The sequence below is a fragment of the Rhipicephalus sanguineus genome, chromosome 8 (assembly GCF_013339695.2).
Source record: "Rhipicephalus sanguineus isolate Rsan-2018 chromosome 8, BIME_Rsan_1.4, whole genome shotgun sequence".
In the NCBI taxonomy this organism is placed as follows: Eukaryota; Metazoa; Arthropoda; class Arachnida; order Ixodida; family Ixodidae; genus Rhipicephalus; species Rhipicephalus sanguineus.
Genome location: NC_051183.1, coordinates 82,978,867 through 83,050,955, shown reverse-complemented (window position 1 = coordinate 83,050,955; position 72,089 = coordinate 82,978,867). Strand labels below are relative to the sequence as shown.

General features: G+C 47.2%; 1 protein-coding gene across 1 annotated transcript; it reads left to right on the top strand.

Moving 5' to 3' along the window:
* The first annotated feature begins 28,196 nt into the window (after positions 1-28,196).
* On the top strand, positions 28,197-63,895 carry LOC119402179 (uncharacterized). Its single transcript, XM_049418738.1, has 5 exons — positions 28,197-28,324; positions 29,446-29,508; positions 37,962-38,000; positions 55,544-55,630; positions 63,819-63,895. The coding sequence occupies exons 1-5, from the start codon at positions 28,225-28,227 to the stop codon at positions 63,893-63,895; spliced, it is 366 nt and encodes a 121-aa protein (XP_049274695.1). The 5' UTR covers positions 28,197-28,224.
* Positions 63,896-72,089: the final 8,194 nt, after the last annotated feature.

Here is a 72,089-nt window from a genome sequence, read left to right as displayed (position 1 = left end):
ATGAATAACAGCGGGGACAAAGGACATCCCTGTCTCAGCCCTTTGCTAATCTCAACGTTCTCTTTGCTACTCATTCCTTCCCATTCTATGCAAACTGCATTTTCTCAGTATATTTCCCCCAAAAGCTGTATACAGTCGTAGCCTATGCCCATTCCTTTCAATATATCCCACAACATTTTCTGATTAACGTTGTCGTACGCCCCAGTGATGTCCAGAAAAGCCATGTACAAGGGCCTATTTTCTGTTTTAGATATTTCTATACACTGAGTGAGAACAAACAGGTTATCGTCTAACCGCCTGTCGGCTCGAAATCCATTCTGGAGTTCTCCCAAAATATCGTTGTGTTCTGCCCACTTTTCTGTTTTCACCTTTACAGCTTGCATCGCCAACCTGTATAGTACCGATGTAATGGTTAGTAGTCTATACGACCACTGGAGCGTCCCCTAGCGACATTCTAGCAAAATGTAAGTCAGCGGACTTCTTTTTGCTTTAAGGTTATTTGCTTTAAGCTTCTCTAAAGTTTCGCTTCTGAAGCGGCTAGACAACGGGTTGGTCGCGTGTACCGATCATTTGTTCCGCCAAAGCTCCAGTTGTTCTGAATAGCTTGGCGACTTATCCACTGCTGCAGTACCCCCTAATTCAGCTCATAAAGACTGTTTTGGAGTAGCGAAGCGAGATGGATACGCGGCTCTTCGTTCAATTAAAAATTATTTATTCAATCATATTCCACTCTTCTCGGTGAGCGTGTGCAATGAAAACAATTGCTATATAACGTTTTACATTCTCTACCTGTTCATTTATGCACATCGGACTGAGGCGTGTACATATGACTATAAGAAAGTGACAGTGGCATCCGGTATTATATTAAATCGCTCTGAAAAGGTATAGAACTCACTAATGGTCGGTACCTGTAACACATCTGTCGTGTTACCTTCAATAAAGTTTTTAATCCTTTTACGTCACTTAGGGTTGCGTAAAGCTGTTACAAACAACGCTTTCATGGTTTTGGCCCAAGGTTTACCACACTTTTACCTTTGAAACGAGCGGACAGGGATGGAAGGATAATATAAGCGTTTCATTCATTCACCATTGCGTCAAGACGCACATGTTGCGGCTAGACGGAGAACCAGGTGTACCAAGCACTTCCATGGTGAAGCGGGCGATGCGAGTGGCATTCGAAAACGTCAATATATTTTAAGGGTTTTGGATGGTACTGTATTCTGTGGGGCTATGCATAAGCGTACATATTTATTACTAGGATATGCCGCATACACCTTGAATGGCGACTTTTTTGGTGAAATTTGTAAAAAATCACGACTTTTGGCGACATCTTTCTTGTCGTTTGGTGAGATTTACTCGAAAGTCAGTGGCTATCCTGACTGCGGGAAAAATAGCCGGCAAAAAATTATAGGCGTCCTGTATTGATGGCGCTCACTGAGAAATTTCCAGCAGAGATTTTATTGCATAATATTGCTTTTGTTGGCACATAACGGCCTTTAACTTTCACAGTGATGCACTCATTCTCTCTTCAGTCCTCTGAGCGTTGTTTGGCGCACAAGTGTTGCTCATCCGCAGTCGAAGCGGCACTCATGTAATGTGAGCGCCCGCCGCGTCGAACGGCCCCTGCTGCGGTTTGTCCACCGGCTGATCACAAGACAAAGCCTGCCGCACTATGACACCTGCCTGCGCAGTTGTTGTTGTGGAGCTGCCGCTTTGTGATTATGTAGCGTGCCATTATTTTGAACAACGTATATCTCACTCTCAGCACATAACGAACGGCGCAGCCGCTAGGCTAATTTAGTCACATCTCACGCACTATAACTTGTTAGCCACGTTTTTTACGCAGAATGCAACGTTTTTTTATGCAGAATCGTAGACGACGTCCTTGACTTCTATCAGATGGATTTAAAAAAAATTAAAAAAGGCCTTTTTTAAGAAAACTAAATTCAAACTTCGGCGTTTTTGGTAAATCATGTACGTTTCAGCCTAATTATCGATTGAAACGGAGCGCGATAAAACCAGGCAAGTTATTTCAAAAGAGTGCGAAAGTATCAATGTTATTATGTACCGATTTTTATTATCCTCACTTTAACTTGCTTACAGCAATAAATTCCTGATATACAGGCAGTTTATGCAATTTGCCATGTCTGGGATTTTTTTCTGCAAACGTACTTAGATAAGCAAGGAAAATAATAGACTATTAAAATTGTATTTCACTTGTTCTTTGAGGGGAACAAATATTGTGACCGACAAGTGCACCGTTTTTTTCCCTAGGTGCGCTCAAAATTCAGAAATAGCGAAATGGTCGACAAAGTGCTTTTTGCAGCCAAAAATTATTTTTTTAGGCGAACAAAAGTTTTTTTCGCAGAACTAACTTCGAAACCATTGTTCTGGGTCTAACGCCTAGGCCTACAGTAAATTTCATCGAAAATCGGGAACGGTTACCGGGACCTCCTGTTGGATTTTTTTCTGTCACACCCAGGAACAGCAATTTCATTAGTTGCACACGATCACGCTACCGTTTGTAGATCAATCAAAGTGTTGTTAGTCAGTTATTTCGCTTTTTTATGACGCAAAAGCAACTGAGGCTATGTTGCGCCAGGCACAAGCTGATGGGTCATTAACAGTAAAATGATGTCGTTTTAGTACTTATTTAATTAAAAAGCCACAATCCTTTAGGAATTTCAGCACAGAAGACAACGGTACAAGAGGATCATCTCGAAGGATCACAATAGGGTGGATTGGCCTATGTTTTCTGTATAGCTAGCGGAAATATTTTTGTAGTAGGATTGATAGGCGGGCGAGTTGGAACTTATCCATCTTTGCGCAGCGCACGAAATTGACAAGGACACAAGAGAAGAGGACGGGACAAGCGCTGATCTTCAACTGAAAGATTTTATTTGAAAAGACAAATATATATATATATATACAGAAACACACGTGCCACGCAAGATTACACTCGATCAATGAAACGGATTTCTTGCTCCGATAATGAGACTGATGGCTGACTTATACAAACACTATCGCACTTAGCCATGTGGTACGCCTCTGAAATCTCACGTGTGCGTTGATTATGATGGCGAGTGATGATGGACGTTTGCTCAAAGGAAGGCATGCACCCGCAATCCCGGCAGTGGCTGGCGAGGTGAGACGAAACACCCCCCTTCAAAGAATTCGCATGCTCGCGCAGCCGAACATTTATACATCTGGCAGTCTGTCCGATGTAGACAGACCCGCAAGTACAAGGAATCTTATATACCACCCCTTCTGAACACGCGGTGTACTTCTTAACATGTCTGATTGAGCAGGCATTATCACCTTGGTGAAGAATTCCAAAAGCCTGCACTTGCAGGTTTTCTTCACCGCCAAGACACACAAACCTCAAATTCCTTTTCGGGCAATCGTGTCGGAGCATGGCTCATGGCAGCATGTTATCTCGGGCTATCTACAGACCCACCTAAGCTCGTTAACTGTTGTAGATCCGTTCTTGGTTAGCAACTCGCAAAAGGTTGTTGATTTCCTGGGCAGTAAGAACAAAAAAATGACTGCCTTCAGTGTTGATATCCAAGACTTGTTTTATTCTTTACCGCATAATTTTCTGTTGCAGTGTGTTAAGGAAACCATAACTGAACTAAATGACGAGACGCGGTTTGTTGATAAATGTGGTATATCAGTGCAAAGTTTTCTTGAACTTCTCCGTTTCTATCTTGATTCTACATTTGTATCATGGCAAGGGGATTTGTTTGTTCAGGCCTCGGGTGTCTGCATAGGCTCAAGAGTTGCCCCTGTTCTCAGTGATATTTTGTTGAGTAGGAAAGACCGCGATCTCGAGCGAGATTTCGAGGGTTGGGGCACACATATATTTAGGTATGTAGATGATTACTTAGTCTTCATGGAAATCGAGGGCGGCACCCATGGTATGGTCAACATTCTCAAAGCATTTAGGGAAAGGGGGAATGGTCTTGTTTTCACGTGCGAAGTTCCCAACCATAAAAATGAACTCCAGTTTCTTGACCTAAATGTGCGATTTAAAAGTGAGCATGTTTGTTGGATTTACGCTCCACGATCGGTGAAGCCCCTCCTAAACTTCACATCGGCCCATTCAAAACTTGTAAAAAACGGTATTGCCACCTCCTGTTTGTTCTCGGCCATCTCAAAATCATGTCATCATACCATAGACGAAAGCTTCCAGAATCAGTGTGATCGGCTAATGGCAGCCGGCTTCCCCACTTCTTTTCTGGCAACTACCTCTGAGCGTTTGCTAAAGAGAATAAAATATAATCCGCAATCTGACAACCAGATACCAACTTCACAATGCGACCGAAAACGGTTTGCTGTGATTCCGTATGCACATTCCATTTCGCATAGATTAAAGAAACTTGCGGGTCAGTATGAGGTTGATGTTGTTTTTTCGGGTGGCATCAAATTGGGCAGCCTGTGTGGCAAGATTGAAAGACGCGCAAATGGGGTTGCAAGGGCAGGTGATAATGCCTGCTCAATCAGACATGTTAAGAAGTACACCGCGTGTTCAGAAGGGGTGGTATATAAGATTCCTTGTACCTGCGGGTCTGTCTACATCGGACAGACTGCCAGATGTATAAATGTTCGGCTGCGCGAGCATGCGAATTCTTTGAAGGAGGTGTTTCGTCTCACCTCGCCAGCCACTGCCGGGATTGCGGGTGCATGCCTTCCTTTGAGCAAACGTCCATCATCACTCGCCATCATAATCAACGCACACGTGAGATTTCAGAGGCGTACCACATGGCTAAGTGCGATAGTGTTTGTATAAGTCAGCCATCAGTCTCAATATCGGAGCAAGAAATCCGTTTCATTGATCGAGTGTAATCTTGCGTGGCACGTGTGTTTCTGTATATATATATGTGTCTTTTCAAATAAAATCTTTCAGTTGAAGATCAGCGCTTGTCCCGTCCTCTTCTCTTGTGTCCTTGTCAATTTCGTGCGCTGCGCAAAGATGGAAATATTTTTGACTCTGTGTACCAATATTGGGACATGTGAACACCGCAAAGCGTTGGACTTCCATTCTTCCTTGTACTCTTGGATATTCACGCTCCTGTATGGTCACCGATAGGCCGAGTAGCCCGTGCATCAAGCTAATTTTCCAGCAATTCACACACGCGTCGAGCTAAGGCGGTACGCGCTTCGTATGTTACGACGCCTGGCGCGATTTACACTTCTGCCACGCATTATTACATCTGTTAACTTGGCTCCTTACGCGATATAATAATTGTATCTTGTCTTTTCCCAAAGCGCGTACCATCACCGGCGTGGCTCTTTCGTATAATTCTTGACCATCGCGCAGAATGCTTGGTTTCGAGACTAGCTCGATCTCTAGCTTTTAGTTCCCATCTTTTACCGTAAGGTTTTGGGTTGTTTTGTACCGGAAGCTGCGCCTAGCATGAGGTGAGACAGGTAAGGCTTTCGCCCTAATAAAAAAAAAATCATACTTTTTTTCTGAGGGGAACTGCGCCCAAACACGCATGACAAAGAAGAGAGACAAACGACGAAGCTCACGGAGGTCTTGCATGTTTACTCAGAAAGGGAAGTGCATTGTTACTCTGAACACAACTGCACACCATCGCGCATGACTATTGGGCCATACGAAAACATGAAGATGGCTGCGCAGTACAGTTGTTTTCTTAGAATATGTGTGTTCATTTTTTTCATTACACAATTCAGTGATCAATCAGCGCTGTTTTCGCCACTTCTTAAATTGCTTGTCCAAGGTTCCTGCGCGCTGCTTCACCTTAATATATGCAGCGGTTAGGCCAAGACTTCACCGTGTTCGAATGCAGCATACCTTCTCTTGTGAAAGTTGTGCATGGACGACTAGCATCGCATTTATTGAAGAAACCGGGAACCCGTTCCTCCGCTAAAAACTTTATCAAGCTATGGGTACTGTCGCGCTTTTAGGAGTAGCTGTAATCTTTTATGCTGCAGAAAGAATTGGCCATTATCGTAAAAAGCGCTTACGATGGCTATTGGGACTGCCATATAAACTTGTCGCTAACACTACCGTACCGACACAGTTATGAACAATTCGACGCCGACATTAGCCCTGCTTATCTAGAGCTCAACGGAACCGTTCACGTGATTTGTATCCGTTAGAGTAGTATTCTTGCGTGGCAGTGCGCATACATGAAATCATCTTCTAACGTTGCTTCTACACAAAAGCGCGTGCATCTTGAAGCCTGCTTTTTCACATGGCCGGTAAACATGTCATATTGATAAAAATCAGAAATACGATAAATGAAACAGATACATCCATTTTGCTGCGTGTTACTGGAAGGAATAAATGAAATTTTGTTTTTGCAGCGGGGCGTTTTAAGCTCTTCCTTACGCCGCGTGGCGTTCACACAGACCAGTTTACAGATGTGCGTCAAAGGAATTGGGGAAATCCCACTACCGAGTACAAGCATTATGGGTACCATATGAATAGGTTGCTGGTGGGAAAGGGAATTGAGAGTTAAGAACAGTGATGTGAGGGTGAGCAGCAGGGAAAGGAGGTGGGGAGAGGGTGAAGCATAACATAATTATGTACAGTACAATAAATCAAGGGGTCGGAAAGGGAAGTGAGGTTGAAGAGGAGGGAATAGAGGAGGGTAGAGCGTAACACATAGAATAACCTTGTGGTGTATAGTACAGCAACGGGGCGGGAAAGGGGAGTGACGGTGAGGACGAGTGATGTCAGGGTGTGGAGGAGAGAAAGTAGGAGGGAGGGATTGGCAGTGGTTGAATGGTCAAGGCTGAGATCGGGGGATGTGCTGAGAGCAAACAAGAACGCTAAGCCGAGAGAAGGTAGAAAGAGGATGTCAGAAAGAAATTCGATGAACTACACCCCACGTATATAATAAATGAATGATGTAATGCTCTGAATTACATCTAAAGGTACTGTTTTTGCTTGTGCAAGGAGCATTTTCTATGTAATGAATAAATTGTTTTGTTTGAAACCTTCCTCAATAAATGTCCAGCTGGCCCTGCAGAGATGCAACTAAAAACACAATCCTGGAATGAAACCTTGCTATGCATTTGCGAGTTCGTTGCTCCAGAAGCCTTTAGAATGTAAAATGAAAAAAAAAAAAGAATTTTAACGATGCAATGGAAAATGGACTTCTTTTTTTTTTTACTTTAGTGGCTTGCCCATACTGTGAAGACAACGTCAGAGAGCCGTTCGTTTCTAAAGCAACAATTAAATTACACTGACGTGCACACGGCTAGATGTTCGTGTAATTTTCCAGTCCATGAACAAGTGGCTAGTTCCCTAAAGCTCTCCTGGATGGCGGTAGTGATTCAGTGATCCACGCTGTATGTTGTGTGCCATGACATGCGTGAGTATCGGCTCAATGAGAAACAATTATTAAAATAAAAAAAAACACCTTAGGCTTTCATTTATATATAAGACGGCTTATATTTCCGCAGACAAATGTCTTATCAGCGATGTTTTCGTAAAGCCGACATTAACTGGATTGGTGCAAGCTTTGGATTTGTAAGCGGGCTTTCAAATATTATGTCTTGTATTATGTCTTGTAGTGAAGCCTACTCGTAAAGAAAACGACGGTGCCAACGGGCGGCAAACACAAATGGAAATCGTGCACGAAACGCCACACGCATGCGGCAAGCCAGACAAGACGGCGCATGTCTTTAGGTGGGCTTGCCGAGCGAACGTCACTCAACGTGCAACTCGTTGTCAGTGTCACCGTCGATGTGTAGCGCTAGACTCTGCACAATGGTTTGGACGTTCATGGAAACGTTCACAGCCTGGCTTTTGATACACGCATGACATATATGTGACGTCTTTGTGATGTGTTAAACCGCTTCGCTGATCGTCCACCTTTGCATAACATAGTGGATCATAACTGCATGCAAGGCTTCTTTTTGGCGAAGTAGCAAGTTTGTTATTTTCATTTATATACTGCTGCACAACTCGGTTATTTTGCTTAAATTTTGATATGAAAGACACGAAAATACAACAAATGTATGTGGAAATGTTCAATTGTATATAGCTAGCAAACGTTGATGTCTTGACCAAAAACTCCAAGGCCTCTGCCAGCCAGCCTCTCCTAAGCCCAAGTATTCGCCATTACCAAGTGTTCGAGGAAGCGGATTGAGAGGCGAGAAATACAATACACTAAACTGGAGAACAATCATTTACTTCAAGCAACGAGAGGCAAGGTGCACATGCATATGGCCACCTGTGAACGAAGCATTCTCTTCCACGACGTCGGCTTGTTTGTGATATTAAGTATGCAGTGCGAAAAAAAAAGATTATAACATATACAGCAACAAAGTTGTTTGTATGAATAATTCAATGCTTCTCTCAACGTGAAGCATTTTAATCTTATGAAGGTCCATACCAAGGTGTTTCTTCATTGTTGTTCATGACATGTATACACTCGTGGAGACAGAAGTGTACTTGTTTGTTTTGGTATTTAAAGATCGCCGTGCGAAACAACGGGTTGGTTTCTATGGTGAGAACACTTATTCAGCGCAGACTGATAGATGGAATTACTATAATGCATGCGGTTTATAACGCACGCAAAGGCTTTACGTCTTGGTGACTGCCAAGATCTCGTTGGCTTCGGTTTATATATTTTCTAATACGCAAAGCTCATGTCCTACTTATATAGCGAATACAAACAGTGATGTGCGCACATATGTCTCCGGAAGTCCACTCATATTGTAACGCACTTGCCCAGACCTCCGAAAACAACTTTACTTAATTATTTTGTTTCCAGGAAAAGCCGTAATGAGAGGTTCTTGTTTAACTGTTAAGAACATCAGAGGACGCCTCGGGATTACCATTCAGTTCTGAGATAATAGGAATATGAAAATACATTTTCCGGTGAAACATTATTACAGATGGTTTTAGTGCACGCTGTTAAGATAACTCTACTACAATAAGACCTTGGAAAAGGACGCAGCTAAGAAAGGTACTGGCTTACAAAAATTGACGTCGGCCATCAACATAGACGGGCTATAGTGCTGACAGGAGGAGTGTCATGTCACGAAGACTTGACGTCCGTAAAAGCCGCTAGGCTTGCGCGGATGTCATTAGGTGCGAGTGAACGCTTACTCACTCTCACGCGGATCCACGTACTCAAGTACTAAAGACCCCCCCTCCCCGCCGCATCATCGCACATGCATGCAACGCTCACTGTAGATAGCTTATGCAGCGAAATGGAACTCATGCTTTCACAATGATACATATGTGTACTGACCAACAATGATGGGCACGGGGAAGGACCAACACCGCCAAACAGTGCGATGCAGAAAAATAGCACGCTAGAAACACTTTAAATTCTTTCCCAAATAAAGCAGTACTGAGGAATCTCTTTGTGTACTAACCCTTGCTCGTCTCAGCCACACATTGTTCCACGGTCCACAAGCTCTTCCACGTCCTAAAAACAACGTCATGGACAGACGTGGAGTACTGTTGGATTTTTACGCAGCCAATATACCGTGTACGTTCAATCGCAGCCAATATACTGTGTACGCAGCCAATATATATGTGTACGTTCAATCAGAAATGCGGTAAGTGCAAATGCCAGAAAAAAAAATAATATCAGCTGACTTTCGTTAAGGTTTTGATGAGGGCGATGTATACTTTTTCATTATCCTACGAAAATGTTCACATTGGAGGCATCGAGAGATGCTGAATCACTGTTTAGGAGGTCATGCAGGATAAGTATAAAAGAAAAAAAAAGGAAAATGTGGGCAGTTTGCGTTAGTGGTGCAAGGTCGGAGAAACAGCGGAGCTTGGAGTCGACCTTGCTTTTGCTAATTTGACATACGTTTTGCAAACGTTCTGCTAGGTTTTACTGGTATTACGAAGATTAGCTAGCTAAGCGAAGATTTATTCCAGTATTTCAAACTTTTAGCTATATTCACCGGCTGATGGCACCTCTAAGCTGCACCCACATACTGCCCGAAACAGCTAGGCGAGAGTCACGCCGGCGCAAGCGAAGCAGGTACGCTGTGACGTCACGGTCTATGTTCCGCATAAGCAGCTGCAGAAGGTCGGCTGGGTAGGAGAGACACGGATATCAGAAGCAGCGTGATGTCACAGATTTGCATAGAAGAGATAAGTGTAATGACGTCCCGGCACAACTAGAAATGGTTCCACAAGTGACGCCATGGCTAGGCACCTGTGCGAAGCTCTGCGAAGCCTGGAGCAGATGTGCGAGGTGGTTGATAGGCAACGCGCAGTGACGTCATGTCTGGGAGGGTTTTTGGGAAGGCCTTTCATAGAAACGGCCGGTTTAAATAGCTCCGCTGATCAAATATGTTCATCTAGTTACACACGCGTCACGTAGTGGGTGTGATCTACGATTTTCCTATAAGCAGGCTCTCGGAAAATCGTAACATTAACGGCATGGGTAGCATTAGGTGGCTTGTTTTTCTGTCTTTTTTAGGTGCAAAAATATCTCAGCCAAAGATTTTCATTATTTTGTTTACTTGCATTATTCTAGATTTTTTTGTTCACGGACAACAAGACGCCGATACCGGAATTTCTACGAAACAAGCTCTTTAACGCTGTCACGTTAAAATTGTTCACGTCATTCCTCTATGTCAGCGAACTTATATATCTTTATATCTACTTTCACACCGCGTCCAATTTTTTACGCAAAAACGCTGGATTACTCAAGTTAATGGGTTCGCCGAAAATTGTTCTATACGTGTTTTGTGCGGGGACGCGATCCGCCAGGACCTGGCCATATACATGTCCAATATAAAAAAGAACCACCAGATATGGATGGCACACGTGGCAAGAAAAGTTCACCATCTCCCACTAAAGGGAACCATGTGGGGATGCGAAGGAGCGCATGGGTGGACTTAGAGTTCCGTTCATCATGGTTCCTTGCCCGATGTGAACGCGTCCTTGCATGTGAAGGACACCATGAATTCACTGTAGTTGCTGTTGCTGTTACTCGTCAAGAACTCTTGTTGGAGCACGCCACACAGGTTAATAGCGCGTCTGCAGAATCTCGTTCCCCGACGCCATCACGTGATTGCTGAGAGAATGTAAGGGGGAAAGGACACAACGTCTTACCCAGCCCCTTACACAGACCTGACCGCGCCAGCGCTTGCCAGCACACGTAGTTTTGTCTGCGTTACGCCAAGCTAGGGCAGCATACGGCAGCCCGGGCCTTTAAAGTGCTGTGCACGTATCATCATCAAGTCGGTCGAAGAACAAGACGAAGAAGACTTCTCCTTGGCGCGAGCGCGCGCTCTGCACGTGTCATCAACAAGGCGGTCGAAGAACAAGACGAAGAGGGCTTCTCCTTGGCGCGAGCACGCGATCAATACGTTACAGATGGCTATGGTAGGTTTTAGAAAGCGGACGGTCGCCAATGGGACTACGGACAAAGCCCAGTGTAAAAGCTGCTCGCATCTAAAAATGGTTGGCAACTGTCGCGGTGTACTTCTCGTTCTGCCAGCCGCGGTTTGCTGCGTCAAAGAGACGAACTACGAGGTACCATTATACGAAGAAGGTGGCTTGTTGTGTTCCACCTTCCAACGCCTTTATTAAGGAGAGATGAGGTGGGCACAGGAGGTGAGTGCACTGTAGTGGTGAGAGCTGCGCGCTTTCCGTAAACCTAAATGAGGCCCCGCTTCTCCTGAGCAAGTGACATCTGTGCTTTTCTGGGCGAACAGGTGACCCGCGCACCGTACGGTTCCGTAAATCTCCGATGGGTGCATAGCCAGGCCTAACCGTGTTTACTGGTGGCTTTGCCCACATGCCTTCTATTAGGGGCATCTTCAATTAAAACCCAGACACAACCGGAACTGTTTCTTTACACCTGTCTGTGCTCTTCCTAACTCCAGAAATTTGACAATGAGAGCTCGACAACATTAAGTAAGATCGGTTCGCGCTTTTCCATAGTAGCCTGACGCCCTACGTCTTCACTTTAAGACTGCCATGATAATTACTGAAGCCAAATGCGCTGATGAAGCTTGAAAATTACTTTATGCAAACATGGAGAACGCAGTTGCCTTAGAAACGTAAGTTGCATCGTCTGGAATTAGTGTTAATTTCAACTGATGCAATGTTAACTGTATAACAGGGCACGTATTTTTACAGCGAAAGCTGTTATGAGATCCCAACTAGGGCCGTTTTTGGCGCCGTAGTTCTCCGCCGCCGCCGCCGCCGCTGCCGGTGTCTGTAACCACTATCGCTCGAAATAAGAAAAAAAAAACGACATAAGAAAAAACATCCGGGATGGAATGAGGTTCGAAGCTAGGCCCTCTGCGTGGGATCCCAGTGTTCTACCTCAGAGCCATGCCGGTGCTTTTAAATGCTTTACAAAATGACCCTTTACAGGCTTGAGGTCGGGAAGGAACCACATTAACATATGTAATGTAGTGTGGTATAATAGAAAATAACAACCAGGAGTCACACAACGCGAATTGCGCAATGAGAGCGTTGTTGAATGCTTCCAACCCATTACAAAGGGATCTGCCATTAATTCTTTATCGTCATGAGCCACAGCATCAACAAAGTGCACAGAATGCCTTACAGGTCTTTAGCGGGTATCACGGTTCTACACAGAATGACGAAAAATTGCATAGTGGCTGCTTCTCTACTTCACAAAAATTATGATGATTTATAGCGTAGTGGGTTCTGCGCAAGCGCAATTCTGTTGGTGGTCAACGAAGCCCATAAGGCTCCCATTGATTCACTTCCTCAAGGTCTCAATAAAGTTCATTCCCTCTCTCTCAATATTTATCTCGTTAACGTATGTTATAAAGCGTGGTGGGAGAGTTCAATACCTACCGGGTGTCACACAATCTGAATTACGTAACTAGTGGGTATTTTAAAGCTTCCAACCCATTACAAAGGGCTCAGCCATAATTCTTCAGCGTCACCAATCGTCGCATCAACAATGTGCATATGATGCCTTACAGATGGTACCTCGCTTATGTGCAGAATGACAAATAATGTCGTGGTAGGTGCTTCCCAACTTCACAAAAATTATGATTTTTGGCGTCGTGGGTACGTTGGTAGTTTCCTTGCCCCATGAGTGCGTATAATTGGCTCTAGAAATGCCGCTCTTCCAGCTTTCGCTGTGATTGTGCAGCGCTATCCGCGCAGGCCTGGCGTATTTTTAGAAATACATGACTGCATTCTCGCAGTTGTGTGGGCTGTCATTTGCGCCCCATGTCTAGATCTGCAAAGAGTTTTCGAGCAGGCCGTTTCTGTGATCCAGTTTCAGTGGGGTACGTGCAATGAATTTGCGTGCTCGACACCGTATTAACTAGCTTTGAAGGAATAATGGTGCTTTTATTTAAAGCATGACCTTCCGATTTACTCCTTAGTTTTATTTGCGGCTTAAAACAGAACTCACCGGAAATAAATGCTATATATTCGCGTAAACAAGTTCAAGTGGCTGCGCACTGCAGCTTTGTTCTACAAAGAAGTCTGTGTCAACGTTTCCTTTCATAACGCTTCCACCACCTTGTGGGATCGCCCATTGGCTTGCTGTGGCTAAGAATTCGTGCTCGCGCTGCCAACACCTAGCATACTGGTTAGCTCAAGTGGCACGGCAACCACCCCGGAAGGGCGCTAGTCCCGTTCTATACCCGGACCAAGACATGCGTATAGATTTCTCTTTAGCTCTATGCTGCAAAAAATGGTGGTGTTCTATTTCCGCTTTCAGAACTTCGTTGTTTTTCAATTAAATTAGCGCGGACACCTCGTACACCGCATAGTTGCTCGAATCGTTGCTCGTGTATGTGCATTAGTAATAGACTGGACATTATACGAAAATACATTGAATACAATGACGGAATCGAAGGACTTCTGCGCAGTAGTAATGCTGGTAGATGTTAAAAAATGCATCAGAAAGTTTAACTGGGCAACTTCGTGTACTTCCATCTTGAATGTATAAACAGACCGAAATAACCTCGTTCTTTTGCGCTGTTTATTTGTTCAAGATGCTAAAAATGACGCAATGCAGTAGTGGTGCCAGCGAAAACGTGAATCAGACATCTCGCGAATATGTATGAGCACCGAGATTTTGTCAAGAGCAATAACATAACATTAAATGAACCTAGTGGAGGGCGACATCACTCAGGATTACTGCTCAGAAATATGTACAGATCAAGTAAAAAGCGGGCGCTACGGTTAGAAGAATGCCACTAAGTACTGGTAAGTTTCACATGCAGCAATGTTGTACGTATTAGACGAAAATATAAGCAATCACAATTAGCACGTCACGAAGCTGATGGATAACTAAAAAGTAACTCAGTAAACTTACTTTATTTTCGCCCCGCCTCGGTGGTCTAGTGGCAGCGACACTCGACTGCTAGCCCGAAGGTCGTGGTATCGAATCCCTGCCGTGGCGGCTGTAATTTCGATGGAGGTGGAAATGTTTGAGGCCCGTGTACGTAGAGTTATGTGCACGTTAAAGAACCCCATGTGGTCGAAATTTCCTGAGCCCTCCACTACAGCGTCCCTCAAAATCCTATCGTGGTTTTGGGACGTTAAACCCCAGATATTAATATTATTAAAATTACATTTATTTCCTCCCACTGTAGTGTGCCAAGCACATATTTGTCTGATGGATGGATGGATGGATGCGAAACTTTATTGTAAGTCCTGAGGTGCATGACGCAACGCGCAGCGGGCCGCTCCCACGTTGGGACAGTCAGGCCAAGCCCAACCGCCGCATCGTGGGCCCTCTGCACAGCCCATAGTTGAGCCCCGACATCGGGGCTCTTGATAGCGGATAGCCACTTGTCTTCATTGAATTGGTCCGTGCCCCGTAACGAGGGGCAACGCCAGAGCATGTGGTCTAGGCTAGCGAATTCGTTGCAGTGCCTGCAGGAGCTATTGGGATAAATGTCGGGATAAATTTTATGTAATAAAGCCGGGCTGGGATACGAACCCGTCTGCAGTAACCTGAGAGTTAATGCCTGCGCTCGATTTAATTTCCTGTTGGGAAGGGGAAAGTCTCTTCTGCCGAGATAGAAGTGCTGCGTAATTTCGTTGTACGTGGTCGGATGATCTCTGTTCTCCACAACTGCGGGCCGGCGAGGGAGTTCTCCATGGTCGCGGAAAGCGAGACCTCGCGCCGTGGAGTGGGCCAGCTCGTTCAGGTTTGTGGAGCCTCCCCTGATGGATCCCATGCGAGCGGGGAACCACGTGAGAGTGTGGGTGGTGATGCTTTTGGCCTCCAGTATGCGACAGGCTTCCTTACACACGGCGCCAACGCTGAAGGCGCGGATGGCTGCCCTGGAGTCGCTGAATATATGTTCATGTTTATCATCCAGAAGGGCCAAGGCGATGGCCACTTGCTCGGCCGCACACGACGACGAGCATCGTACGGAAGCGGCGTTAACGGTCGAACCCCTGTGGTTGATCGACACTGCTGCAAAACTATTGATCACACTGGAAAACTTAACACCTGTGAGGTGACCACCTTGCCTTCAAATACATGTATTGCCATTAGGAAAATCTCGCAAATTGGGAATGCCGCGTATTGCACCTGACTTCTCGTGGCTCAGAGCCCAGATTTTAGAGCGGATCTCTTAGGCACACCTTCCTGCGTTGACGGTGTCGCCATCGTCTGCGTAACCGATACAGTGAACGAGGATGAAAGAAAGCAAACGCGGAACGCCGCGAGCCGCTGGGTTAGCGTCTGCAATTTATCGTGCCTTCTCACGCTTCTTGTGACAGCGCAACGCATGCCTCTTGCGCACGGGCACGAGAAAGTGAGTTGACCTGCGAGGTTTGGTAGAAGAAGACATGCGCTGGTCGAAGGGACACTTTGTGTGTGGAACGCTCTAGTAGATTTTTACATTTTGCATCTAGTTTTCCGGGCACAAGTTCGTTCACTTTAAACAAGCTTTAGAGCACAGCTCTTATGTGCCCGTTTGTGTTGAGCGCCGTCGGCGCCATCGTAACCCACAAAGCGAACGAGGACGAAACAGAGCGAACGGGGATAGCGATAAGAACGCGAGGAGGAGAGAAAGACAGTGGTGAGATGACAAGTTCTGCGGCGGCCACCCGCGGCGCCACAGTAGTGCGCGCCGTCGTGCCGTCGCCATTGACGTCATCACTAACGCATGCGGCGAGGGCGTCTACCGAACCATATATGTAAATAAAGCACGCGTTATGACCGGAGGGCTCTCTGCGGCGCATGTTGTGGAACGTATCGACGCGCTACCTTCAGCGGTCTCCCGGTTAGCGAGGCTGTCACACGTCAACTGATTGCAAAGTTAAAGCACCTAAACAGCTGCGCTCAGAACTCGCATTAAGCAGTATCGTAATCCTCGGTGAATTTTTAAAGTATTAAAGTACTTCAAAGGTTTTTATGATATTGTTACGCATATGGACAAAGAAAACGAAGGCCGGTGAACGTGCTGGCCGCTCAGAGGCAGCTGAAGAAGAAGACGACGACGCTGGGAGATTCAACCTGTTGGCCGCTCCTGCGCTCACCTTCGCGTCCAAATAAACGGCCCCTTCAGTCGTATACGTCTCGGCCTCCTTCGAGCGTAACAGCGTGGTGGAGGTGCGGGGTACGCGCTCACGACGACGGAACCATCACTGCTGCAGCTTCGTCGAAGCCGTCGACTCGCCGGCCTTCCGCCATCTGACGAGATTGTCTCCGACATGCCCCAAGAAGGAGATGCTCCCAGGGCAGCACCTTGCGGTCCGTTGCAGTACTACCGAGTCCCACCGCCCTTCGGAGGAAAGGCGGGTGAAGACGTCGACGCGTGGCTCATCCAGTACAAGCGAGTGAGCAAGTCCAACGGATGGGACACAGCCGCTCAGCTCACCAATGTGGTCTTCTCCCTGACCGACACCGCACTCGTGTGGTACGAAAACCACGAGGACGCGCTTACAACGTGGGATCTTTTCGTTGAGGAGCTGCAGGCGTGTTTCGGGGACTCTGTCGCAAAAAAGAAGCGTGCTGAGCAGACGCTATCGCAAAGAGCGCAGCTACCAGGTGAGACCTGCACGACATATATCGAAGAAGTATTAAGGCTGTGCAAGGTAGTCAGCGCTAATATGTCGGAGGAAGATAAAGTCGGGCATTTGCTAAAAGGAGTGGCTGAGGACGTCTACACTTTTCTAATCGGAAAGGATACCCTCAGTTCTGTGTCCGACTTCATTCGGCACTGCAGAACTTTTGAAACGTTGAAGATGCGTCGGATCACGCCAAAGTTTGGTCGGCTGGCTAACGTGACGACTGTTGCCAGTGTAGACACGAGCCCTTGCCTCGACATTTCCTCGACCATTCGACAGATTGTCCGCGAGGAACTCTCCCGCCAAGAAATGCTGCGTTCAACTGCCGACCACCATGAGGTGTACACGCCACGTGACGCTATGACTGCGCCTCTTTCGGCCCCCTGGCAACCGACGATTAGCGCCGCGGCTGTAGAGTACAGCCCAGCCCCACAGTCAAGGGTGACAACGCGCGTTCCAGCTCCGCGCTATGATCGACGCGTTCAGCGCACGCCTCCCCGACGACCGAAGTATCATCATGACATCCCCGACGAACCCATCCGCTATACAAGAGCAAATGGTGACGCTCATTTCACTGAAGAGCAACCAAGGTTTCGACCTCTGCCGGTGTGCTACTCCTGCGGTGTACCGGGCCACATATCACGGTTTTGCAACCGTCGTGTAGCTCCGCGATACGGCCCACCGCCAGAATATTCACGACCCTCCGAACGGCCTCGCGGTGTCCCGCGGCCACCACCATCTGGCAACGATTATTGGCCAAGCAGCTTCCGGAATCACTCCCCGGCATCTGACAGGAGTTTGACGCCTCCACCGCGATCGCGTGCTCCCCGTTCTCCCTCACCGCTGCGTCGCACCACGTCCCCTTCGCCAGCGGAAAACTAGCTAGCGCGGCCGATGGAGGTGAGGTCGCTGATGATGTGCTACTGACAGAAATACCTCCTGTGTGGATGCTCAAAAACAAAGTGCGTGTTCTTGTGGATGATGTGCCTGTGATGGCCCTGGTGGACACGGGGGCGACAATTTCCGTAATGAGTGTTTCTTTTAAAGACGTGTTAGGGCGCAAAGTTGTTTTTAAGTGGGACGAAACTTCAAAGTTCTGCGGAGTGAGTGGCGAGCCGTTGCGTCCTATTGGTGTGTGCAGTGCTGACGTGCTTTTGGGAGGTCATGTTATTACAACGGAATTCACGATTATTCCTCGGTCGACCCATGACGTTATTCTGGGCATGGACTTTTTGCGGGAGTGTGGTGCCACTGTCGACTGCCGCACAGGGAAGATATTTGTGAGTGGTCTTCCATCAGGGCTCCTGGAAAACTCTGCGGAAGGCGAAACTACATTGTGTGTTTGTGGCGATACTGTCATACCTGCGTCATCTACCGTTCGTGTGCCTGTTGTCTGTTGCGGCGCCGATTGCGACAGCTTCGACGCCAGCGTAGAGCCGATGCACGTTAACTGCGTGAAGAAGAATGTGTTGGTTCCCCATTGTGTGGTGTCTATCAACAGCGGACGCACTGGCTTATGGACCGTAAACTGTTCTTCAGAGCCCGTGATGTTACCAGATGGTTTGAAATTGGCCTGGGTCAGCAGAGACCACGCGCCCTTATCGGTGGCCGAACTAACAGATGTGCCGGAAGAACCTGGAGTTCACAGTTCGGAAACGGCCCTTTTGTCAATGATAAATAAGTCGCTTAGCACAAGCGAACGGCGAACATTAGTGGGTGTGCTTTCGAAGCACGTTTCGGTATTTGACTTTGCGCAGATGGACAACATACCCTCCATCCCTGCGTCTCGAACACGCCATACCATCAACACGGGTTCGGCCAATCCGATTCGACAAAAGCCATATCGTGTTTCACCATCAGAGCGCCAAATTATCAACGATCAAGTGCAGGAGATGGTGAAAAAGGGAGTCATACAAGAGTCAGCCAGTCCGTGGGCAGCTCCAGTGATTCTCGTTAAAAAGAAAGATGGATCTTGGAGATTTTGCGTGGACTATCGCCGGTTGAATGCCGTAACAAAAAAAGACGTGTACCCACTCCCACGCATTGATGACGCAATAGACTGCCTACATTCGGCCTCTTACTTTTCCTCAGTAGACTTACGATCCGGCTACTGGCAAATTCCGATGCATCCCGAGGACAAGGAAAAGACTGCCTTTGTGACCCCTGACGGGCTCTTTGAATTTAATGTGATGCCCTTTGGACTGTGCAATGCTCCGGCGACGTTCGAGAGATTTATGGACACCATTCTGCGCGGCTTGAAGTGGAACATCTGCATGTGCTACCTCGACGACGTCGTCATCTTTGGCCGGACATTCAGTGAGCACAACTCGCGTCTGGATATTGTTCTGAACTGCATCCGAAACGCTGGACTAGTTTTAAACTCGAAGAAGTGCCACTTCGGAGACCGCCAAACCCTCGTGCTTGGGCATCTCGTCGATAAGGATGGCATACGCCCCGATCCCCAGAAGACAGCAGCCGTTGAAGCATTCAGTGCACCGCGCTCTGTCAAGGAGCTCCGCAGTTTTCTGGGGCTTTGTTCCTATTTCCGACGCTTTATTCCCAAATTTGCTGACGTCGCGCACCCTCTCACATGCCTGCTACGAAAGGGCATTCCCTTTGAGTGGACTCCGGAGTGTCAGTCTTCTTTTCGTCAACTGAAGTTTCTGCTCACGTCACGACCTGTCCTTCAGCACTTCAATCCTTTGGCCCCAACAGAACTTCACACGGATGCCAGTGGCGTAGGTATTGGTGCCGTTCTAGTCCAGCGCTATGGTGACCGCGAACACGTCATTGCATACGCAAGTCGCTCACTAAGCCGGCCCGAACAGAATTACACTGTCACGGAACAAGAATGCCTGGCAGTAATATTTGCGATCCAGCGGTTTCGGTCTTACCTGTATGGGCGGCCATTCACAGTAGTCACTGACCATCACTCGCTGTGTTGGCTTGTCAACCTTCGCGACCCTTGTGGCCGCCTTGCGCGCTGGGCGCTTAGGCTGCAAGAATACAGCTTCACCGTCTCTTACAAGAGCGGCCGACGACACGCCGATGCGGACTGCCTCTCACGTATGCCACTCAGCACTACGGACTGTGACGCCGATGACTTTGACCACCTTATAGCTTCTGTATCGCGTAATTTTCCAGACCTCGACAGTTTCAAAGCAGAGCAGCAAAAGGACGCAAAATTAGCACCGCTCTTCACCACCACGTCCGCCTCTACTAATGCGCGCCATTTCTGCATGCGCGATGGACTCTTGTACAAGAAGAACCTTTCTGGCAATGGCGTACGTTTTCTTCTGGTGGTGCCGGAGAGCCTTCGCACAGCCATTATGAGTGCCATGCACGACGACCCTACGTCTGGACATTTAGGTTCTGCGCGGACGCTCCACCGGACTAAGGAACGTTTTTATTGGCCTGGAATGCAAAAGTCCGTTGAGATGTATGTGGCCAGCTGCATGCAGTGTCAGCGCCATAAACGCCCATCTACTGCCCCAGCTGGTCTCCTCCAACCGATGCCACCTCCAAGCACACCTTTCCAACAAGTGGGCATTGACTTCCTGGGCCCTTTTCCAAAAACGGCTAAGGGCAACCGTTGGATAATTGTTTGTGTCGATTACCTGACACGCTATTGTGAGACGGCGGCCGTCCCCTCCGCAACGGCCAGTGACGTGTCATTGTTCCTGCTGCAACACGTGATACTCCGACATGGCCCACCTCGCGTGATCATCAGCGACCGCGGACGACAATTCACAGCGGATGCCGTGGAGGAGCTTCTTCGTTTATGTGAATCCCGCTTGCGTCACTCGACACCCTACCATCCACAAACGAATGGGCTTACGGAGCGCACCAACCGGACCATTATCAACATGTTGTCTATGTATGTCGCATCCGACCATAAGAACTGGGATGACGTGCTACCTTTCATCACATATGCATTCAATACCGCCAAGCACGAGACTACCGGCTATAGCCCTTTCTTTTTGCTGTACGCACGTCCACCTCGGCACACAATCGACACTGTTTTCCCTTTCTGTACTCACGAAAACGTCACAGTCGCCGAGACCCTCTGCCTTGCTGAAGAGGCGCGTCGTATAGCACGATTACGCACCTTGGCATCTCAAGACAGAGCGAAAGCACGGTACGACGTTCACCACCGGCCTGTAACCTATCGACCCGGTGATTTAGTCTGGCTGTGGACTCCTACTCGGAAACGCGGCTTATGTCAAAAGTTTTTAGCCACATACGATGGACCATTTGTTATTATCACCAGACTCACAGAGGTCACCTATACCATCGCTCGCCTTACGGCAAGTGGTAGACGAGCTGCCAAGACCCAGGTGGTCCATGTCGCCCGCTTGAAATTTTTCACGTCGCGACAACCCGACTGACTCGCCCGGCGGCCTTCGTCTGCGAGGAGAGGAATGTTACGCATATGGACAAAGAAAACGAAGGCCGGTGAACGTGCTGGCCGCTCAGAGGCAGCTGAAGAAGAAGACGACGACGCTGGGAGATTCAACCTGTTGGCCGCTCCTGCGCTCACCTTCGCGTCCAAATAAACGGCCCCTTCAGTCGTATACGTCTCGGCCTCCTTCGAGCGTAACAATATCAATATACCACAACAGTAAGGCTTCGGCGAGCACAACGATACAAGCCAGTAATTGCAGTTACCTGGCGTCTAGTAAAGGTTTCTTTACAGAGGGGCAGATATACTTGCGTCATGTCAGGGGTTGCATGTATTACGCAGTCTTCCATTAAGCACGAAACATTGAATAATGTCGTGAACCTCTGGAGGTGGTTGGTAACTTCGGAGAACAATTGTCTGGAGCTATCGATTAGAAATAGAAAAGCGAAACAATAGCGAGATACTGCATACTGTGCCGACAATACCTGCCACGGGACGTGCTCTTAACGAGAGAGTCTAATATAGTTCATTGAGGTCCACCCACGTAGTCACAATTCGCTTTTGCCACTTCTTTTGTACACTAAAAATACATGTCTCTTTCAAAGTCAGGAAACCCGCAATCTGGAAAAAAAAAACATTTGAAGGCAATACATTCCATTCGCTAATGGTTCGCGGATAAAAAACGCCAGGCCTGCGCTGAAACCGCAGCACAGTCACAGCGAAAGCTGGAAGAGCAGCGTTTCTAGAGCCCGTTAAGCTCTCTTGGGGCTACAAAACAAGTACACTAGAAAGGTACCCACTACGCCATATATCACAATTTTTGTGAAGTTGGGAAGCACCTACTAAGCCATTATTCGTCATTCTGCGGAGAAGCGAGGCACCAGCTACACGTCAGTAAGGCATTATGTGCACTTTATTGACGCGACGACTGATGACGATGAAGAATTATGGCTCAGCCCTTTGTAATGGGTTGGAATCTTTAAACGGCCCACCAGTTATGTAATTTGCATTGGGTGACGCCCGGTCACTATTTCCCTCTCCCGTCATGCTGTATAACATACGTTGACGTGGGAGAGAGACGGGGGGGGCGAAGAACTTTACTGAGACCCCGAGGAAATGGATCATGCGCTTATGGGCTTCCTTGTCAACCAATACAAGTGCACTTGCGAGGAACCCACTACGCTATAAATCATTGTAATTTTTGAGAAGTAGGGCAGCAGGCACTGTGCCATTTTTCGTCATTCTACGGAGAGCGTTGGTACCTGCTATACGCATGTAAGGCATTATGCGCACTTTGTTGATGCTGTGCCTGATGACGATGAAGAATTATGGCAGAGTCCTTTGTAATGGGTTGGAAGCATTCGACAACCTACTCGTTGCGCAATTCGCATTGTGTGACGCCTGGTTACAGAATTCGCGTTGTGCGACGCTTGGTGCTTATTTTACTCTTCTACCACGCTATATTGCATATGCTAATGTGGTTCCTTTCCGACATGAAGCCTGTATAGGACCTTTTTGCAAAGCAGTTTCAAGCACCGGCATGGCTCAGAGGTTGAATGCTGGGCTCCCACGCAGAGGGCCCAGGTTCGAACCTCGTTCCATCCTGGAGTTTTTTTCTTATTTCGTTTTTTTTTTCTTATTTCGAGCGATACTGGTTACGGACACCGGCGGCGGCGGCGGCGGCGGCGGCAGCGGCGGCGGCGGCGGACAACTACGGCGCCAAAAACGGCCGGTGAAATGATCTCATAACAGCTTTCGCTGTAAAATAGTGTTTGTTAAGGCTAGTACGTGCGAGGTATGCTGTCAGATCATGTTGTGACTGTCTGGTCTACCGGGAAGAAGAGGGAGGAAAGTATTTATCAGAATCTATATTAAACTGCCGATTACGGTACAAGAAAAAAAACTTGAATCTTGCGATAGCTCTACGCTGTTTTAAGCGGGGAATAGTATTAGCCATCAGTGATGAAGGTGAAAATTGTGATAGTCGTTATAGATTAACCTTACTGCTCTCGTTTGGACCATTTCTTGTTTACGAATATCTTTTTTAAAGTATAGGTCCCCACCCGCGCATCCCTACTCTAGACGGGATCTTATAAAAGTATTATATGCAGGAAGTTTGATCGGAGATGGCGCGTTCGTTAATTTGCGTCTAACAAATCGTAGTTTTCTAGAGGCGGAGGAAGAAGCGTCGGTATCCGGTATGACTATAGCTGATAACTTTTGTGAAGGCGCTAGGGAATGTTCGGCAGGTCATTCGACGTGCCGCGTTCTTGGAAAAACGTCAAAAGTGTTATTTTGGTTTGCTCAAAATGAATGCAACTGAGACAAATCGCGCATTCCTATTTGAGCCTACGATTTGAATATTTCACTTAACAATGGATCATTTCTAACTGCAAAATAAATGAATATTTTATTCGACGTTCATTACAGGTGATTTCTGAAGATCGCCAAAGCACCATGTTGATTCACTTCATTTGTTGTAATTTATTATTAAGCGCGTTGGAATTGTGCTTTGCGAAGTAGAAGCATTTGCAGGAGCCTATTATAATTAGCTTTTGACGGGGAAAGACCGCCCATGTCTTCCGTTCAAAATCTGCGCAACCGCTAAGCTCTCCTTTTCCATGCCTGGGGGCATGGCACTGTTAGCTGCTCGCCACAAATCCGAATGCTGAATGGGTCATTTTTCGTTAAACGTTTAATATTGTGATGAGCGGACGCAACTCAATACGTAAACAAATCTATTGTAGTGAACACCAACCAGTAAGCATAATTGAGCTCTACACAACTGACGAATATGTAGCTGTTTACACCTAACATATTACAAGGCTGGCTGGAAGCCAGGAAATGTAGCAAGTTCCCTGACGCTCAGCTTGATATATAGACGATCGGTTCTGCAACTACACCTGCGTGACTCAAATCTATTTCTTGGTGGACACTTCAGCTTCGCATTCAGTAGTAGGACGCATTGGGAGAGGGCATTTGCCAACTCCAACGACGACAGTATTCTAATTCTGGTCACAGTGCTTGAGGTGGCGGTCCGAGCTCATGGCTTCTTGGACTAAAGATGCCTCTCCTGAGCTATCTTCTCAACTAAAGACGTTTATTCTCACTCTCTCCCAGTATATGCAAGATATGTTTGCTTGAAGAATTGAATATTTCCTGTGAACAGCGTCTGTGTTTTTTTGCTTTTTTTTTTTGCTGCATGCGCGTCTCTTTGTTATGCATAGTAAGCCTAAGAGGACAGGAATGACGGGCATCGCACGTGTGACTTCCTTTATCCAGATGTTTAACAGTAAAGTTGGTGATTTTTGTTTGACGAGTAGATACATGAGTTATTCTTCAAGGCACACAAATAGGACAACGAAGCATACCAGCAAAACGTACCTGACCTAAAGGTCATATTGTGGCGTGCATCAGGCGCTGAAACTTGTAGTGAGCGATTAAACAAGAGAACATGCCTTGTAAAAATATTTTAGACTTCGGTAGCAGCTATTATTCGCATGAAGAAATGGCTTTCTTGCACAACAAATTTCGAATTTCGGAATAAATACTCCGAATAAATGATTCATCATGCGTCTGATCATATTATTGCAGTGCTTACGTCATATATAGCCATAGCACTGAACGATCTGAAAAACAATGTCTTCTACCTGTTACCTTGTCCTTTAGGCGACGCTGGCCTTTATCATAATCAGTGTGTTCTCTGTAGGCCGAAATACACTAAGGAAATTATACTACATAGGCCGATCATCCGCTCGTGCCATGGATTACCGTCGCTGTCGCGTCCACTGCTAAGAAACTCGACATGTTGCTTTTGTCACTTATCCATATATTAGCGCCTGCCGCTCTGAAAGGCGTTTGATATTGGCCATGCAAATTATCGCTGAAAAAACAACAGACTTTATTAAGCACTAAACACTGTGTACAGCATGCTGAAAAAGGCTTTTGTTGTCACTCAGGGAACTGTCACAGACTGATCGCTGGTTGTCGTTCTGGAAAATCACGCTAAAAGAGAGGTAGTAGGCGCATGTTTCAAGCCAGATAGCAGATAAGGGTATGACCGTATTACTATAAAGATCCTTCAAAGCTAGAGCTCCTCTGAAAAGCTATAGGAACACGTCGAATACTTATGTTACCGATTTGACCGCCTTGTCATACAAGCTCGAGATGCCCACAGAGGAAGAGGGGAAGGCATATCAAAGACCGTTCCTAAAAAGGAGGTGCGGGAGGCGTGGACGGGCTTTCGCAAGAGAATGAGTGCTTTCAATGGGGAGAAGAGGAGCAAGTATTTTTGTGCATAGAGGCTAACAGCTCCACGCAACAGTAACGCAGGAACCGGTGTCTCGAAGGATATGTTGTGAGCATTCTAGGAATGCCATATCTGTGGAGGGGGAGGGGGATTAACCGTACACTGTATTGCAAAACGGAGACAAAACAGAGATTGGTCATCTCTTTTAGGGGCGAAGCTCCTCAGAGTGTGGGCCTATCCCTTTTTGTAGTATGTAGCAGTAGGGAGCCACCCATAGTGGGATGTATCCACTCCATGTGATAAAGATGACGATGACGACTGATGACCATGAAGAATAAGCGCGTTCCAGTATAGTGAAATGTACCCACTAGACGTGATGACGATGACGATGACGATGATGACCATGAAGTATAAGCGCGTTCCAGACCACACATTCTCTTTCTGCCATGGATGAAAACGATCTTGAACGCGCTCTCGCCCTCGAAAGGCAAAACGGCAATACCGACAACAAACATTCCCCTGAGCTCAACGTCATATATGAGGACCCCCGCGTATGTGTGTCAGGTCTTTGTATGGTGATCGAGTGGGCAAACTTTACGGGTATTGACGGTTTACCAGATTACCTCCGGAGCTTCGCCCACTCATCATCATTCACTTCGTGGATATGGCGTGATTTTTTAAAGACGATAGTCTTTCTTGGGATACTTAAACGCAGAAATTTTGGTCTGTCTGTCTTTCTGTTTGTCGGCACGTCACTCGATTCAGCCACCCGGCCAAAGTTGAACCACTTGCTTACCGCCCACCCAGCTTGAACTGGTACGGCTGTTCATACTTGTGAACATTGTCGATCAGAAAGTAAATATTACGCATATCTGAGGCGCAACATCACTAGGTAAGTATTAGGTGGTGTGTTCCTTTAATAGAAAATGCATTCATACGTAATTCTAAAGACCCTAGTTTCTTAAGCTGCGCTGAAAATGCGACTGCGCTGAAACTTGCCTTCCTCCGTGCCCTCTGCACGAGCTCATTGTTGTGTTTCGGTTTCGGTTCTGTATTGCACTGTACGAATGCCATGGGGCGCCGCTCTGGCATTCCTGTTTTACCCAGGCGACGTGTACCTAAAAGAGTGTGTGGAGAGTACTCGTTGAGTGCGGACGTTTCTTCTGCTTCAGCGCTTCACGCCAAACCGCGTGTTCGGGCTGGCTGGGTTGGTCACCGCCGGTCTTCGCCTGCCGCTGCGCCGGGACTAACAGCCCGCAAAACAGCACTCATGTTTCCCGACGTATTGCCAGATGGCGTCCATATCTCACGCAGCGCTTCTTCTATCGTCTTTAGACGAAATTTGCAGCGAAGCACGCAGATACGCGGCCAATTTTTATACTGAAGAAAGCTCGTCCTCCCTGCGTGGAGGGAGCCTCATCATTTCTGCAGGCATTTCATAAAGTTGTTCTCTCTCTCTCTCTCTCAAGGCGCTGAAACAACCAGTAATCAATTGAAGAGCAAATCGCACCTCGTTCACCTCGTTAATCAGTTAGTCCCCATGCAGTTACTCCTGAACAAATTGTTAGTTCACACGGTTTCTCTTCCCCAGATGAACCAATAGTCCAATCAGATACCCCATGAGGATAATCTCTTGTCCTCTGTTCAGATTACGTTTAAGTCCCAGCAACGAGTGTTTTAATTCGTTCTCCGCGGGACCAAGTCTTAAATTTGCGTGTTCGCGCGGAAGTCAACAGATGGCCTTAAAACAACAATGAAAAAATGAACATTAGGTGTTGCATGTTTGTTTCGCAGACATTGCAGAAAGTGGCAAATACCGAAAAGAATGACGCAAACATATACATTATTCCCCTGCGTACATGTGGAGGTTCTCCTTTACGTCAGTGAATTCACTTTCAAATATCCACTGCAATGCAAGGTGCATTGTCGCATAGTGTCATGTTTTGCTAAAGCAGCACCAGCGAAACCTGCAGAACATTGGACACGCTAGCGAACACAACAGCCGGTGCGTAGTGCGCAATAGGAAGGTCGCGCAAAGCACAAAACAATCGCAAATGCAGCCTTCGCTTCAAAAAAATTGTTGAGCTTTCACAGACAACCTTTGTGGCTTGGATTCCTATTGTCTTGACGGAGTCGTGGCCAAGGCAAAATGAAACGAACCTGGAAAGCTTACAGCGAACAAATATCACGTTTGACCACTTGTGAAGCAAATAATGCACGTTTATTCGAAAGCTAACTTTTCCGTTTACACATGCGCCGTTTACTCATGCGCCGTATTGCCGTATACTCATGCGCAAGCTTGAAACGCCGTTTCATAGCGCGGTAAAGGTTTATGTAATGTTTACGCTGCAACTTCTCATTTAAAGTAAGGCGCCATTCTCCACGTAAATGTAGCATGTGAAAACATGGAATAAAGATACTGTCTCAGTGAAATGGTAACAATGAAATGCAAAGGCAGTGTGACAAGTACAAGCCGACTCTCTAAAAAAAAGCAAAATACGTGTATTGATACAGGCTGAGCAAAGATATAAAACCTCACGTATGCACGCATAGCCGGGCATGTTTCTGAGGTAAGATATTACGATGCGCCTTGCTCGACAATGCATTTTATGTGTGCTGGCTTTATATGCACTCCTGACCGCGCTAGGACAACTGCCGTCCTGCGTACTTGCGGAAAAACATGGTATGTCCTTTTGTTTTACACCTCACACTATAAAAGACACGTAGAACTCTGCCGTTCTGCCTATCGCGGTGGGAAGACACCGCGTATATTACGCAGCTGTAAAATGGTTTTTATAGTGTAAGACAGCAGATATTGATGACAATAAAGCGAGACTCCTAAACAAAAAAAAATATTATTAGAATGAGCGTAAATAAATGGTTCACTTAATAAGACACTCTCTAAGGCAATTCAATGCCTTTTTGTCGCGTTTTGCCCCTCTCACCAGCCCGAATTTAAAAAAAAATTGCCCTTTGGCCCACGGCACGAAATGAACTAAAGTTTCGGTAGAATGTAGCTATAGTAAAAAGTAACAATATAAATACACTCCTTGTAGTACTGTCGCCGGAGTAGCTTCATGCACTGATCCGAAATTTTGGCGGAGTAGAATTTCGCCCCTTTTTCGCGGGTGACGAACACAGTGACATCAGCCGCGTAATTTTTCCCGGGCGAACGCTGTGAGCAATCATCAACTTTTAAACAGAAAACGTCTAAAACGACCGGCACCTATCCCTGAAATAGAGAACCAAGAAAAGGTACTTTTTGTGTTAGCTGTAGAGGGCGGCAAAGTCAAAATGTCGCGTTTTGCCCCGCGTCTCATTTTGCACCGCCTTACATTACTCATGTGAAGCTAGTGAAAGTTACCATATGTCCATTTTAAAAACACAATTGGCCCATTACACGTGCTGAGTGCTTCCGTCGCGTGCCCAAGACTGTGGGGGTTTTCAAAATAGGCGACATCTTTGTAGTAAAAGCAAGAGATTAAACAACTATACCATCTAAATTAAACAAAATTGTTGGCTACACATACTTTCTAAACATTCACTTTCTAATTAATCCATCAGAATGATTTGGCAAGCCCATGGGAAAAGGAACAAATCACCCTCGGTGATTTCAAACACTGATTTTCACCGTACTGGAGTTATCAACCTCTCGAAAATGATTAAGCAAGTGCGCCGCGTTATCTACGCAAAAATTCAAAACCTTCCCCGTGGAAATAAGTGGCGGCGCCGCTTTCGCGCAGGAATGTTTCTCGTCAAAGTATATTTTTCGTGTTTTCCTTACCTTTCTTCTGTTCACGTTAGGTGGTGAAGTGACGTACGCAGATCTGGATTTAGACAAAACAAGAGGAAGAACGCCTGTTCCTCGTACGTATTTTCTTTTTGTCTGCCTTACGTAGCCACTAAGTAAACGTAATACTTGCATGCGATGTTGAGAATTATTTACTGTGAATCAAAACATGGTTCTTTCACCCAGAACAAGAATAATATATCGATCAAATACGTGTATAAGTTCAATGGCTGCGAGGGCCTCCACTGGAGAGGCTGGGTCTGCGATCGTTTTGACGTCACTGATAGGATGTTCCTGCTCGCCTAGCTGCGTAGTTGTGGAATGCGACGTTCGGGTGAAATTGCGGTGCGCGACGTTGCATTCTCAACGTGTGAAGCTTAATTTGGCCAGCTGGAGATATCGCCGTATAAGCAGTGCTAGCTTGTGTACACGCACCTTCAGCTTGTTTGTGTACTCTTCGGTGCCGCAGTGCCACATGTATGCGACAGATCCCGCTGTGTGTTTTCATGATTATCATAAATGTAAAAAAAAAATGCGCGACACTTGGCTGGCAAAAGCGAAAATTGGAAAAGACGTCAACGTCAATTCGCGGGTCTGCAGCAAGCACTTTCGCGACGATGATTTCGCGCACGCCACCGCAGCTAAGATGTTCGGCAACAGCTCCCTACACTCTAAGCATGGTAACCGATAGATGTGATTTTGTGCACCGATAGTAACGGTTACCAAGTTTAGAATTTGTGCAATCAAAGCTAATGCAACCCTTATTTTGAAGGTGTACAAAATCGCATGTATCGGTTACCACGTTTAGAGCGTAGAGCCCCCGGAAGCGTATCGCGAAGGTTTGTTGATGAGTTTATTGAAGCTGGAGAATGACAAGCTCACTGTAAATTAACAAATTAAGCAAAAAGAAAAGCGCCCACAACTCAAATATCTCTCACGGTGAGGTCCTTACGAAACATAAATGTTTTGCCACGTTTAGGCACGCATCAGTGGCGCTGAAAACTTACATCGGTATGTTGTCGACAAGTGTAAGCCAAGGCGAAAAGTAACACATATAAGTAAAAAATACGAAACGGTGAGGATCATCAATTAAATCGGAGCTCAACTACAAAGAGCAGTGGAGGGGAAATAGGCCCTTTATTTTACAGATCCCACCGGCCCTTGCGGAGCGATGCACTCCGCTAACCATTCCCACGTGCTCGTTGACAGTAGAGGATGTGCACCGCACGCGCGGTGCACGCGGCATTACCGTTCAACGGCACGTTTCCCATTTTGTTGCAAGTTCATTCGTTCGTTTTATAGAGAAGTTCATAATTCTTGCGGGAAAAGTATTTCGTAATATACACCAGAATTCCCAGCGCTCGTAGGCGGCCGCGATGTTTGGCTGACCGAGGCGCCGCGGTGCGAGCATTTGCTTGGAGCCAGCGGAAACGCCCTGGCGCACAACACGGGGCACCCTATTTGTGGCTCTCAGTCGCGGGCGATGGCATATTCACAAGCGCTGCAGCAGCTCAGTCTTCTCTGAATGTCGGAACGTGCATCTTCTTCCATTTGACTACATTTTCGAACGGTGGAATTGTGCCGGGGATCTTGTCAAACTTCGCGAGAAGGTTCAGCAACATCGTCACGAAGGTTTGAATAGCTGCAACACCGTGCAGGTGACCACTCTTTTTCTTTTTTAGGTGTGAAGCATCTTATAGCGGAGTTCAATCCGGTGGTGGTGGTGGTGGTGTACGGCGTGACCACCCTTGCTGCGCGAGCCCTCCCCACTTCCCCTCACCCTCTCCCCTCCCCCTCTCCATTTCATCTTTGCCCTCCCGCTCTCCACTTCACCTCTCCCCGTCTCCTTCCCCCTCCTCTTTCTCCCACTCTCTTCCCCTCCCCCTCTTTTCTCCCCCTCTCCGCTTCCCATTCCCCCTTCACCACTCCCCCTCTGAAACGCGGGCTCTACATGCCGAAACATTGCTTCGCATCGCCTCATGGTCCCCTTTAGCGGGAGATGGTGTGATTTTTTTCATTTAGAACTGTATCACATAAAGAAACGCCTTTAATTTACGCACGTAAATGGCCAGGTCAAATATAGTGCGCTGTACGTTTTTCTTTTTGTTCAGAAAGGCAGCAGCGACAGGTATTTTCGTGCCGCGCTACCGTCCGACTTTGTGCTGCGCGATGGCTGTTTTGTGTTCTCTCGCAAAATGCAACGGGATTAGGCTATTATGTCAGTTTTTAACGCAAAACTCTGCAGCTGAGAATACGTGCGGTTTTTCAGGGATATTACTGCGAAAGCATGGCCTGGCGTAACGTCCGAAGCCTCTTGTAGCAAAGCTAGACACAGCGCGCATGCCAGCTCCCAACTTCTGTATTGTTAAAGAGCAGAGTCTGCAAAAAACACCCCGTCGCACAGGTGCTTTGGATCACGACCAAAACCGATGAAGATTACGCTTGAGTCTGATATTGATTAAGTTCGATCGTGACCGAGCGGCGCATACGCGTGCACTTTATCGCGGCACGCCTCAGGATATACTTAACTGCAATTGAAAGATAGCACCTGCAATAGCAAGATCTCTGTCACACGGGCACTTTCGATCGCGATTGAGCCGGATCAAGATTTATCGCCTCGGCCTTCCTTTGCTGTCACAGTAAAACTTCGTTCTTATGAAACCACAGTTAGACATGCCTCGCGACTGTGATGTTGAAAATACATATGTTCTATGGACACGAAGTTGTAAAAAGTGAAACTGTTCACTACATCGAGGTTTACCTGTGCCTTTTTGAACAAACATATAGCCAAGGTGGCCGCATTTTGGATGTCGGCAACAAACTCAAACACCCGCGTGTTCAAAGTTCCGTGCATATTTATAACTGAAGCTTCCCTCCAGTCTGCTGCGGTGGCGCCTGTAAGTTTTCATCAAAAATTGAGAAATATTTGTGAGTTGGCTTCGCAGTTTGAGAAAATATGTGGTTAGGTGCATGGATACTGCCTTTCTCATTTCAAAATTCATCGTTGCCGTTCTAATAATTCAGTTTGTTTTATCATCCAGTAGGTGGTCATGTTTTACCCCATGCATTTGCTGTGCAGCCGTTTGAATGGGTAGAAAATATGGCCGCCTGTGCAAGAGCACCAGCTGACTGATTACTTATTGAAACCAAGGGCCTTGAAAATGTCTAGAATGCACGCTGCACAAACACAAGCCGCTCGTGTTCCCGTGAACGTCGCGTCTGTTGCATCAGCCGCTTCCTTTTTCGCTGGTTGTTCGGGCACCCAACGACGGCATAGTGCCACACGGGTGAATTTTCATGCATTGTACAGCCGCTCCCAGTATGCAGCAAGCAAGCATCTGAGACCACTACTTTCTAACAGCTCTGAAAGTACTGACACAAGTGAACGCACGACGCATGCACGGCCATTACCTCCCGCTGTCAGCAGCCCCCGCCGTCGTCTGCACCACCAGGCGACGCCTGGTGTCGAGAGCAGCGGCGCGGCTGACATTCGTGCCGCTACTACGAGGCCAAGGAAAACCTGGTCTATATTAGCAGCTTAGCTTTCGCGACATCACTTGCATTGTCTCCATGGCGTCAGCTGCACCAGATTTAGGTCGATAGTAGCATGCTAATTAGACACGCGGTTGCCACCGGAGGCACCGAATCATGGTTTGCTTGACCGGATTCTCAGGTCATACCATTTTTTATGTAATGAGCTTCAAAACAAGGGGTAAGCCCACGCGGTGTCCACAGCATGAACGCGTGGTGGCAAAAGCGCAAGAAATGTGGTATGCCATCAGACGACATAACCCGACATCCTATGAGTGACGTCAGAACGTAGGTGGCTCTACGCTATGTCCTCGAGGCCAATAGCTCTTTCTGCAGTTGATGTGAGCATTGGTAATAACATTGTGCAACAACCTTCTCATGATCTGAACATGGTTATCTGAACATGGTCTATACGTTGTGTAAGGATCATTGAAAGACGAGGATTCGACACAAGTATTAAAGACTGCGTTTTTTTGCTAGATTTTTAAAAGCTGGGACCAAAACTTTGTGCTTGCTCTGTCGGCGCCGGACCCAAGCATCTGACGCAAGAAGTTGCATTCAATAATAGAAGTTTCACTCCTCATGAGTGCGTTAGAGGCTGCTTCTAGGCAACTCCCTTTGTCAGCAGCAGTTGTTTGTAAGGATACGTAGAAAATCAGTGCGCCTGAGGCCATTTTCTGTTGGTTTAATATAACAAGAGCACAGAGCTGCAGGAAGAAACAGACTGTGTTAGTGACAACGGCGACTGTGTTTTAAATGCATGTTCCGGAATAATATTCGCACCGATATCCAATAAATAAGTAGTAAATTTTGACATCCTCTTCAGTCGGTGATCCTATAGAGAAATAACTTTTGTCCACTTATACGAGTCAGTGAGAGAGAGTACAAGACCAAGAAATTGTTAGACGTGGCGAACATTCGCGCGTACAATGAGCCACATGGAGTAGCGGTAACATGGTCTAAAATGTCACTTTATACTTTAATTCTGCAAGGACAATACACACTAACATACACACACAAAGAGACTTAGGCTAGCATATTATTAAAACATAGGAAGTTTAAAATCTCTACTTTCAAAGTACAAGCAATAATTGCATGTGCGGTTTGCTTGAATTTAGTGATGTAATCCTGTATGAATATTTTTCTTGCTGTACCGTTGAGTAGCATACCAACATTTTATTTACTACTAAAAAATGACGAAGAAATTGTGGATTTTTCAGTACAAGAAATAATTATGCTATACCTTAGCAATGAATGTGACACGTGCAGCGAGTGCCAAAAATAAAAGTCGAAATTATTACTGAAGTTTCGTATGCCCCTAACCACCCGTGAGTTTAGAAGCGCCATTTCATATGCCCCCAAAGAAAACCAGCCGAAGATGACGCTCTTCGATAGATTTGATGAAATGTGGTGTTTTTTTGTGTTTAATAAGTTGCGTCGCACTACGCTCAAATTCTTCAGATTTCAAAAGTATCACTGAGCGAGAAGAACGCCAGTAAATTAATAATACGCAAGAAAGAAGACGTAACTGACAAGATAACCATATTTCCGTCAGCTTATTACGAGTTGGATGCATATTATTCACGAAGGTTACTTCGAGTACGACAATTGAAAGAGTTGATTTTCAAGGCAGCTGTCTTTAACACTTTAAGACGCTATGGTCACAATTGTATATACCAAATGTTTTTGCTATTGGTATCAACTAAGGGCTAAGAAACAGCGATATATATCGAGCTTTGGATTAGTTCAACCTCCTGGAATATAAACTAATCTTCTTTTAACTTCATTTTGTAGAGTACAGTTCCATACGATCACTTTACTGAAGCCACTATAACGTTCGACGAGTCGTTCGACGTGGCGCGTTCTGAGAGCCATGTGAAAACTATAATTTTCTTTGCTCAAAATAGATTTAACAAAAAAATGAACTTTAGCTATATTTCTTGCCTAAGATTTCATTCTACTTATGCCAAGACAAAGCAACGATAAATTCAGGATAAGTAGATATTTAATTACAACTTAATTAGGATTTATTTTTCTAAGAAACGTATATTAACATATGACATTCTTTTTGTTGCAATAAAATATTTAGTGCCTTGAAATAATCGTGTATTTATTTGACACATTTACAGAGGGTTCATCATAGGTGCCGTCTGAAAGAATTGAGCAAGGTGGATTCAGGAAGCGGTACTCTGCAGATAATCAGGGCCATGCAATCAATCAACTAATTCATAAATCTGCTGAGCACAACAAAACCCCTTAGATAACTTTCATACACGACACAGACATTTGCCTGAGCCCTGATATCAGTAAGTTTAGAGGCGTGATGTCGCCAAGGGGTAGATGATACATATGTGCGTGCCATTCATATATACATTCGTGAATGACAGTGAAAATCTACGAAGTTTCTACATGTGTCCTGCTTCTACACAGCCCAAGCAAACAGTTGCAATTAAGAAAGTCTTGCATGGCAACAAACTGTTCAATGCTGTCCGCAGGAAGCCTAAAAGTATTTGACCTAAATTGTGAAGAAATACGAATTAATATTAACGGCCAATATTTCAGGAAGTTATGGTTTGAAGATAACAGCCAGCTTTTCAGAAATGATAGCTACAAATAGGGGAAATTATTATTATTGTTCGCGCATCATTAATGCGGTTATCCAGGGAAGTATTGAAGTATGACTGAAGGTATGCACGCCGAAAACAACGGTAGTGTTCTCTTGCCTAGGAAGATCACGAAAATCTGCTCAAGGATATCTATAATTATGTTCATATTTACTGTAGGTCTTATCATTCACAGCACTTTAATAATCAGCGGTCTCATGCACGGCTACACAAAAATGAGCTGGAGCGCTTAAGGCACTCCGGTCGTTAGATGCCAATTTCCGCTTTCTCTGAAACAAAAAGTGCACAACTGATGTAGATTGCGTGTAATAAAGTACGGCAAAGAAACTCGGATGATAGCAGAGAAAGTCGAGAAAATTTAAAATCCGTATATAAACAAAAATGATTGGCGTAACAATGAAAGATAAGAGTTAGAGAACAACAAAGAATGAGCAGGCGTAGCTTATATTGTCACGCGGTCTTGACGTTGACAAAGGCAGCAAAAGGCGTCTTCCAGATGAAACTCTTTGTTTGAGCGAACTTGTGCCCGAAAATTGAAAGGAGCAAATACAACAATCGAAGCTGTACACTGATAGCGGCGAACAGATCATCGGCTGTCGATAATCTGATCTGCGGTTAGCCGCACCAGCATTTTATATGCCATCGAGCATTAGAGTCTTAATGCTGGTGGCCACGCTAGTTCCAAAATAAACTCAACTGTTCGCGTTTGCGCTGCCAAGCCTATCAGACGATTCTCAAGTAGTCTCCAAGCTTCGCAGATATTCGAGCGCGGTTTGTGAAAGGGAGTGGCTACACGTGTAACGGAACGGTTGCATACAAACACGCAAACGAGCGCATGGAGGCAATATCTTTGTTTCCATTAAGGGAAGAGAGATAACAGTTTCGGAGGAGGGGCGATGCAATGAACGCGATCGTAACAGATTGAATTGGTATACGAACAATAGCTAGCATCTCACACCCAGGCATCTAACCTAGTGCAGCGACATGCAGCCGCTGCAGGGAGTGCAGCGAGCTTTGAGCTGTCTATGGCTGAACACTGACATTGCGATGAGAACACAAGGACGTACGTGGTTACCAGATTTGTGTTGATTCTTGTAAAGCTAGAGATCGCACGACCGAGGGCCACCATCAGATTGGGCAGCTAATGCTGGAGCCACGCAGCCCTCAAGGTGCCCTCCAGCCCCGCCCCGTCTTATGGACATTTCACGTGACGGGGACGGCTGACGCGTTTCTTCGCCCGATCCGCGAACGGCGGCTGCCCTCATGCGCTTGCATTCCCACATAACGCAGACGATGCGCGGGGCAATTAATCCAACCTTGGAATAATACGCAGCACGGTGGTCACGGCAAAGAATATGCCTGAGGTGTCCATATAATTTCATTTGCATTAAAAATGGTACTTGGCGGGTCACATAATGCCTAGTAAAGATGATTGATGATCACTTACAGCGACGACGGAACAGATGCGGAAGGATGGGAAACGGCTCCGCATGAAGCCGACAGTTAGGTGGGGTGGTGAAACTAAAAAAGTTCGCAAGCAAAAGTTCGCAGGCATAATATGGCATGCGCTATCGCACGGTTGGGTAAACCCTAGCCCCTTCAGGCGTCACCTATTAAGAACTGCCTGGAAATGCGTGAAATCAGTACAACGTTATTTCAAGGCACTCGATATTCTATTGCAACAAAAGACAATGCTATACGAATTATTCCTAATTGAAATGTAATTAAATTTTGCTTTATCATATAATCATTCATGCTGTATTTTAGCATAACGAGAAAGAAAGTTCAGGCTACATTTATAGTGCAAATTCATTTTCATTTACGTCTCTTTTTAGCAAATAAACATTATACTTTTTCATGGCTCTCGGGGAGGTACCATGTTCAACGGACGTTTGACTCGTTGAACATGGTATGCCCTCATCAAAGTGATTATATGCAACAGTACACTGCAAAATTAAGGTAAATGAAGACAAATTTGTCAGGCTGGAGGTTATATTTGTCCAAAGCTGAATCTACCTTGCTCTTTCTTAGCGCCTGGTTGATACAAATATCAAAAAGAAGTGGTGTACACAATGGTGCACATATCTTCTCAAAGAGCTATGTCATTGCCCTTCGTCAGGCAGTGGATGTAGAATAGTCTTGTGATGATGATGATGGTGACCTGAGATGCGTCCAAAGGAAAGAGCAACGAATAACCTTGACCGAAACTAAACACAGTAGTAAATCAGTTGCTTTGAACAATATCACGTTTTGATCCCAATGCAAAAACCATTGCGAATTCAAAGAAAGTTTAATACTATTCGGATAAGAAGCTTTGAACCTGGTGTTTGGCCCAGATATGCTATTTATGTGATGTTTATGCCCTCCTCTTTCAGCGCGAGGTGATCAAACGATTTACACATCGATCAGAAAGAGTAAGTACTCTGATGTCCTTGTGCCTCAAATCTTTGCCTTCAAGAAAAGCCGCTTGCAGTGCATTTCCGATCACAATACCTTGTGCTGGGAGGTAGGACACACAAGAGTTAGCAGGATGCATTAGTATATCTTTGCGAAAACTTTAAGTCCGTTTGCATTTCATTAGTGTTGGGAGACAAGGCGTACATCACACGGCTGTGTAGGAGAATCATTCAGTAAGAAATTAGGTTACGAAGCGACCTGTATGTGAGAAGGTTCAATACCGAATACACTGTACCAGCATTACAGCGCTTTAATATGCGTGGTTGATTTTCAAGAGGGACGAACAAATCGCTACGTATCTGCAATTTGTTGTCGTAGACATCGATAATTTTAGCAACAGGTTCAGGTTACGCTTGTGAAAATTATATCCGTACAGTTGCTCTATGGAGCGGGTTCCGTTTAATAATGTTCTTTTTGCGTCTGCTTTAGATTGTCAGCGTTCAATGAAACTTTTTATATCCGGTGCTTATGCGCTATCGAGTGCACTTCTGCATAGAAATTGCTGTTGCGTGCTGCCAGTTCTCATGACACTCAAAGTTATAAAGCGGGCATTTATTAGGAACGTCTTCATTTTGCACAGACGAACATAATCATGCGGAAGTACTTGCATCGGTGGTGGGGACTATTCTTGTCTGTGATCCGATTTGGGTGTGGTCGCTTCGCCGTGTCTTCGGGGTAGCATTAAGGTAGTATTAACTGTTGCATCACATGTGGTGGGCGAGCTTGGCACTCGATTTAATCATCCTACATTAAGTAACGTGTAAAAACGCAATATGAAAATATACCTATTCCAGATAACGTTTTAGTAGACGCTCTTCCTAGTCAAATAGTTTGCAATTCAAATGATAAGTTAGGTCGCAAAGATAACGCCAGGGGCGCCACTGGTTACCTTTGCGCGTTCGCTTCGCAACTATGAGCAGGGGAAGGTGCTGTATAGTTCGTCAGGGATAATTTGCCCAGATTAGCCTGATAAAATACGTGCACGATCGTGCGCACACGCAATGAGAGGAGAACACATAAGGATACAGACTATGAACACCAAGAAATCACATGATCTTTAGGTGAAAGAGAACGGGTTTGTATTGTTTTTTTTTTTTGGTTTTTCAAGTATGTCAGGGGGAACTCCCGTTTCCGCTACACTAGGCTGGAGCGCATTAGTACTATATTAGCACGCGACACGCGCCATAATATTTTTCTTGGCAACATCAGCTCATATAATTCAGCGCTTCGGTATGCCACTCGAGCACCTCGCGAAGGTTGTTTAAAATAAGCCTGAAGTCTCTTAAAAGACCTACGCGGTTCCCTGAAGGGAAGCTTCGCAGTTTACGAAAATATTAGTCTTGGTTTGGGAATTGAACACTGGAATAACTTCTCTCCTCGGGGTCACTTCATCATCTCAGCGCGATGCGCATACACGCAGAATATTGCAGATCACGCCTGCTCAATCCCACGAAGGAGGCAAACACTGTCGTCCTGTTTTGTGTAGAGCAGGTATAACGAGAAATACGTACTTCATATTTGTCACAAAGAATGATTCGCAGTTGCAGAAAAAAATCTTTATGTTTCATGCATAGGGGAAAAAACGCTCCATTTTGATTTTGAGCGTAAAACGAGCTGCATTTTTTATCCGTAATTATAACGTTAACAACGTAGATTACTTCTATCATTGCTCGAAACACGCATGCAACTTAGATTGCCGTTCACTTTCTTCCTCTTAGTAGGCACGAGCATTCCATGGCACCTAACTTGATTTGTTCTTATATACAACTCCCCGATTCAGCATAACCAATCTCCGTCACACACGCTAGCGTCATACGTTATTTTCCTAACGAATAACTGATGTCCGCCAGGGTGGTGTAGCGGGTATGGTGTTCGCCTTCTAACACGAAGGTCGCGGGTTCGATCCTGGCCGAGGCGGCCGCATTTCGATGGAGTCGAAAAAGCTTGACACCTGTGCATTGTTCGATGTCAGCGCAAGATAAAGAACACCAGATGGTCGAAATTTCTGAAACCCTCCACTACGGCGTCCCCCAGAATCATACCGCGGTTGTGGCTTGTTAAACTGCAGACATTACTATTAACGAATAACTGATTGAGTTCCCCTAGCTTGAACATATCCTTCTGAAGTTTCTTCAGGCACATTGAAGCTTGAATAGAGTTATTGTCCTGAATGACACGCTTCAGACATCCCATTTCATGCGATGTGGAGCCGCACATACGTGGCGTCATCTTGCTTGGCTGTCTGGCTGATAATGTGTAAATTTTTAAATAGCTGTGTCACTTATCGAAAGGAAAGCTTATTAACATGTTGTTCGCATGATTACCAATAATTATAGCTCTTTTTTAGAATGCAAGCCATTCCTTAGCAAAGATCCGGTTACCCTGAAGCTTATAATGGACACCAAAGTGCAGAAGAGACATGATTACACATAGCTTGAAGCCCTCAATCACTGCATTAGGGAATTTTTTCCCTAATGCAGTGATTGAATTTTGTTCCCACTGCCGCTCTCTGCAGGAGCAAGTGCAACAATGTGGCCAAAATTCCGCCACATCCCCCACCGCCGGGGGATCGTTTGTACTTTCAGGGATTGTTGTACAGCCACTTGTGGCTGTACGACAATTTATTTTACACAAGGAAACATGAACACTTTAAAAAGCGCAGCTTAGGCGTTGGAGTCACGAATGGCTAACGTTCGACACCAGAATTACGCTCGTGCCACAGCGCCAGTGTAGTCGCGCGCGCACTTCGTTGTCGTTGTCTTCAAGCGAGACATATCAATTCTACCCCCCCTTAGACGAAGTCTCCATAGCGGTCTGGAGGCCGCCTAAGCTCTGGTGGTCGCAGTTACCGGGTGGTTTCTGCTTGTGACGTCGAGGTGGACAGTTGCGAGGAAGTCTTGTCTTGCGTGTTGAGCGAGTCAGGCCGTTGATCAGCAGAACTCGACGGCGTCTCTTCTGACGTTGTGTCCGAGAAATCATCTGCTACGCTCCAATCTGTCGGTGATAGGGTTGTGTGTCCGGTTTGGCTCGTTTTCCTCATGTGGTTGAGATGGCGCCGAACCTTTCCGTGGTTGCTTTTTACAAGCCAGGATCATGGTCCGAGGCGGCGCAGTATTTCGCCTTCAATCCAATCTGGCTTTTTCAAAAACTGTCGGATGAGCACTCTCTCTACTACTGCGAAACGACGGGATTTCGCCAATGTCTCCTGGCTCTCAGGGATGTGTATTTCCGTCTTCCGTTTGAGAAGACCGAGAGGACATAGAAGCTCTCATCCAAACATTGCTCTCGCAGGTGACATTCCTGTAGCAGTGTGAATGGTCGTGTGCTGCCGATACAGGAATCTTGCAAGTCGGCACTGTATGGACTTGTCTGTATCCCTCAGGAGTGCTCTTTTCAGCTCTGCCACATAGCGTTCTCCCTGGCCGTTTGTGGCAGGATGGTAAGCTGGTGATGTTATAGCCTGTATGCCATTAGCCGTATAGAACTGCTTTATCTCGTTGGAAATAAAGGCTTTTCCGTTGTCGGAGACGACCTTTAGGGGAATGCCAAACGCAGCAAAGATGCCTCGTAGCACATCGATGACAACCGCGGATGTTGCTTGCGTCACGTGCCGGACTTCCACCCACTTAATGTGTGCATCCACAACAACCAAGTAGGTGCGCCCGAGTAGTGGCCCCGCGAAGTCAACGTGCACCGTGTGCCATGGTGCCTTGGGACGGTCCCAGGAGGGAATATGAGCTTTGGGTGGGCTCTTCTGCGTTGAAAGGCATTCACGGCACTGTCGCACCGTTTCTTCGATCACCTTGTCGATTCCGGGCCACCATTCCGGGCCACCACTCCTTGCGCACTTCTTCATGGCTACCATGCCTCGGTGACCAGCGTGCAGAAGGGCCAGAACGTGGGATCGTGCTGAGCTCGGTATGATCACCCGTGATCCAAGCGTGAGGCACTCGCGATGAAATGCTAGTGCGGTCGCTCGTCGTCGGTAAGGAGTGAACTCATCTCCAGTGAGTTTCTCCACTGTGTCATCCTGCACTGCCTTGTACAACCTCTGCAGGATGCTGTCTTCTTGTGTCAGACGTGCTATCTCTGTAGCAGTGAATGGAGGTCTCGACAAAGCTTCGAACAATAGTACGTCGCCTGGTGGCCAGGGTTCATCGAGACGTTCTGGTAATGGCAAGCGGCTCAACGCGTCCGCGTTTTGATGGTTCTTGCCATGCCTGTAGACGATGTTGTAGTCATAGGCCGACAACTTGATGCACCATCTGGTCATCCGTGGTGACAGGACTTGAGCCGTTGGCTTCCCTGGACCCAGTATGCCGAGAAGCCGTTGATGGTCCGTGACGAAAGTCACCTTTCTTCCCGCAATATACTTGTGGAACTTGTGTGCAGCAAACACTACGGCAAGGCCTTCTCTGTCCAACTCAGCATAATTGCGCTCCGCTGTCCCTAGCGTCCGAGATGCGAAAGCGATTGGCGCCTCTCTATTCTGGTCATCACGTTGAGACAGAACAGCTCCTATGCCATATGGTGAAGCGTCACATGAGACGAGAAGCTCCTTCTGTTCGTCGTAGTGTGCCAGTACGGTCTGACTGAGAAGCAATCTCTTCAGTTTATCAAATGCTTCTTGATGCTTGGTCTCCCATCTCCACGTGGCGTCCTTCTGAAGAAGCTGGTAGAGACAGCTGGCAATTGTTGCCCCGTTCATCAAAAACCTGTTGTAGAAAGCTAGCATTCCGAGAAATGATTGAAGTGCTTGCTTGCAGTTTGGTGCTGGAGCCTCCGTTATTGCTCGAACTTTCTATTCGTTGGTATGGGCGCCTGTCTCGTCAACCCGGTGTCCCAGAAAAGAAACTTCTCGCACTGAAAAGCAGCACTTGTTTTCGCCGAGGCGAAGGTTGCAATTGCGCAGCCTCTTCAGAACTTCCTCCAGTCTCTCGGCGTGTTCAGTGGCGTCTTTTCCACTGATGATCACGTCATCTAGGTATGCGCAAACGCATGTGATGCCAGACAGCATAGTCTCAATAAAGCGTTGAAAAATGGCTGGAGCTGTAGAGATTCCGAAAGGCAATCGTTTGACCTTGTAAAGCCCTTTCAGCGTGTTCAGGGTCAATATCTCTGCTGTCTCTGGCGTTATGTGAAGTTGCTGGTATGCTTGTGCCAAATCCAGGGTGCTGAATACCTTGCCTCCCCTCAAGTGGCTAAGGACTTCATCTGTTGTTGGAAGTGGGTAGTCTGCCTTCTTCGATACCTGGTTCACTGTACAACGGTAGTCGCCACATATTCGCAACGAGCCCTTTTTCTTTCGGACAAGTACGAGAGGCGTTGCCCAATCCGAATGCTGCGCAGGCTCGATTATGCCTTGACTTTGCAGTCGATCCGATTCCGCTTCTACAGCTGACCACAGCGCGAAAGGAACCGGTCGTGATTTTAGGAACTTTGGTTTCGCTCCTTCCACGAGTTCACGTTGTACCGCAGGACCGACGTGTCCTGAGATGTCCTCGTCGAACACAGACTGGTACTTGTCTAGAAGCTTCGAAACAAGTTTGTCGTCTGATACGTCATTTATTCCCGTGATCTGTATACCCAGATGAGGAAACCAGTTTCGTCCGAGGAGGTTACAACCTGATCCTTTGATGACAACAAGCGGTAATGTGAAATTCCTGTTCTTGTGCGCTACATCTACCGTTGCACATTCTAGAACGCGGAGGGACTGGCCTGACCATGTGCGTAGGAGAATGTTGTCCGTTTGAAGCTGTGGTGGGTCATCTGTCCACGTGGCTTTGAACGTGGCCTCACTGATGAGTGTGCAGGCTGCACCCGAGTCGACTTCGAACTCCAAGGACTTTCCATGTATGCGTAGTTGAGTCATGACCTTCTGCGTGCTGGACGCGTCGATTAAGGTGTTGAGCTCGTAAAGTGCCATGTCTGGTGAATCCTGTTGAGTCGTGACTGGTGCTGAGGCCACTGACGAAGTTCCTTGTCGGGGATATTCAATGTTGTTGTTCTTATTTGTTCTTGCCTCTTTCCGCTTTTTCAGGCAGGCCTTTTCAATGTGTCCGCGTTTCTTGCAGTACTTGCAGGAAGCTGTCTGAAACTTGCAAGTGTCCGGACTATGCCGCGCGTCACAACGCCAACAGTGTTGTTTCTTCTTTTGGGCAGAGGCACTCGAGTGACGTTGATTTTCTGTCTTGCAGATACTTGTGCAGGCTTCGTGAATCTCTTTGAATTCCGTTTTCACGTTTTTCTGATCTTCGACGGCGTTTTCAGCTCGCAGTGCAATGTCAAAGGCTATTTTGAATGTCAAGTCCTTTTCTGCGAACAGCCGTTGTTGGACCTGCTCGTTCCGAAGACCGCAAACGAAACGATCACGCAGCATTACATCAAGAGGCAGCATTGTTGGATTCACCGCAGCGTTTACGCTTGTTCCAAAATTGCAATCTGCTGCTAGCTTCTTGAGCGCTGTTACGTAATCACTGACCGTTTCGTCATGCCGTTGGTCACGACGTTGAAAGCGTGCCCTGCAGAAGACCTCAGACGGCTGTGGATCAAAGTGAGCCTTGAGCATCTCGACTATGTCATCGTAGCTCACTTGGTTGGGCTGCTTGGGTTGAACGAGGGCACAGACGACGTCGTAAGTCTGTTCCCCGCATAACGTTAGCAGATGAGCACGTTTCTTGGAAGCGTCCGTAATGTCGTTAGCCTCGAAGAAGAACTGTAGCCTCCCATACCAGGATCTCCAGGAGCCGGAGCTGCCGCTGAATTCGGGTAGCCGGCCAAAGTCAGGGGTCGCCATCTCGTTCCGTTCCTTGACGTCGGTGAAGTGCCGTTGAGTCCAGAGTCTTCCTCGTCGCCAACTGTTACGTCTGTACAGCCACTTGTGGCTGTATGACGATTTATTTTACACAAGGAAACATGAACACTTTAAAAAGCGCAGCTTAGGCGTTGGAGTCACGAATGGCTAACGTTCGACACCAGAATTACGCTCGTGCCACAGCGCCAGTGTAGTCGCGCGCGCACTTCGTTGTCGTTGTCTTCAAGCGAGGCATGTCACCCCTACAAGGGGTCTTTAAGGAAATATAAGTGAAGTGAAGTGAAGTTGTCAGCAATCGAGGAACGAAATACATCAGCTGATGACGAATCAGATGTGGAAACATCACTCTGCGTACGGGACCTGGCATAGTGAGTGTCACCCGGTGCGTCCATAACTTGTGCGTCTTCGAGGGGTTCCCCTCTGCCGATACATTCCCCTCGCACCACACTAACAATGAATGGGGATGGGTTGGTAACATAAATTTGGGTGTCGCCCTGAGTGACTTCCGCGGTCGCAAACGACACCAGCAAGCTTTCCTAGTGAAAACGCGGTCACATGGAGAAAGGAGTGCAACGGTGTCAGAGACCGGTGCAATAGGCTGACATAGCCGTTGACGAGTTTGCAGGAACTGTCCTGTCGTATTGACGAGTACCTTGGTGGCTGCCGATGGACTGTCTGCCGGCGTCAAATCTGAGAATGGTGAGAGCTCTATTTCGGCTGGTGCGTAATGAATTATGGCGTCGTGGTGGGCGCGAAAATCCGATCCCAGGATGACGCCGTGAGGGTATGAAGAAGTTATGATGAATTCGACGGCGTACAGAGCGTCCTGAATGATGACACGGGCTGTGCATACCGCCGGCGGGTGAATACTTTGGGTACTGGCTGTACGGAGGGAGAGCTCGGAAAGTGGCTTCGTCACTTTTCGTAGTAGTCGACTAAGTTTACAGTCCATAACGGAAGTGTCGATAAGGGCAGATGCGCGAACACCGTCCTCAAAAACGTCTATCACGTTCGATGGGCTTCGCTGATGGCTTTTGCAGTTTGATTGCGTCGCAGCACTTGCCTGGGGGAATGCGACGACTAGTTTTTCTGGTCGCGTGGGAGCGGACGTGGCCGCGTCGCTGCAGTGAGCGGCGTCGTGGTGAAGGCGAACGGCGGGTAGATGGAGCTGCGCGAGACGTCGGTGACATAGGCGTAGGTGGGTCGTAATATGGGCGGTTCGACTTGCTGGTGGCAGGCGACGCGACTCTAGGCGGCTGCAAGGGATTGCAATAGCGCGCCACGTGGCCGGCGGAACCGCATGCGAAGCACATTGGGCGGTTGTCAGGTGTGCGTCATTGGTTCGCTGGGGCAGGGCCCGCCCATGGTGCAGGACGGAATTGACGGGGCCGAAACTGATATCACTGCATTGTGGGCTGCAGTCTTGGCCTGTGCATGACGTCAGAGTAGGCTGCCGGTACATCCGCTTCGAAAGACTGAGGTCGAGCGGAGGCTTCCGCGTAAATATGTGGGGCAGGCGTAGGGATTGCTGGGGGCGTTCTCTTGACAACTCGGGCGTAACTCAGCGGTGGCGCAGGAGCCGGATGGTGCTAGTACTCGGGCATGACCTCCGCGATTTCCTGCTCATTTGCTCGATGGAGGGGAGGCAGAAGTGTGGCCGACGGTGGCTGAACGTGCTGAGGGCGAGCAAAGTCCAGTAGAGAAATCTGGCGCGCGATTTCCTTGCGCACGAATGACTTCATCTCTGCGAGCAACGCGGAGTGGTCGGATATAGTCGACAGGCCAGCGAGATTGGCGTCGCGTGATGGAGAGCGACAGGTCATCGACCACTGCCAGCGCAGCTCTTCATAGTTTTGGCAGAGCGTTATGACCTATGCCACTGTACTGGGGTTCTTGGCGAGAAGCTTGGTGAAGGCATCGTGGTCGATGCCTGTCATGATGTGCCTCATCTTGTCAGATTCGGACATGGTGGCGTCGGTTTTCTTAAACAAATTGGGGACGTCTTCAATGTAGCTGGTGAATAATTCACCGGTCTGCTGAGCGCGTTCCTGTAAGCACTGTTCGGCCTGCTGCTTACGAGCGGCAGGGCGGCCAAACACGTTGTTAATGGCGGTATTGAAGTCGGACCACGTCGTAAAATCTGATGCGTGGTTGTTTTGCCACAGGCCCGCCACACCGGCGACGTAGAAAACCAGGTTAGTCAATTTTCCTGCCTCGTCCCATTTATTGGAGACACGCGCTCGTAAATCGCGAGCCAGTCCTCCACGTCTGTACCATCTGAGCCAGTGAAGACTGGAGGGCCGCGGATACGAGCGACACCGGGATATGAGGTCGGTGAAGGCGCGGGCGTTTACTGGGCGGCGTTTTGAGGCATGATAGCTGGCAGGGTATGGGTTCGAAGAGCCAGGGGCATCGAATGAGGGCCAAAGTTGTTGTGAAGGCACAGCGCTCTCCACCAAATTGTAATGACGTTTCTTAGCGGGCACTCGGCGATAATATACGACAGCGACAGTCAAGGCAGCGCCGACTCTCAGCACGAGCTGCGTTCTGTCTAAAAGGAGCCGAAGAGGGCGACCCACTAGAAGGGGCTGCAGAGGACGGCCCACTGTACAGTACCAAGGCTTCGCTACAATATCTATATATCTATATATATATATATATATATATATATAGACACTGTAAAGGCGTTTATTAGCGAGTACTCGTCGACGATATACGACAGCGACAGTCGAGGAGGCGCCGACTCTCAGCACGAGGGGCGTGCTCTCAGAGAAGAGGATCACCCACTAGAAGGCGCTACAGAGAACGACTCATTACTGAGCTCAAACGCTTCGCTACAATGCATATATATATATATATATATATATATATGTATATATATATATATATATACATATATATATAATGTATATATATGTATATATCTATATATATATAGTAGTGAGGCCTTACTGTTAATGGGCCCTCCTCTTCTTCATTCTGAAAGAACGCCGCTCGTGCTGAGACTCCGTGCTCTGCCTTTTAGATGCGAAGCATCTCTCGCTCGGGGGTATGTCCCGCAGTGTTGGCCTGGGCGTCCGCACTCGCACTACGCATGCGCAACTCTCCTCCTTCTCTCTCTCTCCAACATCTGCGCGTTACTCTCTCCACTCCCCCCCCCCCAGCACCTGCTTGCGCTTCTCCTGCGTTCTCGCTTCTGCTCTCGCGGCGCATGCGCTACTCTCCTCCTCTAGTCTCCTCTCCTTCAAGGGGTAGAGCGCTGGTAGAGCGCTTGCTTTCGTTGACTCCTCTGAAATCGGGCTCGACATGCCGAAATTATCTCCTGCGTAACGCCTAGATGAGCGCCAGCGCATGCGCGTCCCCACCCCCTCTCTCTAATCTTCTACGCTGCCCAATCTCGCGCGCCTGCCGATCGCGTTCCGCGCTCGCCCTGTGAGAATTAACGGCCAGGCTAGAGGGAAGACACGACGCGCGTAGTGTTCCTCTTAGCGTTCCACGACGCGAGGTCGGTAGTATGCCCAACGAACGCCAACGGAACGCGATCGCGCAAGTGCTCCGGCTTCGCATCGCCTCATGGTCCCCTTTAGCGGGAGATGGTGCAATTTTTTGTCGCCTTTGCGCTTTGCCGCTGAGTGCTGTCAAATAAACACCTTTACAAATTGGTAGAGTGCTGGGCCCTCATAACAACTTGGGTCCCCAGTCGATGACCCGGGAGCTTCGATCCCGTGCGCTACCATCTACCATACTTCAAGACGCTGCCCAACAAACGCCTCCTCCCACACCGACCACATGTCCCCGTGTCCCTCGTATCCGCGAGCCACCTCTCGAATTCATCATATTTTCTGCAACCTCTCACGACGTTATCCCGGGAGAGGATTTGCTCCCCCGGCACAACGCCGTAATTCTTTGCGCACCGGCAGAAATAAAACTCCCACCTTTCTCAGATTTGACGCCAGCAGACAGACCATCAGCTTCGAGCAAGACACTACTCAAAGACGACACCAAAGTGTCTCCAAACTCGTCCTCGGCTGCGTAACTACGGCGCCAGTCTCTCTGTTGCATTATTTTCTCAATTTGACCACGTTTGCACTAGGAAAGGCTTGCTGGTGTCATTTGCGACCGTGGATGTCACTAAAAGCAGCACCGCTACATTTGTTACGAACTCATAGCCGTACATTGATACGTTGGTGCGAAAGGAATGTTTCAGAAGTGTAACCCCTCGAAGACGCACAAGCAATGGACGCACCCTGCGACATGCACTGTTCCCGTTCCACTACGCTCAGTGCTGCTTCCACGTCTGATTCGTCACACGCTGATGTATTTGGCTCCTCGATTGCTGACAACCTTACGCCGGTTCAGCATTCCCAGCTTCCGTGCCTGTTGGAAGAATTTTGTTCTTCTTTCGATGTCGCTCAAAGTTCTTTCGGCCGCACGTCCACTGTTATACACCGCATCGAGACTGGGGCCCAACTGCCCTTGTGGCAACGTCCGTATCGCGTTTCTCGCACATAACGTCTTACAATTAACGAGCAAATCGACGACATTCTTTGATATGATATTATTCGACACTCAAGCAGCCGCTGGGTGCCTCCTGTCATTCTTGTTTCGATGAAAGACTGTTCTCTACTGTTCTGTGTCGACTACCAACGACTGAAGGTCACCCTTAAGGCTATTTATCCAGTACCGTGAATAGACAACGCGATTCGCAGACTGGAGCAGAATTCTTTTCGCTCCAGTCTCGATTTGCGCTCGGAGTACTGGCGAGTACCCATGGCTGATGATGTTCGACCGAAGACAGCCTTTGTCACGCCCGACGGCTCGGAGTAATTCAACGTCATGCCATTCGGACTGTGTACTGCGTCCGCGACCTTGGAGCGCATGATGAATGCCGTTCTGCGCGACTTGAAATAGCACACGTGCTTGTGCTAAATCGACGAGGTCGTCGTTTTCGCTCCGGACTTCTCCACGTATTTTGAACACCAGCGGCATATTTTGACGTGTTTGAGCAACTACGGTGTATGGCTGAATTTAAAGAAGTGCCAATTTGCAGCGCAGCCGCTGACAATACTAGGCTACGTCGTGTCCAAGGACGGAATTCTCGCAGATGCAGGTAAGCTTCGGGCCGTGACCGAGTCCCCAAACGTTATGTCCGTCAAAAACTGTACAGTTATCGTAAAACTGTGGCCCAACATTCGGCGCTTCATTCAAAACTTCACCACTCATCGCCGCTGACGAAGCTCCTTGGAAGTGACAGGCCCCTCAATTCGTAGGCGTCAGAGTGCAATGACGCTTGCGCAAAGCTCCGTCGTTTGTTGAAGTCTCCTCCCATACTACGCCACTACGCTCCTACCTCCACTACAGAGGTACACACGGACGTCAGCGTTGCCAGCGCAGACTAGGGTTCTGTGAATACATGTATGCCGTGGCATATGCAAGTCATATGCTTGCTAAACTGGAGACCAATTAAACGGTCACGTAAAAATTACACATCATCTCCCCCTACGGGCAACCATTGTGGGATGCGAAAGCATCGCGGGAGTTGCGCATCGAGTTTGCGTTTCTCTTGTGTGACTTATGAGAGTGTGGCTGTGGAGGCGTTTGACTTACCGCTTGCCGACGATGACGTTTACGTTCGGCTTCCCAAGCCTTCCTCTGGTCCGCAGCGCTGGCACTGCCGCTGCAACTAGCGCCGACGTTGACGTTGTTCATGGCGTTTCGCACAGCGTTGCACAGAGAGAATGACGGAAGCACAGCGAACGTGCGCTTTCGCAGCGCCGCAGCTTCGAGATTCGTTTGCCGGCGTTGCCGTATACGTTCAGCTTCGCGAGCGTCCATAGCGCCGTTGCAAAGGAGAGTGCAACACTGGCTAGCGTTACCGTTTACGTTCAGCTTCGCGACCGTCCATAGCGCCGTTGCGAAGGAGATTGCAACGGGAGCGAGCGCGCGCCGCATTATATACGAGCGCACAACTGTGTCGAAGAGAGAGAAACGGGAGAGGAGAAACGAAGGGGAGGCATCGCTCACACCACCTCCTCCCACCTCGTCACACTTACGTGAGAAGAGGGGGGGAAAGTTGGCGCATGCGCAGTATTGGTGCGGCCGCCGCAGAGCGGACACTGCCCCGAGCATAAGATGCTTTCCCATCTAAAATAATTTCTGGTGATCATCTGGGCCCTTACGAAGTTCCATCCCTATTTGTATGGTCGCCCACTTCATGTCGTCACCGACCGCTCTAGAGTATGCTGGTTGTCGTCATTGAAGGATCCCTCAGGCCGTAGCGCCCGCTAGGCACTTCGCCTGCAAAACCGGAACCGACGCCACCATGCGGACGACGGCGCCCTCACGCACTTCCCTCGCCTGACGACAATGCCCACTGCCCAGTGCCTCACCCTACCGTTTCTTCCATCCACATTACACCATTGCTACCGAACAACGCCAGGATCAATCGATAGCCTCGCTTACAGCAACAACACAACTTCAAAAATTTTTTTCTTGCTTAAAACAAAAAGTAATTTGATAAAACTTTCTCAGTCAGTAGAAAACTAATGTTGCTAGTAAATGCGCTATTTAGCATAATTTTACTAGGACCACCTCAATGTTAAATTTACGACTAAACATGTGCAAAAATGAACTTTTTTGCAAATTTGTCGCCAGCTGTACACACCATTTCACGCCATATACGTCTCAAACTATTTTTCGCCTACAGTAAAGCTTCCTGGCAATCAGTTAAAAGAAAATATTACATTTCACTGAATGTTGCTTTTCTATGAAAAAATCCCCAATATGGGTCATATTGTTCATATTTAAGGCCGCATAAAAAACCCACGAAAGCGTTCGTGAAACTTATTTTAAGCGAGAAGCCTACAATCGATACGTAGAGAAAAATTTGTCCCAGCCTAATTTATGAAGAAGAATTTTTTTGAAAACGCATTTTACGAGCCATAGTTTGGAGCTTTCCGAAAAACTTCACATACAGTTTGCGGCGCTGAAAAATTTTTTTCGCCAAAATTATTTTGGCGGAAGGCTTCTGGCTTTGGATAGATAGTGCTCGATTTTTTCTATTCAAATCGCAGGTGGTAGAGCGCCAAGGCTGGGACAGTTGGCCTGGAATGACCCATATACCAAAATTGGTATTGCGCGACGTCTGTGTCGAACATAGGTAGCAGGTGGTAACACGAAAATCATGACATTCATGTCATGTGGTTATGATTTAGGCGCCACGCTCATGGTGCACTCGCGGCCATTTTGTTAACTGCATATATACCTAAATTGGTATGGCATCACAGGAGTGCCGAACATAAATAGCAGGTCACGCATCCTGTATATGTAGCAGAATATATGTTTCATTAGCATGGCATATACCAGATTGTACACGCATGCATGTATGACAATCTCGCGATATATGGCGAACTAGATGTCGCGGCATGAATGACTTCATTAGCCTCAGTGACAAACAAGACGATGTATGCAGCTCTTTGCTGGCTGCTTCGCATTACATCGATTACCACACTGCGTGGGATCTGCCAATTTTTTTATCCTTCTTATTGTACGGCAGGCAACCGTCGCACACAACCGACACAATCATTCCACATAAGCCGGATCGATCCGAGTGTGCGCTGATTTCTGCCACAGCCGGACTTGCTGATCAGTGTCGCGATCGCGCCAACACATCTCAGAGGGCACGGTGCTGATTATTCTAAAGGTTACGTAGTCCATACATTAAACGCTTGAAATTGAATTTTCACTGCCCGTAAATCTGAAAAAAAAACGTTAGTAAATGTTTGTGACACTTTTCTTGAATGGGTGCACTTCACTCAGTGGTACGACAAACAAATGAAAGAAGACGGCGATTGTATGAAGACACTACTCAACTTCGTCAACAGCCATTGAGGCGATATCAGGTTAGATCGTAACCAATGGAATACAGAGGGCGCTGAGGCATAAATTTGACCTTTTCGTGCCATTAGCTCGTTCAAAATGAGATGTCGCCAGAGCTCGAAGAGATTCCTAGTTTCGCCAAATGCGAGCCATCCTGCAAAGCACCCGTGTGATTGTCATGGCTCTTCAGGAATGTTTGAAGAGGCTCTTGGGGAGCCCAACTCGTGGAATAGTGTTTGCCTATATAAAACAAAGATGGCAGCACGGGTTTCGTGATTGGCGCGTTTTTTGAGTCTGCACACTAAACGGTGGACTACGCGTAACTTTTCCCGCGCGTTATAAACGAGCATGGCGCAGTGGTGTGCTTTGAGCGCTACCACAAGGACGGTAACCTCATGTAGTTTGTATTTAACTATCGAGGAATACTAAATTTTGTCCACGGGAAGTCGAACCGAACCCTTACTTTCTGGCGGTGCAGAAATTTCTTTCTGAATACGTATGAAATACCCCAGGTATGGGGAATTACCAGGTACGCAGCCAAGGCGGGGGAGAGGATAGGGGAAAATTTTTATGGAGAGGGTTGTTTAACCGAAAAAGAATACAGGAAACAGGTGTTTTTCAAGGCCCTCAGCAAGTGCCCCCTCCAAAACAATTCCTGGCTATGGGCCTCGATATTACATGACGGTGCCACATGCGACTAATAAACATTTTATCTGTCGTAAAAGCATTTCACGTCATCCAAAAAGTGACAATTTTCGAACAGTTTTTGTCATTTAATCGGCACTTAGCGGGTTAAAACAAATGCTGCGCCCTACCTTTCCCGAATTTTGCGCATCCACTCTCGCACGCACGGTAAAGCAATAAGCATTTTTTGCACCATGTCTTCGTGCCACAATTTATCAAAAGGGGAGATAAAACTTTATGAGACTAAGTAAAGTCAAAGCGCCAACTGGAAGAACGGCGTCCTAAGAGCACATCGTAAACTGACGCTTACTACAGGTAATGAGCTTCTCAAAGAGTGGTTTGATGTGCATATTGTGCTTCATGTCTAGCTCGAGTTGTTCTAAAATGATGGTGAAAAATACAGACGAGGAATTTTACAAAAATTATGATGGCATGCCTAGATGACAAATAAACGCTATCTCTTGCTTAATGATGTCCCGCAAGTTGGTTGGAGAAGAAGATAGAGGAGATTGCGGAGCGCAGAAAGAGGAACGCCCGTGCAGCTCTTTACGAACGATGTCGCGGATCAGCGCACGTAAGTCGAGGGCCGCCGGAAGACGAATGTCCGAGGTATCGTAGCAGAGGCAAAAAGATTGGAGTTCCTCAAGAAGCTGGCAAATGGTGATCACGTCCTGAGTGGTCGCAGGAAATGGTGTTTATTCCTTTATTATTGTGGCATATTTGGTCGGTCTGGGACATGGCGGAGTTTACACGCTTGCACATTGCAAGAACATCCTCAGTGTACAAGGTGTATGATTCACCAGGCAGTTGAACGCGTTCTTCCAGCTTCTTCGCTGCCTCAGCGCAGACTGTGGGGGCACCGGAAATACGACGAAGCTGCTGCATGAACGTGTGCCAGTCGGGATGATCTGGCTGATGGTTCCAGAACCAGGTTTTCGCGAGATCAGAAAGGTAGAAGGGGACGATCCGCCACTTCTGCGAGTTGTCCCACCTGTTCAAGTTGCGAACGAGGTCGTAGTTTTGTAGCCAGTCTTAGACGTCATCCCCTCGTGGACCAGAAAATACTGGTGGATCACGCTGATGGCTGTTGATGACCGGAGCGGATGGAGGAGGCTGCAGTAGGCGGGCGGCGTCGGAAGAGGCAGGATCTTATTGAGCGGGAATGGCAGTTGGTATTACGGGGTGACCCGAGGAGAGCTCTTATGAGAACGTGCGAGAGGACTTGGGGATCGCAAAGCACTTCCACCACCTATGAGGAACCGCTTTATTCGAGTCTATCTCGAGCTGTTCTTCAATAATTATGATATGTCGAGATGACAAAGACCTCACAGAATTGCTGCGCGCTCGTTATGCTTACCTAAATACAGTAATGTGTGCTTCTTTACTGGAAACGTACAGTTAGAAGGAAGTGCAGTCTGACCGTCGGGACGTTTTGTTGTTTATATGCACAAATTCTAACCAGACACTGGCAAGTTCATGACAGAAACTGTTGTATGCCAGAATGTTCACTGCACTCGAGGCTATGAAAGCGTCCGCATTAGGCTGACCGTATATAAATGGCCAGGCTGTAGCTTGTGCACTCTATCTCGTTCTTTCCTAAGAAAATCCCCTTCGTACCCCAGTTCAAACGTCCTAAGGCCTCGTGTGGTGCCACGCAGGACGTACGCAAGGCATGCAGTAGTCTGCATATCAAAGACCTCGCGGATACATGATTACGGTACATACATACACGCTGATGGGCTTGTTGACAGGGAGCTTATGTACCACAAACATTGTAGCGCAGAAAAAAGATGGGGCACATCACTTTTTCAAAAGCGCTTCCAAGGGTATGCTCTATCTTACCACTAAACGGAATGATGAAGGGGGGGGGACGGGTTGCGGTCAAGTGGAAGTCTCAAGGGAGCGAAACGCAGAGCATTCGGAGACTTAGCTCACGAGGCCTCATATGGCCGTTTATGCCACGTTGGGTCGGGCGGCAGCTAGGATGTCTTGTATTGCTAGCTAGCTCGTTTTTAACATTCGATTTTGAACATTCCATTGTCCCGTGTTCCTTTCTACTTATTCACTGTCTTAACCTTATGTTATGAGCTTTGAAGAATTACTGCTTCTTTGAAATCCCTACAGACTCGTCCCGACGGATCAAGAGGTCGGAGGCATTTCGTCGACCACGATCACCACCGCGTGGTAATAAAGCACCCAGACCACCACCACGTACGTATAATCTTTCCCACCTTTCAAAAGACGAAATTCAAGCATGTCACCATAAACACATTCGCTAAGACAATATTCTACCCAATTATACTCACAGTGAACTACACTAGGTGAAGAGGCAAGCTTCAAGTATGGCGGTCTTTATCCTCCCCAGAGCTACTCCGTCTTCTTTCTCTCTGCAACCTAGTTCTTCGTCCTGACGTTTTCAATACCGTAACAATACCCAGACCAGATATTTTACAGGTACGCAATACAAGTTATTTACGAATGTGCTATATATATATATATATATATATATATATATATATATATATATATATATATATATATATATGAGCCGGGTCATCGTATGAGCCACGAGAGAAGAAAGGGTTCAGCTGGTTCGACCTATGGATGCCATCACATCCTATGATTTCCTGACCTCATCTGTAAATAAACACAGTTAACCTCAATCGAACCGTAACAATTTTGCGGTGGAGGTGCGGGGTATCCAATCAAGAAACACGGTTCTGCAACCGCTTGATCTACGCAGAAGCCACCGCATTGCTGGACTGCCCCCGTTACCACTGGAGGTCGATATGTCTCGCGGTGAAGACCGAACCCGGAACCCCGCAGCTGCAGCCACAGCACCAATTCTAGCCACACATTTGCTACTTGCTTTGGCCGCAGCTGGCCCTTGGCAGCGTTAGTACCTGATAGAGCCTCGTACCTCCGGAGGCAAACCTGGCGAGGACGTGGACGAGTGGCTCACACACTACAAACGGTTGAGCAATTACTACCGTTCGGTCGCGGCAACTCAGCTGACGAACGTGGTGTTTTTCTAGACGGACACGGCACTACCATGGTATGAGAACCATGAGGACATCCTCACGACGTGGGATCGCTTCGTGCCTGAAGTAAAAGAGTGTTTTGCGGACTCCGTGGCAAATAGGAAGCAAGCCGAACAAACGCTGATGCAAAGAGCCCAGGTACCAAGCGAAACGTGCACGATGTACATTGAAGCAATTTTGAAGCTGTGCAAGACCATCAGTCCTTGCATGTCTGAAGAGGACAAAGTCGGCCACCTGTTAAAAAGAAACGCAGAGGACGTTTATCAATTCCTCATCGGCAAAGACAGCATTGCTACAGTAGCCGACGTCATACGGCACTGTCGTACATTTGAGAGACTGAAGGTGTGGCGTATCGCTCCTACATTTGGCCGAATACCGAATGTGAGCACGGTAGCGAGTGTTGACAACTATGCGCCTTTTGATTTTCCGTCCACGATACGCGAGGTCACAAGTGAAGAACTTGGTCGACACGCTCACGCGACGCCTTGTGAAGCTGCACCTATGTCGGTTCCAGCTCAGCATCATGTTTCCATTGCTGCAGCAGGCGTCGAGGAGCACAACTATGGTTCTGGCGCACCACCGAGGCCGCAGCACAATCACTACCAAGACTAAAGGTACGAGCGTCGCTTCTGCTACCTTCGTCAGCCGGCCGCCAGCTATCAGGGCTCGAGCGAATATGCACTTGTGCCACAGAGTCGGGACGATGCTTTCCAGCATTATAATGTATATCGCCAACCTCTTGTGTGCTACAATTGTGGTGCTGCCGCACATAGCTCGATTCTGTCGTCGGCGGAGTGAGACGACATCGCGATACGAGCCACCGTCAGCATTTCCTCGTGTTGGTAACGCTTACAAAGATCTCTGGTCCAGCTATCCCAGGGGCACCCCACGACAGGAGAACCAGCGTGGCAGCTCTCCGGCTTCTGATCGCAGTCTTGACACCTCCGCCTGCCCGGCCGCGTGGCTAGGCTTCACCTTGACGGCGGCTGACGTCACGGCCACCGCCGGGAAACTAGCCGGCGCGACCGATGGATGTGAGGTCGCACAAAAGGGCTCATATGCCTCCGCCAGTTACCATGTTTAAGAACAGGATACTAAGTGCAACAGCTTTGGTGGACACCGGTGCGACGGTTTCAGTCATGAGTGTTTCGTTTAAAGATCGCATTGGCCGCAAAGTTGTTTCCCTGCAAAGAATTTACTAGATTTCGTGGCGTCAGCGGTGACGTACTTCAACCTGTAGGAGTAGGTGCCGTTAACGTGCTGTTGTCAGGAACAGTGTTTCCAACTGAGTTTTTGGTTCTGCAGCGGTGTACGCACGATGGTATTCTCGGCATTGACTTCCTCCAAAGATGACGTTAGGCCCAACCCTCGAAAAATTGAAGCAGTCAGCACCTTTAAGCTAGCCAAGTCTGTAAAGGAACTCCGCAGCTTCCTAGGGCTATGTTCTTACTTTCGACGCTTTGTGCCGAAATTTGCGGACATCGTGCATCCACTGAACAGCCTCTTGCGAAAACACAGCCAATTGAAATCGTCATCTGAAGGTTATGCTGCATTCTCTCAACTAAAATTTCTGCTGACGTCAGAACCTCTCCTTCGTTACTTTGATCCATCTGCGCCTACTGAAGTGCACTGTGACGCAAGCGGTATTTTTACGGAAGCGTGCTTGTTCAGCACCATAATGATGAAGACCATGTGATCGCCTGTACGAGTCGTTCTCTGAGCAAGGCAGAAAGGAATTATACTGCGATAGAGCAAGTATGCCTGGCAGCTGTATTTTATGTTCAGAAGTTTTGTTCTTACCTGTGTGGGCGTCCGTTCACGATTGTAACCGACCATCATTCCCTGTGTTGGCTCGTTGCCCTCCGAGACCCTTCTCGACGCCTTGCGTGCTGTGCTTTGCGGCTCGAGGACTTTGACTTTAATGTTTCATACAAAAGTGGCAGGCGTCATTCCGATGCGGATTGCCTTTCTCATCTTCCTTTGTCAACAACGGAAGATAATGCGGACACCTCCGACATTTGCTTTGCTGCTGTCCCTCACATGTTCCTGACTCCACCATCTTCCAGCGGGAACAGCCCAATGATTTATGTTTGGACCCTTTGTTCGCCGACGCTCAAAGTCCTAAGGGGAGTGGTCGATTTTGCCTTCGAGATGGACTGTTATACAAGATAAATTACTCCGGTCATGGTGTGCGGTATTTATTGGTTATTCCCGAAAGTCGCGACGCGACGTTCTCCGTGTCATGCATGATGATCCGACGTCAGGCTATCTTGGCTTCCTTCGCACCTTACACCGAATGCAGGAGCGGTTTTACTGGTCTAAAATGCGAACATGTACGAAGCAATATATCTCGAGCTGCGACAAGTGCCAGCGTCACAAGGGACCCACAAGCGCTCCACACGGACTTCTTCATCCTGTAGCGCCGCCCACTACGCCTTTGGAGCAAGTTGGTACCGACCTGCTAGGACCGTTTCCGCGATCTTCGAACAACAACCGCTGGGTCATCGTTTGTGTCGATCACCTCACCAGATATGCGGAATCCGCTGCGATACCATCCTCCATAGCCGCGTCCGTCGCTTGCTTCCAGTTACGCTCCGTTGTTCTTCGCCATCGACCGCCTCGTGTAATCATTAGCTACCGTGGTCGCCAATTCGTCGCGGATACTTTGGAAGAATTGCTTCGCCTTTGCACTTCGCAGTTCCGCCACTCAATGCCATATCATCCCCAGACAAACGGGCTTGTCGAACGTACAAACCGCACCTTAACTAATATGATTGCTATGTACGTATCATTGAAACACAAGAACTGGGATGATATCTTGTCATTTAGAATCTATGCTTATAATACAGCGAAGCACGAAACCACAGACTTCACTCCTTTCTACCTGCTCTACACTCGATCTCCACGAAGTTGCCTTGATACAATACTCCCATTTGCGCTTCATACGGACGACTCAGTCACCCAAACATTGTGCCGTGCTGAAGAAGCCCGCCAAAGTGCTGGCATTGCAAGACCAATCCAAGCAGCGGTATGATCGACGCCGCACGACGTTTCATTCGAAAAGGGTGACTTTGTATGGTTGTGGACCCCGCAACGCAAACGTGGTTTATGCCAGAATTTTTTATCCCAGTATACTGGCCCATTCGTTGACGTAGATAGCTTGAGTGACTTGACCTACGTGGTGGTACGTTTGTCCTCAGCTGGTCGTCGGTCTAGTCGGAACCAGTTGGCGAATGTTGCTCGCCTCAAGCAGTTTCATCCCGCGCTTCGCCAGTGATTCTAACTCGCCCAGCGGGCTTCGTCTGTGAACCGGGGAGTGCTACGGTATGAGCCGGGTCATGGTATGAGCCACGAAAGAAGGAGAAGGGTTCAGCTGGTTCGACCTATGGACGCCACCACCTTCTATGATTGCCTGACCTCATCTGTAAATAAACACAGTTAACCTCACTCCAACCGTAACTATATATATATATATATATATATATATATATATATATATATATATATATAGAATATAAGTATTGGTATATTATTAACCATTGATTGGTGGAAGTCCAAGAAAAAAATGCACCAAAGTATGGCGTATAAAAAAAATTGGCCGCATATCTGCGTGCTTCGCTGCAAATGTCATGTAAAGACGATAGAAGAGGCGCTCTGTGAGATATGGACGCCATCTGGCAATACGTCGGGAAACATGAGTGCTGTGTTGCGTGCTGGTAGTCCCGGCGCAGCAGCAGGCGAAGACCGGCGGTGACCAACGCGACCGGCGGGGACGCCAGCCAGCCCGAAAACGCGGTTTGGCGCGAAGCGCTGAAGCAGAGAAACGTCCGCACTCAACGAGTACTCTCCACACACTCTTTTATTTACACGTCGCCTGGGTAAAACAGGAACGCCAGAGCGGCGCCCACAACCGGCAGCCTGAAGGCCGCCCACAACGCTGCTTTTTCATTTTTTAAATATTTTTTTTCACCTTCTTGGCCTTCTCAAAACTAAAGTTTTTCAACACCAACCCATGGCATTCGTACAGTGCAACAGAACCGAAACCGAAACACAACAATGAGCTCGTGCGAAGGGCACGGAGGAAGGCAAATTTCAGCGCAGTCGCATTTTCAGCTTTGTTGAAACAGCGCTCACTAGACGACGACGAAGTAAAAGAAGGCACAGGACAGGCGCTGCCTGTCCTGTGCCTTCTTTTACTTCGTCGTCGTCTAGTGAGCGCTGTTTCAACAAAGATGAACGCATACCAACTCGCTCAAGCTTCCATTCTTATGCATTTTCAGCGCAGCTTAAGAAACTAGGGTCCTTAAAATTACGTATGTATGCATTTTCTATTAAAGGACCACGCCACCTAATACTTACCTAGTGATGTTGCACCTCAGATATGCATGATATTTACTTTTTGATCGACAACGTTCACAAGTATGAACAGCCGTACCAGTTCAAGACGGCTGGCCCTTGGGCAAGTGGTTCAACTTTGGCCGAGTGGCTGAATCGAGGGACGTGCCGACAAACAGAAAGACAGACAGAAAGACAGACAGACCAAAATTTCTGCGTTTAAGTTCCCCAAGAAAGACTATCGTCTTTAAAAGTACTGATTGCAATTGATGTCACTTGTACAGCATAGGGGAGCAATACTGCGGAAATTCATGGCAAGGAGCCTAAAGGAGTTTGACAGACTGTGAGAGCCTTGGCGAAACTGCTACTTTAGAGAAGATTTTCAAGATGTTTTCGCAAGTTTGTACAGGAAACTCGCAAGCACCTTCAGGAAGGAAGACGGTGATTGTGAAGTGGCGATTGTGGCGTGATTGTGATTTTTGTGTCGGTAGCGCAAGAGAAATCGATGGAGAAAGAATTCATCTTGTACACTATGATATTCGCCAAATGTGCGCGATAGTGCGTGTAGATGCGTAGTGTTCAGTGAACGCGCAATGACATGTTTTCAAAACTTATGTGAACCCCTAGCAAAGACCGGAGGCACAGCCCGGATGAAAACGTGACGACTTTGCTATCGCCTGCTTCCGCCATGTACTTGAATCACTGTCGTGAAAGAGGCCGCTATCGTGTAACAGTTACTGGGTGTTTTAGGTCAGCAGCTATTGTGTAAACTTCCTTTTTTTCTTCTAATGCACGCGAATGTTCTATAATCAAGATTAAAGGCTCGAAAGACTTTAAAATCTATTATTACGCAATCATCTTCAAATGTGGCTATACAAATAAGTCTATTTTATTTGTTCATTGATAACTGAAACTGAATCATTTACGTAAATACGGAACAAAAGTGGTCACAGGTCTGTGCCAAGGGGCACCCCTCAATACACTGGAATAGCACCTGATGTTTTATCATTTATTTTGGCATATTGTGTACAAATATTTAAATGGGCGGAAACTCAGGAAATAAGAAAATCCGGAAGACCAATCACGTATAGTTTCCGAAATAATTGATGATGAGGAACACGGGCGAAACATTTCCTTTGGTCTACGAAGATCATGTCGACCTGACCACCCGCGTTCAGCACGGAAGCTAGAACATTAGCAACGGAAGCCAGCTGAGTAACGGTTGAAAACCCTTTTCTAAAACCATCTTGGTGTTGTGATAGTATCTTATTTTGCCTAAAATTTTGGTTATGCAGCTGGCCACAATATGCTCAAGGAGCTTACAACACAAAGAAATTAGAGATATAGGGCGGTGATTTAAAACTCACAACGGATCTCCCTTTTTTAGTATAAGAACTACACTTGCTGATCTCCATCCATGAGGAATGTAAGAGGTCTTTAAGAAAGATTGAAATATTACTACAAGAAACTTTGCTAAGAGTTCCGCATATGGGCGAAGGAACGCTTTCGGTATTCCATCCGGTCCAGGTGATGGCTTTGCCATCAGTTTGAGTAGCATAATGAAGAGTCCCTCATAAGACATAAGATCGACATCAAATGAATTCAACTAGGAACCAGCGGTACGCTTCTCAGCAGTTGCAGAAAACACGCTATGAAATGTGTTATTGAAGTGATCAGCAACGACCTGTGGATCACCCAGTATTTTATTATTACGTGAAATCTTATACAGTGACATCTTGCGCTCCTTGTATAATTTCAATGCTTCTGCGGATTATTGTTGGTAAACTTCGGCAAGGTAGTGTTGAAGTGAAATTTTTCGCCTTTTGAACAGCCTGAAAGAGTGCCGTTCGAACTTCCTGCAATGCATGGAAAGAAAGCGACCGTTTTCTGAAACGCTTAGCATTCGGTTTGAAATGAATAATGTGTCTATTTATCCAATAGGTATATTTGGCCGTTTTTTTTTAACTTCAATGGGTTTATTGTGATCGGCGCATTATAGGCAGTTTTTTTAAACTTCAGCCAAAGCAGTAAATTATTACATCCGTTATTCCTTGACACCTATCATTTACGTTCGTTGACGTTGCTTGATCTTCATCTGCGAATACATAAAACAGCTTGTGGTGCATGTATAGCATTGCTGTATATAACTCTTGGTTGGATTTCTTCGTAACCGTTGACAGAAAAGTGCCAGAAATATATAAATAAAACAAAATATATTTTCCTGGAGGCCTTGGATCACAACGGTACAAAGAAGGCCGCACGCCGATAGGTAGCAATACCGATGCCAACATAAATGAGTGCTGACCCGTGTTGAAATTTCTCAGTAAGCTCTGTGCCGTCGCTGAACAGCTTGGCTGGTCATCCACATTTAAAGAATGGAGTGACCGCTCATTTTGTTGTCGCTGTTCTTGCAAATTATTTAAATGAGAGCGAGAAAAATAACATAGGCCCCATTAAATAATTAGTTGTTATATCTATATACAATAAGAAATACAAGTGTTGCGTTCCAACAAATTCCTGAGTGAGCAGTGATCGCTTTCCGGGGAGCCATGTAACACCAAACGGCCACCTTACCCTGCGCAGCAATGGGTTGCTTTTTTGTGTTCCCTCCCAAGCACAAAGCCGGCTATTTTGCATAGCGATAATGTTGAACTTGTAGTCTATCGGATTAAGTGCAGGCACGTCTTAACTCCTGCTCATTCATACCTATGTCCAGGTTGCAGTGCTAGCAAGCACACCTGCTGATGTATAAGAGGATCAGTAATGCTTGCACATGTCGCACTCTTGCTTATCATGACCCATCAAGCGACCTTTGTTTAATTATGATGCCAGTAACACCTAGCAATAAACATTCTTTTGCCCTGAAACTTCTACCGGCAATGTTCCGTTATAACGCATGTCGAGGCCTTGATGCTTGTCAAACAGGGGGAAAAGCTGATAGGTTAACCATACGGTATCAAATATTCGTTTTATTTTTACGTTTCTTATGATGTAGAATTTAATACCTCACTCATTTTGTGCAGGAACAACATCGCTTTCCAATGCAAGCAAGCCTATTCGAACGCCACGCCGACACAGATCACCATACCAAGGCCGTTAAGGCAAGTATATTGCTCACATACGAGCCCGCAAATGGGCTGCGTCACGGATAAATCTTTGAGATTTGTTGAATTGACGCGCATGATGACATCAAGCTACGAATCAGTCAATCTCTGTTACGCGAACCTGACGTACGCTGTTACATCTGGAAATCAGTACGTGCACACCGTCCCCAGTCACCTGAATTTTAAAGTCTTCTAGCTGCAAATGCAAGCAGTACAGTATAACAGTGGAGATTTTTAAAGCAGCGCTGCTACACAAATTAAGCATGTCATTTCAACCACTTGTTCTCGTACTGCGTAATGTTCCGAAATCGTTGCGCAAGTGGCAATGCCGAAAACGAAGCGGTTTCAATTTTATTCCACCGGATAAACTATCATAAATCATATGAAGTAGCGCACCACGATAGGCACATGATAGAAGGACGCACACACACACCGCTAACTACCTCGATTTCGGGCTACAGTGACACACATCGGCTGTTTTGTGGTGGGAGGTGGCGTTTTGTTATGCGGCAGTGACAACAAAGGGCATGCGTTTTCATTGGCTTGACGCGACAAGTACCATGTAATATTCATATGGTGATAGCTAGGCCTTATACTTAGCCTTAAAAAGAAGAAAACCTCTGCCTATGCTTTTGCAGAAATAATTAATTTCTGTTTCTAACTTATTTTCAAAACAACTGGCACCACAATGGAAGGTGCGCAGTGGAACTGGTGGGAATGGTAATCAAACGACACTCTTCCGCGTTTTGCCTTTTGCGGCATCCGACGACATCGGCCACACCAAAACCTGCGAAACACGCAACGCTCGGTTCCGCAGAATGCGGTCAACGAAACAAGACAAATTCTAAACGCTTACCAACCGTCGCCTTCCACGTCATTGAGCGGTAGCGTTTCGTCCGGGCCCTGGGAGCCATCCTCGCGTGGCTCAGCGACGCACTTCCAATTGGCAATGACGTGTATGGATGAGGCACTACATGCAGGGCATTGCTCGAGCACGGCCGCTACATAAAAAAAAAAAAAAAAACAGGTGCGGCCTGCTGCGTGGCGCCGAAACGGCGTCCGGGGCCTAGTTCTCCTTGCGCCCGTACTGCCCTTACAAAAATGTATTTAGACAGTCTAGAGACTGTCTAAACCCATTTTTAGACAGTCCATAGATTGTCTACATACATTTTTGTACGGGTGGCGCCACCACACTGGTACAGCTGTTCACGGAGAAGCGCTTCGACAGCCGCGTTTGTACGCACGACACTTACTCCAATCAGGCCGTAGATAACGCGTTTTATAGTTGCACATTACAGATCGAATATTCAAGTCGTTATTAGAACTGACGGTTACCCCACATATGTGAACAGTTTGCCCTAGGAGTACCAGTGTTTTGTAGAGTGGGCCTCAATACTCTCCTGGGCCTCAATACAATGGGCAGGCAGTCGTCGGACAGATTCCAAGGGCTGACTTATCGGCCCACCGAAACGCACTACTAAACCACACAAAATTTAAATGTAGGTCCTGTTAGTGCACCAACAAATGCTGGTTGTGGTCCAAAGCAAGAGTTAGAGCCAAGATTTCACAACACAAACAAAATATATTCTCAGTTAAGGCAGTACAAGCATCACGCAAACATCCACACTCGGCAGGTATCAATTACAACTCACAACATCGCTTAGTGGTGTTTAAAACAACGGGAACAAACTTACCGTGCTACAAATGCACTCTCATCTATTAGAGACTATCCGAGAACACTTAAAGGCCTTTAATATTCACCAAACGTCTGCAGCCCACAATTCTTCGAACGTTTCTGGAATATTTCTCTTCCAGGAAACACTCAAACGAACTCCAGCTCGGGTCACCGTCATTCGGCGACACTCTTCTAAACAGTGCTCCCACGGTGTCATCACTAGATCATCCAAGATCGACTGTCCGCGCTACTCGACTCACACGAACAACATAACTTCTCCGCCGACTTCACCATACCGCCCTACCCTCTGTCGTCTCTCGTTTGGATCCTTCCATGTTTCGCGAACATTCCAAGTGATTGTTCGGCTCGTAGCACGTAGCGCAGCAACAGCTAGAGGAAAGGGATTCGTCTCGCTGGATCGTCTAAGGAATCGGTCAGTTCCACTTTTATTTCTTGGATTCTCCCGATCTGCGCGGGTGTTTGGCTGTCGCGACCGCGACGGCGTGTCTTCGGTGGAGGGTAGGGGTTCGCCCCGGGCGCCTTTTGATGCTCGTCTTTTTTTTTCTTCGTTGCGCACACCCGTTGGGGGTAACAGTCGGCGCAGTGGCTTGATGCTGTCGTGAAGATGCGGCGGCGCGCGCCTGTTTTAGCGCTCGTTTGTGACAGAAAGAAGTGCTCTCTTACGAATATTACGCTTCCCGACCCTGTAGATCGCATGGGAATACGTGGTACTTCACAGTAGCGTCTTTTCACACGTTCGAGTTGCACAGCGGAACACAACAGCTTCGCGCCATCGCACCGCTAGAAAAAACCGTCTGCCACACACGCGCGCACCAGAAAACCGTACTCAGGCGCAGGAATCATGAGGCAAGCTGCTCACACGCGTGGTGAGGCGACCACATAGTAACACGAACCGGCATCTGCCTTGAGGACCGTGCTAGTGGCGCCCTCACCCAAAACAGCTGCCGCTCAGCCGACCCGCGCTCGCCCATTGTCGGCGACCCGACGCAGTAGGCCGCACCTGTTTTTTCTTATGTAGCAGCCGGGGCTAGAGTGTACTAAACTAGCATTCCTACGTCGCAAGATCTCGCGCTCAAGGTTTGTTACATCATCAAACTCATTGTATGCCCTACACGACAAACCATGGTACCGTTTGCTAGGCGACGCACGTGGTTCGAAGTTGCCATGGTTGCAACGTCGTCAAAAGAGCGGTGGCAAAGCACTGTGTCAAGGTCATCATGAAGCGAGACTTCCGGTATGTCTCTATAAGAGACGCGCGGTAAATGGAAACGGCCTTTGACGTCAGAGTGAAATGCGAAAGGGAACGCTTCTTGTCGTCGTCAGCTCAAACTTTGAGACTTGAAGACTAATAACATCAGTTTTCCTGGACCAATTTTCGTAATTCTTTCTGCTTTCTTCTCGGCACTGAACACTACACGCATTCCAGTGCTAAATAATGCAGTCGCACGAATATCTCAGGGCCCCTTTAGGCTCAGAGTAAGGCCGACGGAGCAAAAAAAAAAAAAAAAAAAAACGTCAGGCCTGCGCTGAAACCGCAGCACACTCACAGCGAAAGCTGGAAGAGCGGCGTTTCTAGAGCCCGTTAAGCTCTCTTGGGGCTACAATACAAGTACACTAGAAAGGTACCCACTACGCCATAAATCACAATTTTTGTGAAGCACCTACTAAGTCATTATTCGTCATTCTGCGGACAAGCGAGGCACCAGCTACACGTCTGTAAGGCATTATGTGCACTTTGTTGACGTGACGACTGATGACGATGAAGAATTATGGCTCAGCCCTTTGTAATGGGTTGGAATCTTTAAACGGCCCACCAGTTATGTAATTTGCATTGGGTGACGCCCGGTCGCTGTTTCCCTCTCCCGTCATGCTGTATAACATACGTTGACGTGGGAGAGAGACGGGGGAGGGGGGCGAAGAACTTTACTGAGACCCCGTGGAAACGGATCATGCGCATATGGGCTTCCTTGGTAACCAATACAAGTGCACTTGCGAGGAACCCACTACGCTATAAATCATTGTAATTTTACTGAGGCCCCGAGGAAGTGGATCATGCGCTTATGGGCTTCCTTGGAAACCAATACAAGTGCACTTGCGAGGAACCCACTACGCTATAAATCATTGTAATTTTTAAGAAGTAGGGCAGCAGGCACTGTGCCATTTTTCGTCATTCTACGGAGCGCGTTGGTACCTGCTAAACGCATGTAAGGCATTATGCGCGCTTTGTTGATGCTGTGCCTGATGACGACGAAGAATTATGGCAGAGCCCTTTGTAATGGGTTGGAAGCATTCAACAACCTACTCGTTGCGCAATTCGCATTGTGTGACGCCTGGTTACAGAATTCGCGTTGTGCGACGCTTGATGCTTATTTTACTCTTCTACCACGCTATATTGCATATGCTAATGTGGTTGCTTCCCGACATGAAGCCTGTATAGAACCTTCTTGCAAAGCAGTTTCAAGCACCGGCATGGCTCCGAGGTTGACTACTGGGCTCCCACGCAGAGGGCCCAGGTTCGAACCTCGTTCCATCCTGGAATTTTTTTCTTATTTCGTTTTTTTTTTCTTATTTCGATCGATACTGGTTACGGACACCGGCCGCGGCGGACAACTACGGCGCCAAAACGGCCGGTGAAATGATCTCATAACAGCTTTCCCTGTAAAACTCGGCCGAGTATGAGCCACCGAAGTTATGCAAGCCCACTACCGAGTCCAGCAGGTGCTAGGGATAGCGAAGGCATTGGAGGGAGGGAGGGAGCGGAGCGTAGCAGCGTGAGGAAGAGCGGTATGGATGGAAGGTGGAGCCTGTGGTGGGAGAGGATAAAGCATGTTAAAACAAGGAGTGGGGAGGCAAGATGCCTCGAAGGAGGATGGAGGCAAGCATTAACCGAAAACTGCTCGGCGAAGTGGAGAGGAGGAAATACGAAGGAAGAAAGGGGAATAAATTTAGATAGGAGGAGGAGATCAAATAAATAAAAGGAAATAAAATTTCTTATCGAAGCGGGATTCGAAGCCGGGTACCAGCATCCAAAGGCGAGCGGCGTAACCACTTGGCTGTCAAGGCGTGCCTGCAGAACGGGGATATATGGGAACCATATGACTACATTTTTATGAACGGGAGAACAAGAGAAAGATAGAAAGCAAGAAAGAGGTAAAGAGAGTCACTGAAAGAGAAAGAAAGAGATAATAATAATTGTTGGGGTTTAACGTCACAAAAAACAATTTCATTATGAGAGACACCGTAGTGAAGGGCTCCGGAAATATCAACCACCTGGTGTTCTTTAACGTGCACCTAAATCTATGTACACTGGCCTCAAGCATTTTCGCCTCCATCGAAAACGCGGGACCTGCGGGTCAGCACTCGGGCACCACAACCACTAGACCACCACGAAAGGGTGAAAGAAAGAGATAGGAAGAAAGATAGAGGGATAGAAATAGGTATAGCCTCAAGTTGGCTTTGCTAGGCCTAAATATCCCTCTCTATCCTCATGGGCTACTTCTACGCTTCTTCCAGGTTGGGAACGCCAGTGCAAAGCTGCCCTAATCTTTTTGAACATAGGTATGGGGATTTTATTTGAATGGTTACAGCTAGTGCCCGACCTTGTGAAGGTATTGCTGGCGTAATGATAAATTGTTGCAAAATGGTGGGGAAAGGGGTCACCGTATTTTTTTTTTATTTCGTCTGCTCACAGTACATACGTAATGATCAGCCATCGGTTTGACTGCTTGAGAACAAAACCTGTTGCTATCGAGTTAGCATCATGCCAGAAAGTGCCTTCTGAATATCACGATATGCTTGGTCTAAAGATATTTACAGGTATTCTACATCAACTGGAACGCGCCCTACACTGCTCAGCCATTGAATAAAATATAGGGCTGCTAGGAAAGCACATTGTAATGTTAACCAGTTGCTGCAGGAAACAAACGCTTATTTCATTATTCATATTATGCAAGTTCCTGCGAATATGTTCACGGAAGGTGCAGCCCACATATTGAACTCATTTTTCCTTGCGCGTTTTTGCCCATGTGGTAATAGTCTTGCCTACAGCACAACATTACATACTTTAGGAACTGACAGTGAGTTGGAATGCTGCTGATAGCCACGTCCAGCGGATACTACAGTTCGCATCAGGCAAGCATATTATTATATAGCCCACAGGCGAGTGGTCACGTTGATGCCGGAAAGACAGTTTTTTAGGGGCGAAGCTGCTTGTGCCGTGGGTCTGTCCATCCTCCGCAGGGCTGGGCAGAGATACTCAGAAGAGTATTCCGGAATACAGATATCGAAATACATGAACTGGAAGCCTAAAATACAGATACTGAGATACATTTGCCTTTAACGTAACGGGATATTTCGGAGATACTTTTGCAATAAGAAGAAAAAAGTATTCCGGAATACAGTTACAGCGATACAGATACTGGAATACCTTTTTATTTCAAGGATGCTCATACTACGCAAAGACACTTATTAGTGCAGCATAATGTTCTAATTAAAGTTACAGCGCATCGAAACGTTCAGTTCACTTATTTATTTATTTCAGTACCCTCAGCGCCATTCGGACATTGCAGGTGAGGGATGGCAAAGTACATAATTAGTAATTATGACATAATTACAAGTATCAATTGCAATAAAAATGCACTATTTCACAGCAACCGTAACAAGGATTGGACACCGAAATCGACATACTTGGCGAACAAACTAATGTATGCTAGAAATAGCACACTTTAAGCAAATTACTCGAATCACTAATGAACACCAGTGAATTGAGAAAAAGCACACATTTATTTTGAAGATCTGCTTTGCTGAGAAGGTTGCTGTGTAGGCTTCTCAAATAGGCTGTCTTCTAACAGCGTCGGTTCAGCCTCAGCACAAGACTCACGAAAGAAAAAATGTCTGTCTACCGCTGAAGGCGAGCACAAATTCGTGTTGTAGTGAATAAATATCGCCTTCATAGCTGGATTGCCCTGCAGCGTGGCGATATCTCTTCTCGGGTTATCTAGATACCGAAACACTTCCGCCCTCACTTGGGTTGTTCTGACCGTTGAGAATCCGAGATCTGTCCCCACATTCAGAATCCTCAGCCGTCTGACCCTGTCGGTATCAATGAAGCTGTCACCACCACCGACGCTACCAGCACCCATTTCAGAAAGCCGCAACAGGCGAAGTCGGATCCGGCGGTGGGGGAGCCTGCTACCACAAAAGACTGTTTCACGCATGTAATCAATTAGGAACGCACCCTGACATTGGAGAGGTAGCTGAAAGCGCTTCAAAGATAGCCATCTTCTTGTAAGTTCCGCCGCGACTACGGGAACTGCTTTTGGAAGTGCCGCCGCTTTATAAGTGAACGCACGCGAAGCATTAAAGCCTGTTCCAAGGCGGTATCCGCGCGGGGGGTGGCGAAGTAATGGCTTGCCACCCGAAAAAAATTAGGCGTGCTGGACTGACCTTGAGAGACAGCGACTTTCGTCGGCAGAGGCCGACAACACTGCCCCCGCGATTCTGCCGTCTGCGGCGTCGCGCGCTTTACCATATGGACCATTCTGTGGTCGAGGGGAAACCATCGCCGCCCTATCTGTCGGCGACCGGCGGCGCGACCTTGCTTGTCTTGGCACAAAAAAGAAAAAAAAACGCCATTACCCCATTGGAAACACGCCTCAACTCATTTCCGACAGAAAAAGCAATATAACGAGATACCCGTGTCCTGCATATTATCGCGATACAGGCGATACATCGTAAATGTATTTCACTACTGAGATACAAATACATTTTTCAAATGTATCTCGATGCAGAAATACAGATACTCAGAAGTATCTCTGAAATACTATCGCGATACTCTTGTATCGCGATACTGCCCAGCCCTGATCCTCCGTTTGTTTGTAGCGTTGTAGTAGCCACCTCTAGCTCGTGAGAAACGCGCGCTCTGGTATGCAGTAGAAGAAGAAGACGACGTTGACGAGTGAGGCTCTCGTGCGTGTTCGCCTGTGTGGCATTCTTTCTTCTTTACTGCGCGCGTTCTGGTATGCAGTAGAAGAAGAAGACGACGTTGACGAGTGACACTGTTTTCGACGCTGTATGCAATTTCCTACGAGAGACTAAAAGATTTGAATGTTAGGTGTAACATAGCTCAGTTTATTTTTAGAGCGTTTCTTTCTCTAATCACAGTTGTATATATAGGTATATTTGGCCCTTTTTCTTTCGTTTCGTTTTTCCCCTTTAAGCTTTATGAAGTTGTACTGGTGATGTGTAACGCATAAAATGTTAATTTTTAAAACCGTTTCTTTCAAGAAGCGAATCCAATCTTTGAGAAAGGCACCGTCCGATTCATGGCCTATCCCCCTAAGTGGGTTGCGCCAAGTGTCTGAGGAACAACAACAACAACAACAACTGTCGTGCGTGTTCGCGTTTGTGGCGTTCTTTCTTCAATACTACGTCTCGTGTTTTCAACGACACCCGGAGACAACATTTCAGAAGTAACGCGCCATGAGGCTCCCTCT

Bases quoted from the DNA above. Each gene is read 5' to 3' on its own strand.
- LOC119402179 (XM_049418738.1), top strand. From the start codon at position 28,225: ATGCGCCTTGCTCGACAATGCATTTTATGTGTGCTGGCTTTATATGCA. The intron at 29,509-37,961 runs GTACGTATTTTC...CTCCTCTTTCAG, and splicing joins AGGAAGAACGCCTGTTCCTC to CGCGAGGTGATCAAACGATT. The intron at 38,001-55,543 runs GTAAGTACTCTG...AAATCCCTACAG, and splicing joins TTACACATCGATCAGAAAGA to ACTCGTCCCGACGGATCAAG.